Source organism: Galleria mellonella, unplaced genomic scaffold (genome assembly GCF_026898425.1).
Source record: "Galleria mellonella isolate WM207_F2 unplaced genomic scaffold, CSIRO_AGI_GalMel_v1 utg93, whole genome shotgun sequence".
NCBI lineage: Eukaryota > Metazoa > Arthropoda > Insecta > Lepidoptera > Pyralidae > Galleria > Galleria mellonella.
This window is the reverse complement of record NW_026442176.1, coordinates 1-55,990: the sequence shown is the minus strand read 5'-3', so window position 1 is coordinate 55,990 and position 55,990 is coordinate 1. Positions and strand designations below refer to the sequence as shown.

The window sequence follows — 55,990 nt, the reverse complement described above, 5'->3', positions numbered from 1 at the left end:
GTTGTATTATAAATGCAGGCAGCAAATCAGTCAAATATCTATGCATACCTAGTGAACTATAAGAAAACTAGCGGCACCTAATTAGTTCATAAACAATGCATCTTATCATCATTACCGATCGCAAACGTTATTTTCACAAACTTGCAGCATGAAATATAAAATGAACAGTTGTGTACCTTGCAATAATAAAGATAATAACAATTTTAAATAAGTATAGTAAGTTATGATTCAGTAAAAATAAAAGTAGAAATTTAGGTAGGACAAATTTTACATTTATTTTTTTAATACTGTACACAATTGGAGTTAAAAATAATCATTATATAGGATGATGTACAGACTGCAGGATATTGAGAAATAGATTACTTGTGTTTTCGACAGAAACATATGATACATCTATGCTTGTGCCTATAGTAGGAATTGTTTTAATTTAATATAATTATTAAATATACTGAAATAGGCATAATTAACTAGAATTTGGATATTTTACTTCGATTGTTCTCTGTCAAGATTTTTATGTACAGTTTTTACGTAAGAACTTACAGTCTGCAGAGTAAGCAGTTTATATTATTTCACCAAACACTGCAATCTAATTTCAATGCAATAATTAAATGCTTAGTTGAATGTCTGTTATCTCGCTATTTGTATTCTCAGTGAACTTAATAAAAAATACATAAAATAAATTGGCGAACTTCCTATTTAATTTATTTGCGTGTGATCATGAAAAATTTTAGGAAATTGGTGCGCAATTTCATTTACAATTACAATATATATATATATATATATATATATATATATATATATATATATATATATATATATATATATATATATATATATATATTATGTTTGATAGTGTGTGCTAAATTATTTTAGGTTTAAATTAATAACTAGAAATTATAAATTACAATTATTACAAAAATAAATCTAGTAACTATAAAAAATATCACAAATAAGTTACATAATATAGATCTTTGGAATAAGGTAAAACTTGTTTTAATATTTGGGACAATGGACCCTCTAATGATTACACTATGAGTAGTGTAAACATAAGTAATACATCTAATAGATATTTAATAGCAAAATTACGTACTTAAAATTTGTGAACAAATAATACTTCGACATGTTTTCTCAGTTATGAAGATGACTTTGTGATGGAGAGATGATGCACTTATTCTACCAGTATTATAATTCAAAATTAATTAACTATTAAAATAGAGTTTCATGAGCAATAAAATCATTACAAGAGATCTTAATATCTTATAAAACTAATTAGTAACTCAAGTAGTCACGTCACCAGTCTTATGAGCTTGTTGTTTCATGTAAATAGCAAACATCTGGCGCGCTTGATTTAGTACCCTGTTTACATTATGTTTTCGAACCATTTTGTCAAAATGCATTGCTAATTCATTATAATCCATACGATTTCTCATAATATAATCCCTATGCTGTAACAAGACAGTTAAACAAAGAAACATTAGGAAAGGATTTCCTCCTCCAAATACAGAAGGAGGAGGAAGATTGCTAATTGTAAATTTGGGTATATTGTCGTTGTTGCTGGTATTCACAGTAACATTTTTTTGTATAGGCGGTTTTAGGGCTTCATATTTCTTTTGAAAATTATTAATAGTTGATGCAACACTTTGTAAATTTGATTGTTTAGCATTCAGAAGAGATTCACAATTTCTTTTTGCATTTTCGAGTTCTTGAGACATACTTGAAAAGAACTTATGCGATCTTGAAGAACTGGTAGTTCCTTGCTGAACCTTACAACATTCTTTATTAGATGTATCTGGTAGTGTTTTATCAGATGAATCAGATTCACTGGAATGAGCATTGGAATGTTTAGTATCTTTACATAAATCTTGGGGTTCCAGAGATTGATTTTTTCTTAGTAATCGAATTGGTGTTATGGATTTTTTTCCAGAGTGCTCTTCAAATATTTCACCAGTATCACCATCAAATTCTAGATCTGCTTGTTCGTCAGGAGTTTGTGGACAACTTGCTGTTGTACGTGTTGTTGGGGTGTTCCTATGCAAAGGATTCTCCCACAAATAAATATCTTCGGCACTTCTCGCATTGGATTTTAATGTTTCAAGTAAGGGAGACTTTTTTGTTGATTCTATTAACTCAGTAGCTTCAGTACTCGTGTCTAAAGTATCGGTTGTTATTCTACCTTGTTTGATTTCTGTACAATCATTAGTTTGTTTCTCATCTGAGCTAGTTGAATCCGAAGGGGAATCGCATATCATACTGCATCGGTTAACATAAGAAGGGCCAAATACTTGACGATCTAAGTGTTCTAACTCAAGTCTTAATTCTCTTGTCATCGATGTAGTCATAGGATAGTATTCCTGTGAATCATCAGGGCTGCTACCATCGTTTGTTTCACAATATATGCTTTTATTTAACTTATTTGGTTTAGAATCTTTTAAAGTTTCTGATAAATCATTTTCGTCAAAAGAGGTTTTTGTTAATGTGATTTTGGGATACTTCAATGAATCATTTTCTAAATTGGAATGTGTTCTATATAATTTTTCTTGTTTGTTTATACTAGGTTTGCTTCCAGTAGCAAAGTTAAGGAACTCATTTAAGTTTTTTATCATTTTTACTTTTGGACGATTAGTTGTATCAGTAGAGTCATCTAATTTATCTAATGAAGAAGAAAATTTATTATTATGAACAGATATTTTATCTCGTAATAGTCTGATTTGACTCCCCAATGGTGTACCTTTTATATCAGCATGTGGTATGCCATTCGTTAAATTTCCGCTACTAGACCATTCAATTGTGGTGATGTCCTGTATTTCTAGACCTTTTCCATCTTCAGGCACGCTTTTCATGTATTGACGTAAATGTAGCTTATTGTCCTTTGCTACAATATTTTCTTTATTTTTGTCGTAACTGTTTTCATATTTATCTAATTTAGATTTTTGTGTTAAAGCAGCGTCATCTAAACTTTGGAATTCTTTAGCATGTTTAAGTGAAGAGTTCGTGAGGATTTTTCGAGTTGCATTTTCATCGAGGCTATGATTCATTTGTTTGCACGTAGCAAGTTTTGGTGCTTTTACATTAGCTAAACTAAAACTGGAACTTTGACGTCTTATAGCGCATACTTTTGTATATGCATTTTCTCGCGGAGCTTTGATTAACGGACTGACTGGCGGGGGATTATCATCAACTTCTAAGGTAGGATCGAAATCTCTTTCTTTTAAAGATAATTCTACAGCCGGGGTTTTTTGTGGTAATGAAGCCCATAAAACTTCGAGCATCCTGAGTGCGTCATCAAAAGCAAATTCGCGTTTCATTTCCAATAATAGCCACCTGTAGCAAAATAATAAATCGTCCGCTTGTTGTGATTTTAAATAATTATAGAAGTCAGGGTCATATACTTGAAGCGATTCAGTCAAATGTGAGAACTTTAAAGTCATAGCTTCTCCATCCAATAAAAAGTTAGGATACAAACGAGTCATAAGAGCACATAAACAGATGTATGCATGGGCTTCATCACCCATTGTTACTAATAGGGGCGAAGCGAGATCTGACATACCTTGACAATAGCTTACTGTCGGATGGTTCAATGCATATCTGAAAAGTGAACAATATTATGTAACATCCATTACGGATATTTTTCAGATAAAGGAATATATTTTACATTAAGGAATAAAAAATACTTACGTTGTCAGTATATTAAAGAGAGATGCAATATTCTGATTGTCATCACTGCCAGCATAAAAGTTGTGATGTCTATCAGTGCGTAGGACATCTTTACGTACCATACCAGTTACATAAGTTAAGTCAGCGTTTACCTTCAATCAATAAACATATTTATAAGTATTTTACAGTTTCTCTAACATAAAAACAAATGTGCTTTCATTTTTTTGCTGATTGCGCGATAGGAAAAATAATAATTATAATAAAAAAAAAAATGCGAATTCTCAGGGGATACTAACATTATTTTTTAAAAAGTTTTATATCACTTACCATTCCTTTTTGAATACAATCTTTCCAGCGAGCTCTAAGACTGTAATACTCATTAGCTTTCTTTTTTATATAATCCATTCTCTCTTTTCCAGTCATACCATCAGGATAAACATTTAAAATATGTTTCCAAACGACTTTTCTAAAATTATAATATACAATAGTTATATTAAGAAAATACAAACATTAGATAATGTGTAAAAGCAAAGTAACAATGTTAAACGATTTTGAATACCTACCTACAATTATGACAATTTTTTAAACTAAACAATTTCTAGTCAAAACGTGTTTATTGACAGATATGTCACCACTGCAGGCATAAAATAAGAGTGAAACAGCAATGACCTACGTCTTGTCTTTCTCATTTGTATGCAAACAAAATTGTATCTCTCGATAGATTTGTTTGCCATTTGTCTAAGGGGAGTATAGTTTTTTTAAATAAGTGCAGTAGATATTTTCCTTATCCACTGTAGCTATAGGAATTATGATTTTTGGAGTCATTTTAATTTATGCATAAATATATAAATATTTAAAATTCTTTTAAAGATTAATACATTATCAAAACCAACTAGAGTTAAATTAGTCATTGTGCAAACATTAAAATAGAGAATGTTCAAGAATTTTGTATTAGAATTGCAATTTTTGTGAAATTTACCTGAGACTAGGATCTATTCCACCGCAGTAGATGACTTCACGGAGTTTTGTTGGATTATTTATTTGTCCCACTGCATCTAAGAAAGCTCTAAATTCAATGTCAGAAAGTGGCGGACGTGGGGGTGTGTTCGGGTCCTCATATAGATTGAGTGCTCTTGATACCATGTTAAATGTTTTTTCAACCTAAGTGTAGTATTAATATGTTAATTTCCTTTTTCTCTCAAACTTCTCATAAACCTATTTTAGCTATTGTTGTGTATTGTCCTTTTCTTTTGTACTAATTACTTAATTTGAAAGACAATAAAATATCTTAATAATTAATAAAATAGGTTTTTAGAATGTTTTCATTTTTATGAATAAGGGGGTTAAAATGCATGTATCTATTATTATACAATAATGTCCATGAAACTGTACAACTTTTTTTTGGATACATGAAAAAATCTGTAATAAGGAATGAGTTCCCTTACAGATTTATAATATGCATAAATTTTAACATATGTTACTTGGATAAAGTGTCATTTTCATGAATACTTTCTGTATTCTTTGTATATTTATATATATTGTATATAAATATACAAGGAAAATAAGCTGAGAAAAAGGTTTATATTACACTATGTTTCCTCCAAACATATGTATAAAACAATTAGAGCTTTATATAAAATATTATACATGTTGTGATACAGATATATAAAATATGATTTTTGTGTAGATATAGGTTAAAAGAAGAGTAGATTAACTCTGCCCATTTAGGATATCTTGTTGTCTATTTTTCAGCAATTACATCATCTCTTTAGAATTTTACAAAATTTTGGATGGGTAGACTGAGAATTTAACATTATGTTTTAATATAGTTTACTATTTCATGATTTGTAAAGTTGTTATATTTTTTTCTCAAACATGCTTGGAAATGTGAGCATTATTTTGACAATCTTTTTTGAGATAAATTAAAACTGCCGTACTGGCCAGATACATGCAGGCAGCGGCCAGCAAAAGTTGTATGAAAATCCATATCTGTCGTGTTTTGCGCCCAGATAAATTACTATGTAAACTCATATGTCCTGTAATTTAAAAATGGAATGACCTTTTACTTCGAAACATGGCTACCAAGGAGGTAACTAATAAAAGGTTTTATTTAAATTTCAAACTGATTTGCAAATAGAAAGCTGTTTATTGAAAAAAAAAAAAAGGAATATTATGGCGCGTGAACAATTATTATTATTCATTATTAGTCACTGAACATAAAAAGTAAAATTATGTTTTTGATTTCCATGCATTGTTTGAGAAAAGTACTATACAAGCCTTGGCTACACCTCGGCCCACATTTGCATGTTCGTCCATCAATGCCTCAGTTGCTGGCCGCTGCAGTAATGTACTATTTTTGTTTTACATAAATAGCAAACAAAAGACTTGATTTTATTATATTGTCTATTAAGATTTTTTCTTTCTGTTAGTGTTATTTTTAAATTAATTGTTGCATAAAGATTGTGCCAAGAATGTTTAAAATATGCATAGTAGGTATAAAGAATTATCCACAAATTATATTGAAAAAAAGTAAGAGTTAAAAATTGACTATAACTATTTCTTCCAAATAGTCATTTTAGTTGGTCATATTTATAAAAACTAAATCTTATTTCATATATTCACATAATGACTTGACCACTTATTTAATGTGGTATATATGTGATGTTAATGACTATTTGCTGACTGCACATGCAAACAGTGACCAAGAACACTGTTACTATTATCCATATTTTCCAGATACATTATAATAGTTTGCACATTATATTCATATGTATGAAAAATATCTTTATTATTTTTCTTTACTCTAATAGATGTCATGTCAACTATTTTTAATTTATGTAGTTCAAACACAACATGTATTTTAGTAGAAATGGAATAGTAAACATATGTAAAATAACCTGGTTCATGATTAACCCTTGAAAGCCCGTCTGTACATCTTGTTTTTCAGTTTGTTGCACTGGGGGAGCTACAGTAGGATTGTCTCTGTAAGAGTTCTGGTTTATTATAGGCACACTTGGATTCACATTTGGAGGCTCCCAGTCCTCTGATGCTTCTGCAAATGGCTTCATATCCACCTTTAATTGAACACATGGTTCACATTTTTGAGTTAGAGCTATGTTGTGAGCCCTGAAATAACAAAGAAAATTTATACAATTTAAAATCTATTTATAATTTTTGTACTCTGTAGGCAGTGTGGTCCTAGCATAGAATAGGATCCCTTCTTTCCCATAGGTGTCATAAAATGCGACTAAGGGAGGGCAAGGGAAGGGCAGCATCATCCCTCTTGAAACATATTCAAAGCTTAACTGCAGTTGCCAACCCGACTGTCAACTATCAGCAAAAGTGTTTAAGGTAGTCTTATGAACATAAGCCAGCAGTGAAAAGTTAATGGCTGGTATGATGATGTAGGAAAAAATGTAGGGAGAATGCTTAGTTATACTTTTTACAGAAGAACTTTGGATAGGTAGTACCTGTTCAATCTGTCCCTCCATTTGCATATTTTTATTTAAATGCATTCATAACAATTAGCATTAATTTGATATTACTCACTTGAGAAAAGCTGCATCCAAATCCCAGTCAGATAAGAGAGGTAAATATATTTCTTGGCCATAATCATCCACACTTCTATATGATAGAGTGAAATCAGACTTGATATCAAATGCTTTTACCAAAATACTTTGCAATACTTCCAGTGAAGTTATTTGCGGGTCTACTGAAAACTTCCTTAGTTCTGGTTGAAGTTTACCTTCACATTTCTATAAAGGAATAAAAAAAAATGTTATTGTTCATTAACAGTCTTCGCAATGTAGGTATTTTTATAATTGGAATTTCCATAAAATTATTGATTGTTTTTTTATATGTAATAGCAAATTATGCGATTAATATTTAAGTATAAATACATATATATGTAGGTAACATATGTTTTTGTTCTTTTGTAATGTTTAGTAATTCATAAATACTAATACAAACCTTGACTTTCACTCTAACTGCTTCTTTGCTGTACCCGAACATTATTGCTACTCAATTTGATACTGTTTACGTAGTTTGTTTGCTTCATAGATATAATTAAAAAAGCTTTGAATATTTAGAAGATAATGAAAGGATACAATCTTTTCTGCAAGATTTACAATTAAGGTGGACAAAACGAGTGAGTAAGAAAGAAAATGCTAAAAATTTATGGCGAGCGAACTTAGCGAACAGACAACAGTGAATACACATTTGACACTGTCAATTTTGACAGATTAAAGAGGCTACCTATGTTCTAGATCTAACATAGATTAACACTGAGTCCTGTTTGCAATACTTATAATTGCACAATAAGTTTATCTTAAACTTGACTAGTTTTAAAAACTATAAATAAGGTAGCTATAAAACACTACGAATATGCATTTACTTATTTGTTGATAGTTATAGGTGAGTATATAGATTATTTTTTAGTTTTATAAAGGGTAGTCCTAACTCTTAAATAATACAGTGGCTGACAGTGACACTGACATACGACATTTCAGTTTTGACATTTTTCTACAAACTATTTGTCTTTCTCTTGGTGATTTGTTAACGTTTGTTAGCTGATGAATATTGTATTATAGAACAATATATTAAATATATAGAATTTTTAGGAATCTACATAAATTTATTATATCATGAATAATACTAATAATGTACCTCATATTGATCGTGAATTAGATTTGTCAAATACAGGCCGGGGTGTATGGCTTGTTAAGGTACCGAAATATATAGCAAATAAATGGGATAAAGCTTCGGGAAATATCGAAGTAGGAAAGTTAAAAATATCTCGCGTACCTGGTCAAAAGGCGCAAGTTCAACTATCCTTGTCGGAGGCAGTATTGTGTCTTAAAGATCCTGGAGAGCAGAGTATACCAAAAGAACATCGTCTTGACGTGTCCAATGTGACAAGACAATCATTAGGTGTATTTTCTCATGTAGTGCGTGAGTACTGTTTTTTATTTAATGTAACAGAAATTAGGATCAGTGGGTGACTTGGTGGGTTATAATTTTTTATCTATTATTCCAGCCTCAAACACAGATGCTGTTATACCTGAATCAGAAAAGCTTTATATGGAAGGTCGTATTGTACAAAAATTGGAATGTAGACCATATGCAGATCCCACATACTATAGATTAAAATCAGAATCTATCAGGAAAGCTTCTATGCCCCAACGTCAAGTTCAGCAATTGGATAGAATTGTACAGAACTTCAAACCAATCTCCGATCATAAACATAATGTAAGTTTGTTATATATATTAACTGTATATTGACAGCAAACAATTTAAATAAAATTATAGATAGTAAAGATAGTATAGTAGAGAGGTGTTGTAATGCAGGTTACATGTAATTTTGTTTTTAAGTTACTGGCTGGCATCTATAATAATTTGTAGATATTCATATACCATGAAATAATTTATCATCAAATAGACCTCATTATTTTGCTTGTTAGTACTTTTATCACATAGTTATATATAATTTGGTATTACAGATTGAGTATCAAGAGAAGAAAAAGGCTGAGGGCAAAAAGGCTCGTGATGACAAAGATGCTGTACTTAATATGCTGTTTGCTGCATTTGAGAAACATCAATATTATAACATCAAAGATTTACAGAAGGTATTTACAATTACTGAGAATATGTTTTTTTTTTTATTAATATAATGTAATAAATAGATAAATATTCTTTTTTGTTTCCTCTATAAGATTACAATAGTAAACTTATTATAAATACAAACAATTACAAGAAAATATTACACAGAGAAAATAATAATATAATAATTAAATGTAGTTAAAACTGAAGCCAATATATGTAATATTTTATAAATTTTTAGTATATAAAATAATTTGAACATAACAGTTGTAATGAACATATATTTTATATAAATATAAATTAAAAGTTTATAATTTCGTTTTAGATAACAAAACAGCCTATAGTATATTTGAAGGAAATACTGAAGGAAGTGTGTAATTATAACTTGAAAAATCCACATAAGAATATGTGGGAACTGAAACCAGAGTACAGACATTACAAACAAGAAGTCCCTGTCGAAACTAAGGAAGACAAGAATAGTTCTGATAGTGACTAAATCATAAAAAAATGTTTTATTTTGTATTGTGAAGTGTAGTTTTATATATTGTTATGGACATGCCAAGATAGTACTACTGCAGACAAGTTTTCTGTGTCATGAGAATTTTGTGATTCTCTGAATCTTGACATTCTCATTTGCAAAATTGGACTATTATGTATAAGACTGTATGTAATTATGTTTATTATAAGCAAAAATATAATATTTTGTTAATATGACTCATGTTTTAGTTAATTTAAATAGGTAAAATAAAATAATACATATGTTATGATTCATTTATTGATATATATTTTTAATATTCATTTTGGAATGATATTACAAATATATTTAACTATTATGACTAACTGCAATAACCATAACTTAATAAATAAGATATATAGGACTTTATATCTTCTTCTGATTCACGGGAATAAAGCACGGGGATCTGTAGAATCATCTAGTATACTAATAATAGAATTGCTGAGGTAGAAAGATAAGAGATTATAAGAAAAAATTCAAAAGTGTTTATAATTAAGATTGCTTGAATAAAAATTATTTTTATTCTAGAATGCTTGCGATTGACTTGTGATAAACATTTAGGTGTATTTAAATGTTCTGGACAAACTCTTATGCATTGTTTCTAATGAAAATAAAAATCATTAGCATTTAGGATGTTTTATTGGAATAAATCATTATTCTCAAATAAACTCATTTAAAACAAAAAAAATGAGTCTCCCATATTTCAACAGCTGAACACGCCATGTTAGTATGCAAAGCTCAAATTTTTTGGATGTATTCCTAACTTGTTTCTTTTTTCTGTTTTATGCTTAGAACACTCCCTTAAAAGGATGCTAATGGTTTTTAAAGAATGATATATCCTATTACATTAATGTTGTAACTTTTGTAATTATTAATACACATAAATTAAAAATCAGTCAAAGAGGCAGTCATAAATTTGAGAGATTAGTTTTGTAAGGTTTGGGAACCCTTAATGAGTTGTTAATTCATGACGTCGTATTTGGATTTCTTGATATAACTAGCAAGGCTGCACGATAGAATTGTTCCGATTAGGGGCAGTAACGCAGTTCCAATTGCAATGCCGACTAATACATCCATGTTATTTTCTAAATACTCCACTATAACTTCATAACAACCCTGTAATTATAGAATATTTTTGTAACAGTAACATTATAACAAGTTTAATGAAGTAGGCTTAAATATCACAGAATGTAATATGCATACCCTTTGGTAGACGTCGCTATAGTTGGCTGTGATGCAGTGATTCGGGTCTAAGCAACAGGAGATCGGAATCACTCTTTGTGGTGATAATTTCATCCAATCCGTATAGTTGGACACGCCACAGCAATGCAACTGTTATCAAGAGGAAACATTCATTTACCTATTATCTATAGTTTTAATAGAAATATGACAATAACAATTCAGGATCAAAAGAGCAGAGAACATCATCTTTACGAAGGCGTAAGCAGGGGTATCTCTAAACGAAGAATAGATGTAATTATTTAATATTTTATTTTTTCTATTTTAATGTTTGCATGTTTTTCTTTGTGAGAACATTATCCGTTCTCGTTATCTCCCTGTCCTTTCTATAAAATTAATTTCTAGGCACGCCTATGGTTCTACCTCTTAGTATATATAATAATAATCTATGGTTTTGGCCCACTTATGATTAGTACAAGTATAATAACTAGTAGGATAGTACAAATGGGATTGTATTTATAGGTTGCAGTTTTCTAATCAAACCTTGCTAATTTACTAAGTATAATTGCACACACAGATAGTTATTCTGGTTGTGTACCTACCGTCGATTGTGCCAAATCGAAGTTGGTTTTTTGTGGATTTTGGGAAATGAGAGTTTGTGTCAATCCATCATACAGGCCCTTTGCAAAAGTGTCTCGGTAGCATGCCACTGATGCGCCAACACCTGCGTCCATCATGAATATGCATGCTAGGAATCCACCATACTAAGAAGGAGATACAACATCAGCTTAAATTTTTAAGAAACTTTAAAAATAAGGTTTTCAATTTTCCTAAATTTTTAATTGTAAAGTTAAGTTCCAAGAAGGATTTATTCTTGGTGTTATGGTGACCGGTAATATTGGAGCATGCAAGTAAGTTGTTTGGTGACTAATAGGTGGGTAGTAGAGCGCTGAAAACCGCATCCAATTTGGTGCTATAGTTTTTGTGATGCCGGAACAAACATACGGAGAGACAATTAGATTGTTCCCCATAAAAAACTCGAATTCATTTGTGATATTTATTTTGAATGAAAATTTCTATGGGACTAATCTGTAATCATATCCGAATAGATATGTTTACAGATTCTATTCTACCTGAAAAAGTAAAAAGAATTTCCAAGTCGGTTACTAACGGAGTTATGAGGTAACATACATAAAAAAATACAACCAAAAAGTCTTCTTATTTTTGAAGTTGGTTGAAAAATGATATGACAGAGAATGCCCTTAAATTATAATTTTTATTAGATAATTTAGCAACTAAACAATTTTGATATGGATCATCGCGAATGAAATGTAAAGCAGTTTTGACGCAATTCTAATACAATAATTATTTCGCCTTAATATCAAATTGATAATTTAATTCTAGAGATTTTGTTGTATTCTTTATCTCCTAAGTATCTATATAAGGCATCTACAAGTTACAATTTTATTATAGATATATAAGTTACAATAATATTTTATATAAATAATACTTACAATATAAAGTAACACAGGTTGTCCTTTAATAATACATGAAAAAGCGATAGAGCTGATGAGAACAATCAGACCAGCGATTCCAATCATCACGTGGGGAGCCGTTCCGGAAAACTCTGAAGATAGTTCCATGTATTTATATAGGTCGAATTCCGCCCAGAGTCCCACCACTAGCAGTAGAATGCCCGTGATCTGTAAATTCACGATTTTTTTTAAATAGGCAGTTACTTTCTATAGTTGCCAAAACTGATGAGATTAGGTATCTTATTATTATGACATTAGTAAAATTTAATGTGATGTGTTCGCTTCATCTATTTGTATGTATTTAATTTATTCCCCTCATTTAATTAATAGTTGGACTTTTTTTTCTAGTATAAACTCTACACTTTCGGCCGTGAAATTATAAGCATTAGCGTGTTTATTTTTCAGAGGGAATCTAGGTCTTTAAAAAAGGCGCATATGTATACTTAGACATGTCTTTGTGAAGCTTTGTTTGCATTTTGTGTTGGACATCAGATGGATAGGATGGGCACGGCCTACCCTGTGTTCCCTCTAAATACGCCTATGATTATATTTGTAATTTGACCATGACGCCTTAGCTCTCAGAGGCGTTACAGTGTATTTGAATCGCCCTATTGCTAGCAATAATCTCTATTACGTCGATCTCAACGCGGTCCTTCTTGGATGGAAACCACTGTAATTAATTTCTGGTAAATTAGTTGCGATGGGCCCACCGATAGATATCGGGGGGAAGGGATTGTTAATAATGGGATAATCTAACAGCCCCATTATTAACAACATACCCTATCAGGTCGACCTCCACGTGGTTCCTCTGGAAACTATTGCGGTGAATTCTTGTGAAATTCGTCACGAAGGGCTAACTGACATGCTTTCATCCTCACCTATCATCTATCACTGGTGTCGCGCCAGCGTATACCGATAGCGCAGGCGGAGTAACCATTCCATTATCATACATAAAAAAACCGACATATACCTCGCAATCGTATAAGGCAAGGTTTAGCTACAATTCCATTTGCGTCTCATCAATAAAAAATAATTAATACGGAATTCAGTTTTTTTTTTCAGATTTTTACTTAGTATAATCCTCGAATAGCATGTCAAAAAGAGAACGAGTTCGCATTTGATAAAATTGCCTGGACAGCTAATTTCATAGTAACATTGTTTTCACAGAATCTATCTCAGTAATTGTTAAACAACAGGTGCTATTTGCTGCTACTTGTAATTGTATAAAATGGTAAGTAAATTAAAATTAAAAAATATGTAACATTTTTATTGATTTTCGATATGTAAATGCTTTCTGAATAATCAGGTAATAAATGAAAAGATTGAATTTAATACACTCAAGTAAACAAGTATTGTTTAGTAATAGGTACGTACCCAAAACACAACATTGAATACAAACAAAAATGTCTTCAAGCAAGCTATAACAGCCACGTTCTTGAATTGATTCCCCATTGTAAATGAAAAATTATTAATTTTATATTTCACATTTTTAACTTCATTCACAATGAACACATTTTTCGGGAATCATATGTTGATATTTTGCTTTGCGCTCTATACTGATCGCTAGGGCGGGTTTTAATTTACTGCGCATGTGACCTTTTAATCTTAGGTCTTCTGAGGGCCTTCAGCTGACGTTTACTAGAAATATAAAATGTACGGCTGGTTTTAAAACAAAACTGAAGAACTATTATTTGAGCAAGTTGTCTTGTATATATAAAGGACATCTCAAGATACATTTTTAGGGTTCTGCACCAAAAAGGTACAATGGAACTCTTATTTATTTATTTACCGGAAAACCAGGACTACACTAGGGTAAACAGATATAGTTTAGGATTATAAACTAAGACACTAATAAGTTTCACAAATAGATAAGGTGGTGAGACTTTTGTCATCCGTCCATTTTTCCGTCCATCTCTCACAACGCTATATCTCAGAAACTACTAATACTATCGATTTAAAATTTAGGATAGTTTTACATATCTTTGATCTGTACATATTGCAATGGAAATAATTGAAAAAAATATTTTTATTTTCTTTATTTAGGGGGTAAAAATTTTAAAATTGACTTACTAGTCCAAGTGTGGTGGCATATGAAAGGGCTTCATTTGTAAATTTTGAAATTTCTTTTTCTAAGGTTAGGTACGTAGAATAAAAGTGTATTTGACATATTTTTTTTATAAGAATTGTTAACATTGTTCATACATATATATATATATATATATATATATATATATATATATATATATATATATATATATATATATATATATATATATATATATATATATATCATGAATTAATTTCGAAATTGTATGAATAAGCATTTTGTGGTGGAGACATTCTGTCTATATAATCTAAAACTAGATCAATTAAATTATAGAATCGATCATTTAATTTAATTAATAAATTTAATTTCAAACTGTTTATAATTACTTCTCTCCGTCCAAAGGTTGCCTGGAAGAAATCGCTTTTAGTGATAAGGTCACCCATTTGTTTTCTCATTGTGATTATTTCTTGTAATGTGTTTGTATCTATAATGAGTTTGTTATTGTAATCTTTTGGAGAAAACAATAAAGAATATCTATCTATCTATCTATTAATTTATGTAATTAAACTGTATAAATTAAATTTCAAATAAAGAAGAACATTTTGTTATTAACTAATAAATTGTTTATCTATATACAGTTTCATTCATATATAGTTTCGTTCACATTATAGTTTCATTATTTATAGAAACAACAATGCAACGTAAAATTTAAATAAACTGAAAATAAAACTGGATTCTAATCTTGGCCTCTTTTAATATTTTTCAGTCACTCAATAAAATAAAAATCCAATATTTTTATTGGAATATGATTTTTAATTATTAACAAATATTTTAAATAAACTAAATTTCAACTTGTACTCCAAATCCTTTCAACCATAGACAGGCTTTATAAAATAACTGTGACTGTATGAGGCGCAGCTTGTTCTGGCACTGGTTAAGTTAAAGTTACTGTGACGGTAACCAGTCGTTTACGGACCATAGAAGCGTTTGCGCACATTTACAGTCGTTGGTTTGAGATTTGCATTTGCGCGAGTATGAACACGCGCGAATAAAATTTACGAGGGAAATTTATTTTTGTAAAAAGTAAAAGGTACCTACCGAAAGTTACGAATGTGAATTCACGAAAAATATTGAATCACGAATAATGATTTGCCGGGCAAATTTATTTATCATTGGACTTGTTTTTCGGGTTACGCCTGTATCCCCGATTGCTGAAATAGACGCAGATGATGGTAAGTTGTCGGATTAAATTATATTGATAGTATTCCTTAGTAATTTTTCAATATTATTATAATAGTAATAACTTTTTCTGTTTTGTTTAATTTTTAGTTTTCTTTACACTATTATATTTTATGTACTTTATATTGTCTCCTTTATTATTATTTTCTTTCGCATTGTATATCCCAGTATAGAATAGACCACTCCTTCCTTTTTCGTGGGTGTCGTTAGAGGCAACTAAGGCAACTTATGTTCGAGAGATGGGATGCCTTCTTAAAACATTCTTATATATATATATATATATATATATATATATATATATATATATATATATATATATATATATATATATATATATATACATATAAATGAATATTATGTGTATCGTTAAACTGCAGTCTGCATCGCTGTTTCGATTTGAATGGTAGGATGTAGCAGCTAAATTACAGGATACGACGACATACCATCTTAGTTTTCAAGATAACCAATTCATAAGGGATATTATGAACATACCACTTTCCATCAGGTAGGCCGTTACCACTTTATATTATAGATATTATTTAATAAATGTACCTTACCTACCTACTGTTGGTAATGAGGATGTACCTGGTAGAAAATGGTAAATGTCTTCATCTTTATAGACATAAATATAATAGATGTCCTGAGGTTATATTACACATACGTGTTTATTATGTCATAGGTATGCAATTTATCCTGAGAAACAGAGTTACGTTTCTTGTATTTGAGACTATAAGAGGTATCATACTTTATTTTGCTATTTTCTTTAGGAAATAGATGTTGACTAGATAGAATGCTATATTTCCGGCGAGTCACAGCAAATTTAAACTTCTAGTAAATTTTTACTTAATCTACATCAAGTAGACACTTACTTTAGACTTTCGTTGTAGTGAAAGTTTTATAGAATTTCGTTCAGTGGTTTTCACTTTATTAACCACAATTTTTATTATATTATGATAATAGCAAACAAGCATACAACTTGATAGTTAAGAAGTTGCCTATGTATATAATATGCGTGTTTAAGAAACCAAACATTTTCTCGAAGGACTATTTATTGCGCAACGTATGGGATGGTATAGGGACATGATTACACTATTCATATTGTGGTGCATACTTTAGTTTTTTTTTTATACAACTTAGAATGGCAAACTAGCTGACAGCCTACCTGATGGAAAGTGGTAACCGCCACCCATAGATATGAGCAGTACCACGGACAGAACAGAGCATACCGTTTCGCCAATGATACCCCTCATACATTTTCGAAGGCATAACACCTTACTCCTCAAAATAACAGCGGTGCCATGTATTCTTCGATGTCCTGATGATGATGATGATGATGTGATGCTGTTATTGATGTCTATAAGTGACCGTTAATTTGTTTGTCATGCCAATTTATAAGAAACCAGGATGTGGTTTCTTTTATATAATCAACGGACAGAGTAAATTTTACGCTACCTATCTTTACATTTCGTCGCTCATTAACTACTGAACTGTGTATTTGTTATTGTGCGTCCAAATTGTAGCTGGGTATAAATTATACTGAATCTAAATGGTCGGATTATTCTGACATTGGAAACATTTGTTTATGACATAAAATTTTTACCTATACTATTATTACAATAAGCGTCTAAATCTGTGATAACATTACGAAAGTTTGTTTGTTGGAATGCGCTGATCTTTAAAACTACCGGTAAGATTTGAAAAATAGGCTATCACGATATGATTACGAGCGAAGCTATTAGGATATAGCTAGTATGTGTATTATAAAAAAGGATTTCCAATATATATAAGCAAAACATCATAACCTAAATGGAGACTTTCCTTCTTTTGGAACTAGATCTATTTTTAAGTGAATTTACAAAACAATGAATTCAGTTGATAATTAGAAAGTAATATAATAGGTACAATCACATGAACAAATTTCTATAATGAGGCGTATAGTATTTAATAAGCCCCATAGCTGTAGTTGTTAGGATTCTTAAAATGAGGTTCTTCGCTATTTTTTATTGCAATTAACTAATCTTTTGTAGATTATGCACAACTGTTTAAAAAATTCATTGCAATCGTATTCTTATACGCGTAAGGAGTGATAATTTACTTTTAGTATGTTAAAGAATTTTGTTTGACAATTAATTATAATAATACTAACTTGGGGGACCTAAATAGTCTCGATTGTAGAAATGAAATTACAAGATTTTGAAAATAAAAATTATTTGAGAATTGACGGAATAAACCACGTACAACATACAAATAAAAATGAAGGTAAGTACCGTCAAATAGAGAACCGTTTTTTAAGTCGTTTAAAGAAAAAGACGGGCAGATTTGAACTTGAATCGCAACATCTATGTCATATTGGGACAAATATTACAAATTTCTCGTGAGTTATATTTCTTGAAAACTATTGTTGTTCATTTTGTGGCGAAGAAAGCGTCAACGCTCAGATGAAATCAACGCACGCATTACTCAATTTTGATTTCACCCTGCATAGGATTGCAGGGTGTGATCAAATTGGCATAAGGTTGCTTTATATATACTATACTATATATAGTATTTCGTGATCTTAGGTAATCTTAAAAAATACAGCAATTTTTTTTTATTTTCTTATTTTTCTCTCCTTTTAAAGGAGCGTTCCATTAGACCAAATTAACATTATTTTCAAAGAAACTCGTTAAAAATAATAAAAAAATATAAATATATCTATTAATAATGTTTACGTACAAGATAATGATACCTGTTCAAAGGAGTAAACCAAATCTCTACCAACAGTTGCATCTGTCATAGATATGTATTTATTTCAGAAATTAGATATTAACTAACCATTCAATAATTGAAATAAATATTATGTCTTATTTGAAGAATTGGTTATGAATTCTTTCAGCATATACAATGTTTTAGATTATTATTAATGGTTGTGAGTAGTCCAACCACTTTCTAACATGTAGACTTGTAACTCTGGCAACAACTTGACAGTTGATGAGCTTCTCGTAATATACAATATACAATTACAAATAAATAAATAAAATCGAAATAAAATTAACTAGTGTTAACATTCTCTACCTACAGATGAATGGCACTTTTATAATAATATAGGTAGATATGACACTAGCATTAGTCCCGACTTAGTAATATTTTAAATAAAAGTATTAAAATAAGCTACTCAGTTTGTTTCTTTTAGGATAGAATTTACATAACCATCTATTTAAATATTTCTATTATTTCATGATAAGTAAATATAATTGTAAGGTACCTTATTATAGTAAGTATAGTATAGTATTATTAAAACTTTAAAACCTATGTAATTGTAGCAGTTGAGTTTATATGTATGCAACCCATTAAAAAATATTTCTCACGACAAATGTAAGTACCTACACAATACTCATGTAGGTGTTCCACCAATAATACCATTGTTAACTCACGTACCAACCAAATGACCAGAAATGTAGATTTGCGTGTAGCTGGACATTTATACATGTCTGCTTTTAATTGCAATCTCGTTTCAACACTAAACTACTCCACTACTCTACTTAAGTTTCTGAACTGACTGTGGACCATTACCTATTGTGGAAATACAAAAAAAGCAATTTTGATTAAAACAGTCGCTTTGAAGATGTCACGGACGCGTGCGTAACGACATTTCAAACTTAGAATAAAAAATAAAAGTTTCTTGTTGGTAACGTACTTATATTTTTTATGAACAAACAACCCACTTTCCTAATAGAATTAAATTGATTCTAAATGTGACGAATCTGTTTAAAGAAACATAATACACAAATGAGTTGTACTCAAAATGCCTAATGACATTTCTTTATGTTATAGATACTACAATTACTACAATACGTAGGTAGGAAATTTTTATCCTATTCAACTTTTGTAATTCAGAACCTATATTAAGATCAGTGATTAAGATCAGGGAAGAGTATCTTTTTGAATACGAGTAGTAGGACATATGTATATAAACCTGTACCTGTTGAAGTAAATAAACATCTAATTTAAATAAAAAAAATGGTTGGAAAAAACAAGACTATGGATTTAGAAATACTTAATACCTAAGCGAGTATTTAAATATCTGACTTAGGTGCAATAATAAGCACACTTATGTAAGTATTAAGTACCTAATGCAATTATTTGAAGAGAAGATTCTTTGAACTCCTTTAAGTATCCCTATCGGACATTTTATTGAAGAAGCTGTTTCTTTGTAGAGTTAATTTAAATCATTTGGTTTACAAAGTATTGTAGTTTTTTTTTCAACAACAATAATTTTAAACAAACAAATAAACTAAATAGAGATGCTAACGTAATCGAAAAGAACTGTCAGAAACTTCGATCATTACTATGTAAGTACATAATAAATGTCACACGGTTGTAATATAATATTAAGTCTGTGTTATGAAACACTAAACAACGAACATGTGTTACAACCTGGAATAATCAGACAAACCGAACAAACGGACGGCCCGACGAAAAATTAACTGGCTCCTATACATTCATGCAAATCAATGCGCCAACCACAGGTGAAAAAGGTTGTCATTAGTCGTAATGCCCGCAATCTAAGGCTCGTATATTTTACGACAAAATTCAGCAAAACAAATAAATAGACAATCATTGGCGGCAAAGCAATTGGCCACGCCTCCATAGTCTTTTTATATCATTTAGTTAAAACGAGCATTACAGTCCGTTTGATGGTTATCCGTTCACAGGCTACAGTAAACGGTTGCTGTAGCCTGTGAACGGCTGTAACACCAGGATATCAAGTGCACATCGCCGACTATGAAAAATTCTTACTTTTTTACTTTTTGCATTTTGAAAAACTACATCCAGTATAGGGAATACAATTACAATTAATTATAAAAGCAAAAATGCACAGGAGAGCAGATGAGGCAATAAATGTCTTATGCAATTTTGTCTTAAACTTAGCATCTTGAAATCGCTTGGCTATTTAACGTGAACCATACTTTTATTCATATCGCCTAAATTGCTTAAATTAATTAAACAAGATTTTTAGTATGCAAGTAACTCGTTTAAGGTAATTTACATATTATATATGTATTATATTCTATGTATATTCCTGTACATGTTTTATAAGAGATGGGAATTAACGCGATAATTCAGATCAATTACGATAATTTTTCGACCTACACCGGCCGTGATTACAAACATGCAGCGCGAAAGTCTTAAAGTTAATATTCCTGTACATATTCTATATTATTTACAATACCATATCGTTTACTTGGATTTGGAAGAGGTCTATTCCTAAAAAAGGCAAACGTAATGCAATTAAGATTAAGAAAAAGTGTAATTGTCCGAAATAAAGGTTATTATAATATAATAATAATTTAGTATGCAAAGAGACATCTAAATAAAATGAACCCTTATTAATTGTGTAGATAGGTTATGGTAAAAAAAAAAAAAAAAAAAACAAAGGTAATGATCGAAACAGTGAAAAAGTAATAATGGTGTTATTGTTTAGCTCGGTTCTGTAAACTGTACGCCATTAAAAGATTTGCTACACTTTTGTTTCGTTACATTTGATATAATATATACAATAGGTCACTTGTGATATTCATATAATGGCATGTATGTACCTACCTACCTAATAACAGATCATTATAGCATAATGTAGATTGGAGTAATGTGAACACAAATTAGGAACAAAGATAATGAAGTTTTTTTGAATGTAAAAATAAATAAAAACTTATGTGGTAGACAGTTTCCAATTTGCGAACAGCCTTGCGATTTGCCATTTGGACACAACTTTCCAAGTAATTATGTATTATTTTATTTAACCATATTATTAAGTACTACATTATATAAATTTTAACTGTCTACCTATGATTAATAATTTTAAATATTAGTGTAGCTTATAATGAATTAAAATAAGCACAAACTTTTTTGCCAATGATGAAGATCCGATTTGAATCAACAATAAAGTTTCAAAACGATTAAAATATGCTCTGTTGTAAAAGAACTGAACGGTTGAACATCAATTGCTCTGTATTTTAATACGAATTCAAAACAGGAGAAATTTCTCAGTTTTACTGTATTTTTTAGGTTTGTTACCTTAGAACTTCGTCATTTATGAACCAATACAGATTCAATGTAATTGTCTCTAAATTTGACACTCCACGTTTAGATACACTGTATCTACATATTTTTACAACAATTGAATCTGACGTTCTTCTTTGGGTATTGAAAATTTGCTTGTTGCGAAGCTATGTTTACTTATTATTCCATGTTTTAAATTCAAATAGCTATTTTCGATTTTATGTGTCCACAAAATATCTTGTCGTTCATCGGTGTGTGTGTATTTTTACGACTGAAATGCTATTCTTTTGTAAAGTAAAATGTACTTGTTAACTTCGGTACAAAACTTTAAAAAATTTTCAACAAGGTACTCATTAGTTACTAGCAACCTGCACAACTTCGTACGGGTTTTTTAAAATAAAAAAAAAAAACAGCCCATGTTATTTGCTGATAATATAGCTATCTACAGTTGAAACATTTTTAAAAATAGCTAAGTATTTTTGAGTTTATTCATTACGAACAAAAAACTTTTCTCTTTTAAACATTAGTTAAATCTATATAAGCAGATACCTTATTTTCCTCAGACAATTATTATTAATGTTAGAGTCGAGTGTCATTCCCTATCTAATTTCTAATGGTTCATTCCCATCTTACTAAAACCAACCGTAGTTCGCTGTTGGGTCGATTTAAGAAAATCACTTTTATGACCAAGTTCGGATATGGGTCTTAAATTGTTTGTGGTTGTGTTACACATACCTCCAAATGTTTGTTGTTTATCATAACATGAAGTAAATATATTAAATTATATACTTCCGTAAAATGTTTCCAAAATAATTGTTTTAACAATTATATATTTAATTAATATTCTACTCGTATACTGAGGACCGTGAATGATCCACATTATGCTTACTTAGTTACGTATTCAATGCTGCTTTGATAACGGGAGTCGTGGAATCTGTCGCACGCTTTAAGTTGACGCAACAGTCCGGCAGCACTACAACAATGCTATCTCACCGCAAACTATCAATATTTCACACTTTTCCCACATTGAAGCCACAACCATAACGGCATTCGTAATATATACGTCACCTAATGCGTCGCATATCACACGAGTTCGCGTGAGCATTATACCTTATCTATTTTTCTACATATGTTTCACAGAGAACATAAAAAGTACATCGTTACAGCAGCATTTGTATTGAGAACATGGCTGGTTGGTTGTATTATCTTTGTACCCTAGACTTTTGTGTTTAATTGGTCATGAATGAAATCGAAATAAAACCAACTACCTAATGTTATAAACTATATGTCAACGGAAGAATTTGTTAAAAATATTTGGAATAAAAATCTTGTTATCTATTTTTTTGCCTGTTTATAATTTTACCATTAACTTAATAATACCTGTGATAAAATAGAATTATCTGCGTAAAATAGTACTTATTTTTTTTATTGCTGACTGTATCCTGAAAGTTTTATAATGCACTCTATAATCATGGATGTGTAACTGTAAAATCGTAACTGGCTCCCTACAGAATCGTGTTCGACAATGTGGTCAGGTACATACGTGGTACTTTTACGCGTGACATATTTAAAGCTAGCAGCAAGCTGGCAGGAGACGGTAAACTATCATTATCTGTGTCACAGATCGCAACCACAGAGGAAACGTGGGCCCATCTGTTGAGTCTATCTTGCCATCTATGAGATAGCTTCAAATTAACTGCACATAGCAAGCCGAACCGACACGGTATCAGTTGGTGGGCACTATTCATGCTGTCGCCGCTATCGGCGATCTTTGTATTTTTCATTGTTTACATGACATGGATTCAGTTTTATCATTACTAGATTGTAAAAGGCAAACGAAACCGGGTCTGATTGACACTGATTATTAGTTTTATACCTTTTGTTTTAACAGATATATTAAATACCTTTGTCTGATTTGTTACAATACTTATTTACTGGTGACATGTGGATGTGATTAAATTTCAAAAGTCAAACAACGTAAATATTGATTTTTTAAGTAAATAAGTCTATATTATGTAATACTTATAATTGTTTATATTTATAATCGGTATACCATTGTAATTTTTTGGAGGAAACAATAAAGAGTATGTATTTACTTACATATAATTACTTAGGTACCTGTCGTTCAATGTATGAATACATGGATCGGATCTTTTATACTATTATGTTATGGTGTTTTACGTGACCCTCATAATAAACTTATTTTTGGTTTATATGGCTATCTTATAACTCTTTAAGTGGAGGTGTCATCATAGTGGACTTCTAGATCTTTAGATTTTATACAAAAAACTTTGATTAAAAAAAAAAGAGAACCAACCCGAATTCGAGAGCCAAAATAATTTTCGAAATCGGCTCAGAATTGGCGAATATCTCACGAAAAATATCTTCATGCAAAAAAATCGTTTAATGTCTAAATGACTTTAAATAAGGCAAATGGTTAAAAATGTGACAATCAATTAAAATATTTTAAGTAAAACGGAATAGAACATAGAAAGAATAATTTATGAATATTTACACGTTATTAATGATATCGCCACTGAAGTAAAAGTAAGAGAACAGAGATATGTATAGATACAATGTCGGTCGAAAATATCAACATGATTGATGACATGGCTGTATCGACCATTCACACTACAGACTACGTCGCGACGGTTGACCATATCGTTAGAGAAGATTGTAGTAACCTACAGATCTTGGTGACATGATGATGGTAGTATAGATTTCGACCTGGCAAAAAGGTGCCAGTGGTATCTATCATCCACCATACATACATGCTATGTGGGGCTTATTTATGTTTAGTTATCTGTAAAACAGCATTTCGGTTTGTAGGTTTTTTTATGGATGTTAATGGAATGGTAACCCCGCTTGCGCTATTGGTGTACGTTGGCGGGACACCAGTGATAGATGATAGGTGAGGATGAAAGCAGGTCAGTTAGCTTATCGTGACGAATTGCACAAGAATTAATCACGATGGTTTCCAGGCAAACCGCTTGGGGGTCGACCTGATATTGCTAGCAATGGGGCTGTTTGATTCCAGCTAACTACTAGGTTAAAATATAAGAATGAAATCACAGGATATGGGGACGTAACACCTTAGTTCCCTGGAAAGGTGACAAATAAGATCTTATGCGGGTTACAGTTACCGCAATGTTCATAGCGGCGAACATGTATATAGCTATGGGCCGATTGCTTGTTTTCCGTTACAATTGCCTAAACAATATTCACGTCACGTCTCTTAAGGGTCAGGTAGAGAGAATCAAGTATTGAAGGTCTATAACTTTAACACAGATCTCTTGCTTCTATGTCTATTTCTATATGTACACATTATATACTACCTAAATTGAGTTGTGATATTATCTGCAAACTATCTTTTGTGAACGAGGTGAAACCGTTCTTTATTTGTTTCTTAACATTGAGTTAAAGATTATAACAGCACAATATACATTGCATAAATTAACATACATTGACATACTCTTAACAAATGCGTTTGTTTATAAAATTCGCTAACATCATAGTGTGCATGTCATTACATCTGCCCGTTTCGCGGTCGTCATTAGCATGCGGTAACGGTAGCTCGACTCGGTACTGAACCCCGTGTCCGTCGTCGTCACCGCAGCCTGCACTACATCGTCATGCTACCATAGGTCACACTGCAACGCGGTTTGATATGCGTTATCGTTGATAACTCAAGTTGCCATACTAAAGTGGAATTTATTATTTTACATTCTTGCAGAAATTTTGAGAAACCCTTGTTAATGCTAATCAGTTTCTCTTTTAATATGAATAGGTATATAAGATTACATTCAAGTACTTACATTAAAGATCAGTGCAATCTAATCAGTGAAATGTAGATGTCACGCCAAAACATGTGTTTGCTTTGCTTTTGCTATGTACCAAATGGGCTATGTGTGAAACTTGCTTTCACTGAACGGGTTTGGCTAGACGACGCGTTAATTAGCAGATAATTATGTTTTTGATGTGACTATTGATACACCTTGTAAATTTACTCTAATAATGAACTAACGATTTTTTTTTTATTTTCTTACACATTACGTTATATACTTTCATCATATTGTTGTAAGTAGGTGCTTGTTTTATAAATACTTGTAGGTGTTTGTTAGAAATTGTAATGTGAGACTTTTTATAAGACACATTTTAAATGTCAAGCTGCTGAACCTGTTTGTGTAGAACTTGGTAGATTAGTTAAATCTACTCTCCGTACTAGTAGTTTCAAGCTTCATAAAGAGATAGGGCAACTTTGTATGTACAGCCAGTATCGTCGTTTTGTAGCGGAGAATCCGCTACAAAATAAATTATCCTGTAAGTAATATCCGCTCATTTCGGATTTCGTTTAGCTATTAGTTTTGAAAATACACAGTTTCTATGCGTGGCTACTTAAGTAAAAAGTCTTTAGTCGAAAGTCGGGTGGGCCGTGTCTACTCCAGAATTGCCTGGTGCCTATCCCCAGATGTGAGCAGAGCTTTCAGTTATGTGCAAAGAAAAGATTAAAAGTACATTATGTGCCTTTTGCCTGCCGTATGGTCTTCCTTTGTCGTGGGTGTCGTAAGACTCGACTAAGGGAGGGCGAGGGATAGGCAGCAGTGTCCCTCTTAAAACATCTCTAAAACCTAAAAGCGGTTACCGATCCGCCTGCCAAACGTGGCAACTACCGGCAAAACCCTCAAGAGAAAGGCTTATGTTCAGCAGTGGACAGTTAAAGGCTGATATTATGATGATGATGTATGTGCCTTTTTAAAGGTGTTAGGCTCCATGGAAAATAATTTTACATACACTAATGGGTATTGGCCTACTTGTACCTTAATAATAATTATTGTGTTATAAAAAATATACTTTATTATATAAGTACTCAAAAGATCGACAATAATACAATTGTGCTCATGACACGTTTATAATACTAAAAATCTTATGATTATACCAATTAATTTGATTATATTGACCTGCAGACATTAGACTATTATTGAACAGTGTTCAACTAATTACAGGTCAACCGAATAGCCGAAGTGACCGCAGAAAAAAGTAGAAGTGAATACAGCAATAATTGCTAGCCAAAGAACACTTGTCATGTAATAAGTAATAGAAATTTGCTACCTATACCTATTCAATTAGCCAACTTTTATTCAATTCCTCTATTAGTTATGGACCGCTTTGTAGGCCTAAGAGATTATTTTTATACATATGTACCTATTAGATAATTAAGATATTCATATATTATCAGTAAGTATTGCTAGTAAAATAGATATTTTTCAAATAGGTAATTATATTAATTAATTTATATTAATTTTTTAATTTATACACTAAGATTTGGTTTAAAAAATGCCTCGTATCGAGTGCCACGGCCGGGTTGTAGTATTAATATAATATATAATAATATAATATTTATTAGTAATAGCGACCTATATCTAGTAGTAATTGCTTATACATATAAAAGTGTAGTTGTGCTATGCCAAGAAGCATTGTCATGACTTTTGATCCTTTCATACTGAATTATTCACGTGATCGCGTGCATTTTCCTTTGTATGGATATTTCAAAATATTTTAACCCTTAGGACATGCACATGTGATTACGCTGGAAATCATCGTGCTCAATTTCTGCTAAGTTAATCCTTTAATGAGTCACCATTGTAGATAGATTTTTGTCTTCTATTTTAGAAAATCTCCGTCTTTTGCCACAACGTAGGTACATAGATATCGTGCAGTGACATATCGATTGGATCGAGATCAGTAACGGTTCTTTGACCTTATTTGACTTCGCCATTTTTGTTTATAGGCTACCTACGCTCTGGCTCCTTATGCAGCAATATTCAATTATTATTCATAACGAACCTGTGAATTCCACTAAAGATTAAAACAAAGTTCAGACAGTTATGATTGTTAAAATTAGTTTATATTACATTTATTGTACTTACACTTAACGCGATACGATGGTTCGAATTACTACAAATCGGAATATTTGAATCGGTGCAAGTAGTAGGTAAAAACCTAAGTTGAAAACGTAGTTAGCTTAAAAAATAAGGTTAAAAATTAAGAAAGAAAAAAAAAAAGTTTTTTTAAAGTAAAACAGTTCAAGCTTTTTTAGCACTATTTATTTTATTATTTTTCTGCCTCTCGTTAGGAATGCAATTTCAGCTGAGAAGAACGGACAACAAACTCAGTTGTTGCTTTTTCAACGTTGCATTTTAAAAATTATGAACCCGTATGAGTATAAACTACCAGTTTCTTAAAAACTAAGATTAGAACAAATTATAATAAAAAAAATGCAGTGACCAGAGCAAATCAGTCTTTTAAAATTCTTAAAAATTATGACAAACATTTGTCTCAATATTTTTCTATTTAAAACTTGTTCGCTATAGTTTGTAACAATAATTAACGAATAAAAAATTAGTAAATAAATAATAATAATTAATTACGTCTTTTGTTAACTCTTAATAATTCTTAATCAGTTCTTTTTTTCCTTTATTACATAATTTGACAAATCAAATAAATAATAATATAATAATTTACGACATTAAAGAGTACAAAAAATAGTTATGTCGGTATATAAATGATTGGGGATCAGTAATTGAGAGTGATTTTCCACAGGAAAGAAGTCTTGGTAATAGTAATTAATGTAGTACCGGTATCCCTAGTAAATATCTTATTATATATAACTATAAATGGCAAATTTTATTACCATATTGACCGTTATGTAGCTGAGACACCCGTTGTCCCAGCACTCTTGGTAAACTTTATGAGTATTTGCAACGTTAGGCAATATATCAATTAGGTTTGTACTCAATAACTTGATAAGTCCTAGGTAATTGCGTTTAGCGAACAGTTTTAATTACATATATAAAATGTTTTACTTACATTCTTGTATGTACTTTTATAATTTTATTTTAGTCTTCTATTTATTTTCAAAGGTATACATGTAAAGTAAAAAGATTGTTCCACAAAAAAACAAAACTAATCATTTTGATTTAAAAACTAATCTACTGAATCCTTTTGATAAAAAAAATATGGTCCAATCTGTATTCCTTTCAGATAAGAAAGTGTTTTCTAAATCGATTTAAAACAGACAGAGTTATGAGGTAACAAGCAACAAAAAATACAACCGAATTGATAACAAACCTGTTTTTGAAGTCAATTGAAAAATAAAAATTTGCTATTATTGTATGTTAGAAATAATTAGGTATATATTAGTGATACTTATAGCCTAGTATGTGATTAGGTAGCGCTGTGTTCAGTATTTAAGTATTTATATACTTAATAGGTTTAAACAGGCAGATTTTGTGGCAGGTGTTCTAATACCATTTTAGATTTTCATTTAATGTATGGGATAAACAGACATATTTATAAGCATTTAAGATAAAATCCCATGGCAGTAGCAACTTAAAATTGGGTAGTAGTACCTACCTATTTATGTCTATCTTAGTTTTCGCTGTCAGCACCTGTCTTCATTTGGCCTCCGCTAACCTTTCTCACGACGAGGCAACTGTTAACTAATATTTATTATAAGTATTTATGTATATATGTATTTGTAATTGCACATCTTATATAGTAGGTTTTTTTTTGTATACAACTTAGAATGGCACACAAGCTGATGGCCTACCTGATGTAAAATGGTAACCGTCGCCTATAGACATGAGGAGTACCATGGACATAACAGAGTATACTGTTTCGCCCATGATACCCCCCATGATACGTTGCCATTCCTGAGGACTCAGGTGTTATTCCTCTGTACACTATAATGTAGGCACAATAAAATATGTTTTCATCATCATCATTATTTCAGCCATTATCTGTCCACTGCTGGACATAAGCCAAAATATGCTTTGTTAGTTATTAATTTATTCACAAATAAATAATTATTTAATAATCTTTGACTGTCAGTTCAAGTCTATGTGGTTTAATAATTAATTTAATAAAAATGTATTCTGTAATTTATTAAAACTGTTTTGATATATATTTTGACTATTAGGAGTTCTTTATTGTCAGGGTTTACAAGCAAATACACTGAAAAGTAGGTACCTAGTTATGAGTGCTAAATCGTATATGGATACAATTTCTATGTATCGGTCCAATACTTAAAATCTAGATTAAAATTGGCGTATGATCTTCTTCGTTCCATAAATTATGTGATACCAAACTTCATAGTGATTGGTTCAGCTGTTAATGCGTTAAAAGGTAACAAACAAAAGAGCTTACTTTCACATTTATAATATTTGTAAAGAAGTAAGAATATTACTGATTGATTGGCGAATTTTTGTAAAGTAATTTATAAAAACAAAGTGATCATATCGTTTTTGTATAAGTAATATGCCAGGTACGGTAATAGTCTTCAGATCGAACCTACTTTTACAGTAGAAATAAAAACACAAACTTTACCAGTTCTGACATGCACCACCAAATATAATACTTATTAATATTTTTATTATACACTATTGTATTCCACGGTTTCGCCCGCGAGAATCAAAACATAAACTGTCCTATAACTGTCCTACTTAGGATATAACTTACCCATGTAGCAAATTTTATTCAAATCTGTTATAGTTTTTGCGTAAAAAAGTAACAAACATGCATTCCCCCATGCTTACAAACATTCGTATTTATAATACGAGTATTAATAGGGTAAAAGTATTTAGGTGATTTTTTTTTAAATGGAGGTCACAAATTGTACTAAGCGACAGTAAATATGTATAAGCATTAAATTTATTTAGTACTGTTTCATTTTATATTACTTATATTCTATTGTTTATATTTTACCAATAAATAATGTATTTTATTTTAGAAATAACATTCAAAAATTTTGTTATGTTATTTTTTCTTAAGTACTTTATAATAAATTCATATATATTAATTTACTAGATACTAAAGAGTCTAACATTACTTAGGCCACGACCCACAACTCTCTCTTTATATGTAGGTATTTATAGAAAATTATAACAGGTTCACTAGTGAATAAAAAGTCGTCAGGTTATTAGTATATATTGAAACCTATATATAAATAAATTGTGTGGGTGTAGATAATAGCAATTTTATGATAATATATATTGAGAATTTTTGGTCTAAAACAATCCATAAATTATAATAATTATATGCATTAGGTACATTATTTATTATATACTATTAGGTACATTCAGTATATAAATACATATTATCAAATTTAATATATGTTATGTGAAATTCAAGTAAATTGTCATTTGACAATTCATATAAGAATCTCGACAAATGATTATAGTTCCATAAAAAATAATAATGAGATAATTAAAGGCATTAAAGGACTGGTACTGTTTGGTGAAATATTGACCTGGCGAAATATAAGCACGACTAATGTAGTCATGCTTATATTTCGCCAGGTTAATATTTCTGTATAAATATTGTTAGTATAAATTTATGAAAAGTATCACGTTTTCACTAAATTTTCAATTATAATTCTATATTTCAGGTAACGAACATATAAAAAAACATAGGTCTATAGATCACTTTCAAAACGTTCATTAAAATTTTTACCCAAAAAAGTGGTCAAAAGAGATGGTATGTCGACACACTCCTTATTTAGATCTATAACATTTACCGCCTTGTACATAAAAGTTAAAATCTTTTACAAGTCTGTTTAGCTATTAGCATATTTTGTTACTTTCTTATATCTATTATCCGTTTTTTTAGTGCCATTTTCGATATTAAGCTAAGCCTATTCTGTGTCATGTAGCACAACCAAGAACAAACGAATTCAATTCAACTTAGAGAAGTACGTTTTTTATGTATTGGCTCACCTGAGAATCTAATTTAAAATCTCATTTACAAAAAGCCACGTGGCAACTACCATGCGATAAAAATTGTAAAAAATTAAAGTGAATACTTCGAGAACTTTACTTAACTTCGAGAGAATTGTAACAACAACGGACACTTTCTTCACGGTATCTTGAGTTATATTCATTGATAGTTTGGTGGGTATTGTATACAAAACGATGGAATTGTCATGTCTACAAGACAAAAATCCCTAAAAAACGTGATCTCTATCACTCAATGCTGCGTTATGTCTCGTCAACGAAATCTAAACAGTTTTCTGTTTTGTTAAATTCGTTCAACGTCAGTCAGTGGGTCAGTTTTAATTGAATGTGGTTGAAACGGCGGTTATACACGCATGGTTAACATAGAACGAAGCAATATTTATAGGTAGGCACCAATTATCTGATATGTGTAAACCTTATACATAATCAAAGTACACTCATACCTATGTTTGTGTCATAATATTTTCATAGGAATGGTGTGCTGGTACATTTAGAGGTCAATTTAGCAATCGTAGCTAGTAAGAGCAGTCGATTATCTGACAGATCTGCTACTTAGAAGACATATGGCAACGTTATTTCTTTAAATAAAATAAATATACGCTTATAGTGAAAACTACATAAACTTAATAATGAAATACATACTCTCACTTCTTTAAGTGAGAGTAGGTAATTCATCGTCATTGTGAAATTAATGCATATCTAGAACGGTTTTAATTTGGCCCACTTTACGAGGGAGACACGATTTTTACAAATTGTTAGTAAACAATAAATGATAATGCCGCGAAGACACATAACTAGTTGATAGGAGTTTCAACGGCCTATAGGTAGTCTTCGAAACAATTGCGGTATGGAATTCTTGAACGTGTACTCACTGATGCATATCATCACGGTCCATTTTTTTATAAATAGGCAAAGCTCCAATAGTTCACGGTGTCAATAATGCCATCTGTTTTGTAGATTTTTTTTATATTGTAGTATTTACGTTATTAATATTTCCCATTGATAACATTTCTTATTTTATAAAGGTAAACACTTTAATTTTCGATAAACAAACCAGTTATTTTTTTGTTTAAATATGAATATACAATAAAGTTTGAAAAAAAAACTATACTCTTGTCTTTATCTTTACCTAGAGATAAAGAGAAGATAAACTTTATATACAAGTATGGAAAAGCCGTATGGTTCCGGCATAGAATATGCCATCTCTTCCTTTTCCATGGATATCGTAAAAGGCGACTAATGGAATGTAATGATCAAGAGATGGGTAGCAGCGCATCGCTTTAAATATCGCTAAAACCTAGCTGCGGTTGCCAACCCGCCTGACACGCGCGGCAACTACTGGCAAAATCCACCAATAGGGGGAGGGCTATATTCAGCAGTGGACAGTTAACGGCTGATATGATGATAGATTATAATAGTGCATTATATGGGCTTTCTCTACTTCGGTCAAAGTCAGTATAAGTAGACGGCTTTAAAATAGATAAACAAGTACGCTTCACATAAATAAAATTGTTCACTACTAAGCGATGACACCTCCTGATTCCAAATCAGATGGCCCCATAAACGGAGAACAGGAAGAGTGCGAGGCGACGCGTGAAATGCTTTGTTTAGTTAGTTGCGTTTCGCGTCACTCACCAGCCACAATGCTGAGGCCTGCCCACGCCCAGAACATTCGTCATAAATAATTTATAAAATAATACTTAGAAAGCATAAAAAGTATCCTACTATCTATCCTACTAACATAATTTAATAATATGAAAGTTAATCAATAGATATATTTGGATGTTTATTATGTCTGAACTAGAATGTATGGTTGAGACATAATTCTAGATTATTAAACGAGATTCTTTTATGAAAGCTGGAATGTTAAACAAGGTAAGGAAAAATAGTAACTGTTCCCTCTAAACCTGATCACTACAATGAGACACAGAACACATTATTATTATTATTAAAGAATAGCTATTTATGTGATACTAATTATGTGTCTAAATAATAAAAAGGAGAGGTTTTAAGACGTGTATTTGAACAGAGTACAGTGTTACGAGTGAAATGTAAAACAAAAGATAAATAAGAATTATTGAAATAGTCAGATGACTAGTTCAATAATGGTAATAAAATATAAAAACTGCCAGCTATCCTCATTGGATGTGTTTAATACGTTATTCGTATTCGGTAATTTCATTGAGATAACTTTAGATATCATATGATCATATCTCCCTTTAAACTCGTATACATAACTCTTCAATCGTACACTTTTCACAGAGTGGTAGTGGTTTTTATAATGATAGTGGATCGTCGATGAGCCCCTCCATCGCGATTGATCGCATCGTGTCTCCATCTACTTCTGCACACAGCCGAGCGAGAGCATTCCACAATTGATTGCTGTGTGGCCGTTTTGATGAGGTCAGTTCATCGTGTTGATGATCTACCCCGAGAACGTTTGCTTTGTACCGACCCTTGCACAATTAAAGGTTCCATACAATTTTCATTTCGGATGATATGGTCGAAGTACTTGAAAATTCGTATTTGAACAGTCGAAGATAATCTCTCTCTGATTTTCAGTTCGCTCAGAATGGAAACGTTAGTTCGGAAGGCAGTCCAAGGTATTTGCAGCAGTCGTCAACATATCAACTATAACTGATACACCATATTAAACAACATATCAAATATCCACAACCCAATGTCATATGACAATTATTTTGACGAATTCATTAGTGCGACGATAAAGCCAAATTATAAGAGTAAAGTTTTAAAAAAATAATGTTTATTTCTTTTTTTATAGTTAAATTAATGATATATGTTGGAATGTTAAGTTGGATTATTATAGATTTGTAAGTTATTACAAAAAAAAAAAATGATTACAGTTATAATATCAGGAAAAGTAGTCAATAGGCATTTTGTTCATTGCTCTTCTCCATATTTTGATAAGTGTATTTGCAAATAAATGTGGCGTGTGGCAAGCCTACTGAGATTTGTATTACTAGAGATTTAGTATGAAAGAGTACAATGCGATCGTGGTGACCAGATTCGAATAAAAAGAGATCAACGGTGCAAATCACTGACATCTTTTAGAGTCGAAATAATAACTAATACCATGGCGGAGTGGTTGTTCTAAATTTTTGTTTCTAAATGTTCTTTGGCTTCATATTTTCATTGTCAACTTTCATAATATAGAATACTCTTCACGCGGTTCCTACTGAAACCGTTATAAATAATTCTTGTTGATTTCTTTACAATGAGCTCATTGCCTGTTTTCTTCTTCACATATCATCACTCACTGGTGCTTTGCCAGTTTACTATACATATACTACATACCTTTACTATACATATACTATCATGCCATTTTCACTTATCAAAAAAAAAAAGGAAATATATAGGATATTGGTACTCTTGCATTATCCAGTAGGTAATTTGTGGGCCCGGCAATTATTAGTGAGTTTGTATGGCTATTTATTTAAGTAGGTAGGTAGGTAGGTAGGTAGGTAGGAACCTATAACAATATACTTTTAATACGTTTAATAAGTATAGTAGTTCCTATCATGTTGTTTAGTCCTTATTTATAATATTAAGTGATCATGATGTACATAGTGTAAGTACATTGGATGTACACAACCATAAAGCGAACGTGTCACCCACAATAGACGTTACGGTCCAGTCGTCAGGTCATGCCTGCTCATCATCACATCCGTCACAATATGTCAGTATATCTAACAGTGTATCAACGTAATATATTATATATCGAATAAACATAGCTTAAATACTTAAGTAATGTAAATAACGTAATAATATTACGTGTAGTTTATTAATATGATAGGCAATTAGCGATAAAAAATATTTGCACTCTACTCTTTGGGGGTATATGAAGTTGTCGTCTACTTATAAACTCTGCTTATAAAGCTGATAGAAATTTTGTGTAGAAGTTCTTTTACAGTGAACAGACAGTCTGAATATTTGTAGTGCAATAGCAAAAATTTGTGGCAAAAATGGTCGTAAGTTATACAATATCAGCAAATCGCGTCCATACAATTTACATCCACACACGAGCTCGAGGTTACATTCGTTTCGACGCAGGCTAATCCATTTCGAGGCCTTAAAAAATTATTGGCTTTGACCTCATATTAAATGTTCAATGTAATATTACCGTTGTGTATTTGTTTTGTTTTTTATAAAAGCACACAAATAAAAGAAAAATGTACCTTTCTTTTTATAAAAGAAAGGTACATTATTAAATTTACTTAACCTAATCTGGGGGAGGGGGAAGGTTATTATTAGAGTTTAACAGTTCTGTTGTTAACAATATATTTTATCAGGTCGATCTTCACACTCCCTCTGGAAACCATCGTGGTTAATTCTTGGGGAATTCATCATGACTGTCTAATTGGCGTTTACGTACTATTTTAGAAAGTCCTTACCAATCATCTTACGCGCAAACTTGACAACTTCTAGCCACCTGATCAAGCTGGCTTCCAAAAGGGCTTTAAAGCCATATACTACATACTAGCGCTACGGCAGAGTTATATAGAAAATCCAAGAGTACTCTACAGTAGATTTAACGCAATGTGGATAACGTGAATGCGTTGTGTAGGGTAATGTAGACAATAATAGTGACACTGTGAGGGTGGCCGAAGAAACTACGCGAGTTGCCAGAAGAAGACGTCGCTCCCTTCAACCCAGTCATGATCACGCCAGTGCAATTCACGTCGAAACGTCGGAAATTAAATATAGGTACTATTTACCTACACTTACGTCGCGTTAAGTCTCGATAGTGTATTTAAAATTTGAATAGCATACTGACACCAAATGTGTAAATCAGCCACAGCTAATGACTGAAACATATCCTATATATATATATATATATATATATATATATATATATATATATATATATATATATATATATATATATATATATATATATATATATATATATATATATATATATATATATATATATATATATATATATATATATATATATATATATATATATATATATATATATATATAAGAGTAATTAGGTTCTACACATAATTGAGGAGGTATTCGAAAAAATCAAACAACTTTCCAACATCTAAGTAAATTGGTGCAAACATGCACAGTCATCTCTTTAATTTGGGTGGCTGCATCGGTGATCCACTTTTTGATAAACGGTGTCGTTAGTGATAATTTACCGTGAAAAAAGTGAAAATACTCGGTAACAATTATTGCTTCGTAACTAGCTATAAACTATATTCATATATAGATATATTTTGATTTAATACAAAACATATTGTTATTATATACCATAAATTTATTTTGGGCGTTTAGATTATACTTCGATGTTCAGCTATACATTTTCTGTTGAAAACTTAATTGTTGTTATTGGTAAATACAGTTATTATTACTGCTAAGTAATTTTTTATGCAATTTTGGATGACAAATGATCCCACGTCCCACTAGAAAATTAGGCAATATTAAACAATGGAAACAATGTAAAGAGTAAATATAATGTAAAAAGTTGAATTAAGATATAATGTTGTATTGAGTAGATCCCTTAGAAGTAGCTTACTGATAGGTTTCAAGAAAATAATAATGTTTATAATCAAATTTACTTTATTTGGACGTTTAGTAAATAATACAGTTCGCTTACTTAATCATTAATGTAATTTTACAGAAGTATTGCATCTGATCGGGGAGCCAGACTTCCGGGACGTTCGACTGCGTTGGGAATACGGGAAAGGGGATGAAGAGCGTCCTAAATTACTCGCCTTCCAAATACACTACTGTGAACTGCAAGCTTGGGGACAATATCGATGTCGTACGAAGGTATCTATCTATTACTAGCACATTTACTATAGAGGATTATAGAGAGCTTGGAAGCTAGATATTTGCACACAAAGCAAAAAAAAAAACTATTTGTATTCATTAGTCTTTGTAAGATGATAAAACAATATTAAAATATATATAAATTATTATTACAACGACTATTTCGTTGGTTTCCTTATTCCTCTTGGTTGCTTTATCCACGCATAAAAGTAACGGGTTAACAGCTAGTGATGGAATAAAAATTTTAACAATTTCGCTATTTATTAATTCTTATATGATGGGTAAGATTAAAAATGGAAATTCAAAATTAGTCTATTAATTCAATATAAGAAAACAATTTAGATTTGGTTATGTTATTAAACATAAAGTAAGTTTAATGAATGCTTATTAAGAAAATTATCCTATATTAATAAATAGGCTCTGTATAGATATCTACTTATAAAATGCATGTTCTCAATTTATCTGGACCATACATCTTGATGCGCAGGCGCGGCACCAATAGGTACTTATCTTGAAGCTTGTTAAATTCTATAATGAGTTTGCACTCCGAAACGGGAGATAATGAAGCTGGGTATGCGCGCCGGCCGTAACAACGGCACGACATTGTTATCATAGTTACATGCCTGTGGCGCCACGATTATACGCATCTTGATTTTATTAAATACCCATAATTATAATAATCTTTTCTTAATTTTTCTCTAAATACAGTAATTGCAGAGTTTAAAAAATAATCTGACATCCCCCTGGTATATAGCAATAACCGCCGTGTATGGATATAGACAACACCATGGATAGTACAGAGTAAACAGCTCTGGTTTGTGCTCATAGCATCTCTCATGTGTGGACTACTCCTGAGTCCTAGGAAATAAGGTGTAATGTCAAAGTGTGGTTATCTTAGGTATTCGAATTGAAACACCATGGTACATTTAATGATTCCTTATGTTACTTAAAATGGCTACTAAGATTTTTATAAAATGTCCTTACGGATAGTAGATAATGGGTACATATTATATGTCTTCTCAGGTAATAGATAATTTAGAAGAGGAGAAATTAACGAAGATTACAACAGATCCATCGACGACTACAGTCCAGTCCCCGAAGAGAGTTACCACTACTTCACCGTCGTCGATGTCCACAGCTGAGCCAGTGAGTGGTCGGCATGGGCGGGTTTACAGCACTCGAATCACGGGTTTGCGTATGGCGACGACGTATTCATTCGAAGTGCGCCCTGTGAGGCGCGACGCGCGCGACCTTGCTGACCCACACTCAATTGGTTCCAAAATAATTATAGTACCAACAAAAGGATGTGAGTTTTATGTTTTTCATACTAGTTACTGTTGTTTATGTCAGGTGTAAACGGAAAGAATATAATTCGAAATACAACGATAGTTTTTTTTTTATGGAACTCAGAATAGTAAACAAGTAGACCTGACGGAAAATGATAACCATTGCCTATTATGTTTTCTCATAATGCAGGGTACATTTGAGTACCAGATATTGAAAGCACAAAGTAAACTGAAATAAAGAAATATGCCCACGATTAATAATTACATGATCTATTAAGATAGCGATGATATTTGTTGACTGTTGCTGTTGTAGTGAACTTAATATTCAACCCTAGTCCTTAACATGTCTACATATAGGTATTTAAAAAATAATGTTTATTTTTCATTTATGTTTTTAAATTTTAATTTATCTTAATTTCTAGGCCGATTTGAAAAAAAAAATAAACTGATTTAAAAATATGCAAAACAAAATTTTCTATGACATGAGATATTTTGAGAGATATAAGAGATAGTATAAGATTGCTGGTATATTGTCGTGTTAGTTTTATTTATTAAAATTATTTATCAATATATGTTTAGTATAAAAACCATATTATAATCAGTTTCAGCCCGGGCAACACAATGCTTACCACATGCGAGTGAAGTCGAAGTATCCACTGGGCCATATTTTGGAGGTCGCATCGCTGTGGAGGCCGTTGATGGAGGTCCAGAGCGGTGCTCTCTTCAGGGTAACCCTAATAGTGCCCAGGACGCGTATATACTGCGCATACACCATGACGAATGTGGATCCGAGGTGAATGAAACAACAGTAGCAACATACGTCATTGTACAAGAGAATCTACCCATTCTCACACACAGTACTAGACGGTAAGTTATTGTAGATAAGAGTATTTGTATTATAATGTGTTAATGTATTAAACCGATGAATTAAACTATCGTTTGTTCTAAATTCGCGACATCTACGTTCACATGATTAAGCGCATTTTGTAGATATAAGGGCATGATGAAGGATTTGACGAGTATGGGACGTATCTTTTGAAATCTACTTTTGTATTAGATCCATATTAATTTTGTTTTTTTTTTTTATTTTTAGTCAAGTTTAAAAAAAATTCTGTCATTAATGTAATTGTAAATGAATTTAGAGGCAGTAAATAAAAACGTACCTAAATTTAAATTAATCGTATAAATATTGCAATTATGTATTCCAGATTTCTGGTACTATGTACATATAAACCGGAGACTTTAACGGTTAGAGCTGGGATAAATTTGCCGAAAGCTAATCCTGGAGATGTGCTTCATCACATAAAACATCACTCTGGTTATGCGGAACCTTACGACAATCAAGATCTAGATTACAATGAGTTACAACCGGCCAGGCTTGAGGCACGCAAAGAAGAAATGCAACAAAGTAAATAAGATCTACGTCGGTCGATTCTGGAGCATTATTCCGTAAACATTCTGTAAAAATAAAATTTTCATTCCATTTATCTATTTAATAGTATTTACAGTAAATATATTATGAATATTTTTATGAAAGACAAACAGATTAAAAAGTAATTTAACGAAATCCTTATGTTATGGATCACCTACAATAATAGTAAGAAAAAAAAACTAGTTCTGTTTGACTAAGTACATTTATACTTTTTAGTTTACAGTGATCCTTAGAATAATAATAATAATTTTAAACTGAAATTTTTGTGACAAATAATGGTGTTTCAGAATCGATTATATTTGGATAGTAGGTATATAACATGTAAATAATATATTTAATATATTTATTTATTTTCAGGTGTTTTTGGTGAAATATCGTTAGTGATGTTTTTAGTCGTGGCTGCGTTTGGTGGCATCGCCTTGCTTATATGGAAGATGGTCCCTCAGGTTGATAGAGATAACCTTTCGATAGCCACTGTTTCATCTCTTTCTAGAAGCAGTATTTTTGGCAGAAGGAACCGAGACAGATTCTCAGACCAAAGTTCCGTTTACTCTATTACGCTGTCTGAAAAAGACGAAGGTATCGCGAAGAAACCGAATGATGGAGATAACACTTCTGAGGCATGAAATAAATTGATATGGCTACTTATGTTAAATAAGATTGTGTCCACGTGTTTGCACATATTATGGCCATAAACATAATTAGAACTTACTAAGTTGTTGCCAAAAGCAATATTTGTTTATGAAATGAAATTATATATTTTATGAATAGGTAAGACGGTTACCTGTTGGTGATATGCACCACCAGAAAGGATAGAACATATTAAGTATAGAAGAACTAATAGCTCTTTAATACCTTTAAATTATGTACAGGGGTTTTCTTTCATGGACGATAATGAAATGGTAACCTCGCCTGCATTAACAGCATACGCTGGCAGGACAGTGAGGAATGATAAGTGAGGATGAAAGCAGATCAGTTGACCAATGGTGACGAATATATCAAGAATAAATTACGAATGGTTTTTACGGGGAACCGCAAGGAGGTTGACCTGTCAGAATATATTGCTAGCAATTGGGACATTAGTCCCCATTACTAAAAATTCCTTTACCACAGGTTAAAGAAGCCACTTTAGTTGAATCATAATATATTCCATTTCGTATAACCCGCTAGCGAAACTACATTATGCCTATCTATAGCACTTGGCATATAAAATGAATCTTTATATAATTTGTGCAGTCAATTTTTAATCCCTTAGATACTATTAGTGTGAGGGGGTATATTATTTTTTTATGTTTACATATGGCCAGTATTTCATTTTGCACAATAAACACATAATTTTACGTGCTAGAAATCTAATATTATCATCTCATACACATACATACAATGTGTTGTTTTATTTTAAGTACATCTGTCTGTATCTTATTAAATATTAAGTAGGTACTTATAAAACAAATTTGCAAGGAAGAGTTAATTAACAGTATTTATAACGCTCAAGTTGTTGCATTTTTTGCACATAGTTATATCACGGGTAAAGAACGAAAACCTGAGCGAGTAGTGCTCGAAGAAATTGATTACCTATACAACAGGTATTTGGTTATAGGATGACCTTCACTAGTTTGAGCGACGACCATAAATGTGTTGCAGGGGTTCAAACGGATGCAGATAAACTTGAGCCATTTCTTATGGCAGTCTAAATTATGTTTAGACTAGCTGAAATAATAATGGTGAACACGTGATGGGATCTCTGATGGGCGCATGATATCGATTGTTTACTCATCATTTTTTGATTATTTTATACTAAAAAAAATTACTGTGAAACCCGCTAAGGTAGTGATTAGAGTCACCGTCAGTTAATTTCATCAGTCATGACATACAAATGACTGATGATTATCGAAATACGCTATAATTATAATCATTTATAGTAGATATAGTGTAAACGTTCAGTTTTCCGTTAGTTATACTCATAACTGTGGTGCAAGTTTTAATCTAGCTATTTTGCCGCTTCAAGCAAAAATGAATAGGTATTTACATTCTGGGCAAAACTTACATATTTGCCGCCTTATATTGATGAGTGGTCACTTTAACTTGTAATTAATTAATTCTACTATTCTTTGCAATTGCCAGCCGGGCATTGAACCCCGCTGTCTTGTGTTAGCAAAATTATATGCACCTATGGGTGATAGATAGAAATACTTGGACCTACAGAGGCGAATTCATTCCATTAAAATAGTCCGTTCTAATTAGAGTGATTATCGATAAATATTTATGTTATAATTAATTATAAGGCTACAAAGTGTGATAAATAAAATAAACTTTTAAAATTGAATTATTTTGATTCATTTATACCAGTACTACTGGTTTAGTGTACCTACTGGTATACCTGTACCTATAGTTTTTTTTTTAATAGACATGTATATTTTTTATGCAAACAAGCTGATGGCCAATCAAATTGAAAGTGGTAATCGTCGCTTATACAAATTGATAGTACCATGGATTTAACAGAGCATACTGTTTTGCTCATGATATACTCCATGCGTTGCCATTCCTAAGGATTAAGGTGTTATGCCTCTGTACCCTGTAAATTCATTTCTATATTCCACTTTTCAAACCGAAACATAGTAATGCAAACACAACTACTTCACGGTTGAAATACGAATGGAACACAGGCACCCAAGCAAATGACTTTTGTGCAAAGTCTCCTCCTGGAAATTGTACTTTTAATAGATGTCGACAATGGCTTCCAACTACCTAATCTCACTTACATTATTAAGCTATCAATGTGAGCTGGCGTAGCATCTGTGAAAAATGATAAATGAGTATGAAGCTACGTCAGTTACCCCATCGAGACGAATTCATTTACAATTTAACAACTTGTAAAGTACATTTTTATAAATCTGATTTTAATTTGTCTAGGTAATAACATGAGTAATGATAATAACGATCCTCATATTGACCGCGAATTAGATTTATCGAACACGGGCAGGGGGGTATGGCTTGTAAAAGTACCAAAGTATATTGCAAATAAATGGGATACAGCTTCAGGCCATATCGAAGTAGGGAAACTGAAAATAACTCGCGTACCTGGACAAAAGGCGCAGGTTCAGCTAACCTTGTCGGAAGCAGTGATGTGTCTTAAAGATCCTGGTGAGCAGAGTATACCAAAAGAACATCATCTGGATGTGTCCAACGTAACAAGACAAACATTGGGTGTATTTTCTCATGTTGTACGTAAGTATTATTATAACTTAACGTAGTATAACTTTCATTTTTATTTACATCGATAATAACATACTATGATTTAAGATACCTATTTGTCTATTTTTTTTTATTGTTATAGCCACAATTGCAGATGCTGTTATGCCTGAATCAGACAAGCTTTATATGGAAGGTCGTAATGTACAAAAACTGGAATGTAAACCAAATGCCGATTCCACTTATTATAAATTAAAATATGAATCTATTAAAAAAGCTTCAATGACTCAACGTAAAGTTCAGCAATTGGCCAAAGTTGTACCTAAGTTTAAGCCCATCTCAGTTCATAGACATGATGTAAGTTTAATTTTAAAATTTATCGAAACCTATATCTGAAAACAGCGGGTCTACTATGAAATGAAATTCCGAAATTTCGAGCTCAATTTTGTGTTTTTGTCTATACCAAAATCGGACCAATAAATGGAGTTTAAAATTTCTTTCGTCATACATCCTATCATAAATGTCAAAAGTAACAATAGTTTAACATTTTTAATATTTCCAAACGGCATGTATTATGTAATTTCAACATTAAATTTCTGTTTCGTATAGCACAGAAATTTCGGAAAACATTTAATGGTAGACCCTCAGGTTCTTAATTTGACTATGTTTAATCTTTGTGTATATGTTGCACGAATCTATTCTAATATTATAAATAGGAGGATTTGATTGCTTGTTTATAATAAATACTTTAAAAAACTACTAAAACCGATTTTTAAAGTTCTTTCGCCTATAGAAAGTTACATTATCAGTAAATAATATAGACTTATCGTTTCCAAAAATTTTATCTATCCATGCGAAGTTGGCCCAGATCGCTATCAATCGTGTGTCATCTGAGTAGGTAGATACCACATAAGAAACAATAATTTAATCCGTACTCAATAATTACAACAATTAGTGTATTCTCTGACATTAGAAATGCCGTTTATTACCGTGAGTCGTGACAAAAATGAGGCGCGAGAGGCCTACTATTAATAATAGGTAATTATTTTGACCACCACCGGAGGGAAACTGTTTAAAAGTGTCTTGGTACTTCTGTCAAGCCTGTGTTTACGCTGTCAAGTTAGCTATGCTTATCTGCTGTGTGCGATGCATGTGCTGTGCATAGGTTTAAGAGGTGTCGTCTGATACAAACGTAATTGATCATCATGAGAGTAGTCTGTGATGCCCCTGGTACTATTTGTCTATTACATTAGGTGGGCCATAAGTTGTATGTAAAAAAGGCGTTAAATTATTATTAAAATCCTCGACAAGAAGCATAAAAAGTTAAACGCGTTTAACTAAACAATTTCTTATTTTCAGATTGAATATAGTTTAAAGAAAAAGGCTGAAGGCAAGAAAATGAGAGACAACAAAGATGTAGTACTCAACATGTTGTTTGCTGCATTTGAAAAATATCAGTACTATAATATTAAAGATTTGCATCGGGTACGTAGTGAAGTTAAAACTACAGCTTCCAAATATTGATAGAGAAAATAGCAAACTGCAAAACAATTCAAACTGTATGTACCTAAGAGCGAAATTATCCACCTATCGGGATGGATCGAGACAAAAAGTAGTTTATGCCCTTCTCCGATTATATTGTAGTATCTCTTAACGGTGGAAGAATTTAAGGAGGGGAAAATATATATCTGAGGGCTTACCATGAAATGTTTTCCGAAATTTCGGAGCCAAACGAAGCACAAATTTAATGTTAAAATTACATAATACATGCTGTTTGGAAATACTAAAAATGTTAAAATATTGTTCCTTTGGACTTTTATGATAGGGTTTTAAACTCCATTTATTGGTCCGATGTTGGTATAAACAAAAACACAAAATTGAATCCGAAATTTCGGAATTTCATTTCATGGTAGACCCGCTGAATTTGCATGTAAAAATACATTATCAAACTCAGATGAAAGCTAAATATTACCTAAATATGTGTAGTTAAGTCATTATCAAGAGGTAATAAACTAACACATCCTATTAATATTACAAATGCTAAAGTTTGTAAGGATGAATGAATGGATGTTTGTAGTAAAAACCAGCGAATGGATGAATTCGAATAAAATTTGGTACATGGATAGGTTATATCCTAAATTATTACATAGGATATTTTATGTATTGATTCACGTATGCAAAGATGCGGAAAATAGCTAGTTTACAATATTTATTCATACAAGGATAGTAAAGAGTAAGTCCATACAGTATCAAGCTGAGCTGAGCTGAGTAACCAGCTATGGCCGGAATAACTAACAGATGTATTAAATCAGTCATGTCAAAGGTACAGCCCGCGGGCCGCTTCCGACCCTCGAGCTCAACATAATCATCAACCATCTTTTATAACTTTGATATGATTTTTAACAACCGTATATTATATACTTATATAATTTAATAAATAAAATGTTATAATAATTCAGTTTTTTTTTTTTATTTACAATCAGACTCACCTACGAATTAAAAATTTAATATATGGCCCTCTGCAAAATTGAGTTTGGCACCTCTGTAATAAATAATATATTAAATGCAACAGTTTAATAAAAAAATATGCTTTTATTTACAGATAACAAAGCAGCCTATGGAATACTTGAAGGAAATACTGAAAGAAGTCTGCAATTATAATACGAAAAATCCACATAAGAATATGTGGGAGTTGAAGCCAGAATACAGACATTACAAACAAGAAGTCTCTGTTGAAAAGAACAATAAGAATAACTCAGATAGTAATTGAACAAAAGTGACTTATTTGTTTTGTTTTACAAAAAAAAAAAAGCTAATTCTATCGTAACAAAATTGGTGTGGGACTAAGTAGGAAGTAAAATCTTGTCGACAATAAATGAAATTATCGAAATTGGCTCAGAATTTGTAAATGTATCGTAGGTATTCACAATCTATGGGATTTATCTAATGCGGGGAATATTGTAATAACTTCAAATGAATTATACGACCTAATATTATAATTAGTCTTTGTCATTATAACTAGTTAAAAGGAGGTTTAAAACATCTGCTTTACACGAGTCATATACCATAGGGAGACTTTATACAAAATTCGTTGCTTGACTATCTCTGTCCCATTCGCGTTTCCACCATAAAGCAAGCAGTGAATTTACAGGGTACAAAGGCATACCATCTTATTTCTATTTCCTAAGAATGGCAACGCATGGGGGGTATCATGAGCGAAACAGTATACTGTAACGTCTATGGTACTTACTGTTCATGTTAATAGGCGACGGTTGGGGGGAAAGGGATTGTTAATAATGAGATTTAACAACCCCATTGCTAGCAATATACCCTATCAGGTCGACCTACATGCGGTTCCCCCTGGAAACCATAGTGGTTAACTCTTGTTCAATTGATCACTATGGGCCAACTGAATTACCTTCATTCTCATCTATCACCCTTCACTGGTACCCTGTAGCGTAACAAAGAAACAAACGTCTAGTTTGATTTGCATGAACTATATTTAGTATGAATTATAGACTTAGTGTTAAGTTTTAAATACCAAAATTTAAAATAAATAAAATTTGCCTTAGGTTTAAAAAACTAAGTGAAAAAAATTAGACTTCTTCGTTTAAAATATTTCTGATATGATGATGTACATATGTTTCAGCGAATCTAATATCACTTTGAAATTCCGATAAAATCGTTTTTCTCGTATGAAGAAATCTTTTTACCCGTGTATGTCAAATGTCGAGCACGAAATTTAGATCCAATATTAACAATATCCCTCAGGTCGACCACTACGAGCACGGCCTTGAAAATTTTCGTGGTTAATTTTTTTTTTTTATACAACTTAGAATTGCAAACAAGCTGATGGTCCACCTGATGGAAAATGGTAACCGTCGCTTATGGACATGAGCAGTACATGGTTAAATTCATCATGATGGGTTTTCATCCTTTCCTGATTAGCTAGCGTATATCAATAGGGCAGACGAAGTTAACCTTTTATCATAAATTAAAAAAAAAAAAACCCTGTGGAACGATCCGTATGTTGAATCTACGTAATAAGGATAATATGAGGGATAAAAAAATCGGTTGAAAATCACTTAATTTATATATTTAGAAAATATATATATATATAATACATTAGGTATTACTATCAAGAATAAATATCTGTTTATCGAATTTTACTTCAGGAAAAATGAATTCTTTAACTATGTCGTTCAATTCTTCCAATGCTAATTGGGCATGGAGTCTCAACACCTGGTCTTCATTGTTGTCTCTGTAGAGGGCTTTTAAAGTTCTATATATTGGTAGTAGATTTTCTTTCAGCTCTATTAATATTTCTTTACCTAAACCTTTGAGTAAGCTCGCTATCACCATAACAGCCGCACGTCTGCATTCTATTGCTTTGTCGGTTTCTAATATACTCCAAATACAGTGCAATACCTACAATAAAATATAATATTAGATCATTATTTTTATATATATGTCGTTACAGATGAAGATTACTATATAAACTATATATATATATATATATATATATATATATATATATATATATATATATATATATATATATATATATATATATATATATATATATATATATATATATATATAAACAATTGTAAGCTACAACCCTGGACACTTGAATATTATGGGATGACTCAGGTCGATTGTTTTATGAATCTATCGATATAAGATATCGCAATAGCGAACTATCAGTCCCTTTGCTAACACTTAACTGACCTGCTTTTTCATTCTTACCTATCACCCCTTACTGGTGCCCCACTAGTGTATACCGTTAGCGGAAGCGGGATTACCATTTCATTATTATCCATTAAACGTAGGCGACGGAAGTCGTCGTATATATAGTATTATTTTTTCCAACCATTTAGAATACCAATAGAAAGGAACAATAATACTATTTAATATAATAAACGCGAAAGTTTGTAACGATTAATGCATGTTTGTTACTTTTTCACGTAATAACTACTGAAAAGATTTGAATAAAATCTGGTACACATATATCTTAACTTAGCATATAGGATATTTTATGTATTGATATATGATAGATCTAGCATAATATATTATTATATATTCGTATATCAAAGGTGACATTATAAGCTTACAAGTTAACTGATAATCTGTGAAATATAAAACTACATTTTGTTTTACATAGATAAATAAATCCGTTTAACACAAAAATAACCATATGTATACCTACTTCATAAATAATGGATCCGATCCTGTAATGCAAAACTAAAGCAATTTCGGCCAAGTTGGACAATGCAGATGTTCTGATTAGAGGATCATCATCCCTGCAACCACACAGTATTGTGTTCAACAGTAATGTTTTATGCACTACTGCCATATCACCTGTAATAAAGCAAAGAAAGTACTTAAATTTCGGTTGTGGTGTTGAAGTTGGAAAGTATATTAATTTTTATATCAATTAATAAGAGAGTAGGAAGCTTACAGCCTTCTTGGAGTTACCAATTTATCTTCATCCATTAAGAAAGAATTGTATAGGGAGGGAGAAAGGATTGTTAGTAATGAGATATAACAGTTATATTGCTAGCAATATATCCTGTTTTTTTTTTAATGGATGATAATGGAATGGTAACCCTGCCTGCTTGCGCTAACAGTATATGTTGACAGGTTTATATTATTGAATTTGTGATAATGGGCTAATTGATCTGCTTTCATCTTATGCCAGCATATACCGATAACACAGATAGGGTTACTTTTCCACTTTCACCCATTAAAAAATCGTAAGAAGGAGCAACATCATTAAAATACATTGCATGTAATATATTGTTAGAATTTTCGAAATCTTTATAACTTTAGATTCTTAAATAATATGATTATCATAGTTTCTCAACCTTATTTCGCTCACTAGCCACTTTGCGAATATGTTTTTACAATCTGTCGCGAATTTAAAACAACTATTACTATAATTATATTTAAAAAAAAATTCTTTGGGTCCTCTTCAGCCCCTTTGAGTTTCAAAGGCCCACAAAAGTATCATTCACATTGAGAACCTATGATTTAAATATATACACTGTACATTCAGCAAAACTTACCTAGTTTTTTAATTACTTTTACTATGATGTCACCAATTTTCATTCTTAATTCTGCTGCTTTATTTTGATTGTCTTTATTTTGTAGAGTATTATCATATGATATCTCAAGGAATTCTTTGCATAGGACATGTAATACATCTTCAGTGCAATGGGTGCCAAGTGCCGCAATTCCATTAATAGCATAAAGGTATATATAGGAATCTGAGTCTTTAAGGTGCTCCTATAAATTTGATAAATAGATATATTAATTACCTAAACACAGTTTCAAACTGATAGTAGTTACTTCATATATGCTATTCAATTTCATATGACATAATTTCACAGTATAGACAAAGACAAAAGTATACCTAGTTGAATTCTGAGTACATACCTGAAATAGACAGAATAGATAATGTTTCTTTGAAATTGCTTCTGGATCTTTAGCATTAATAAGTTTAGTTAGTGCTATCATACCATGAGTTCTTACTGGTAGTAGGTCATCAAACACATCAGACATTGCTTTACTGAATTCTGTCTCAGATTTATCAACATCTTTAGATGTAAGCAATGTCAGTGCCTCTTCACACAATATATTATTGTAACTTGCTTTATTTCTAGACATGACTTTCAATACAGGAATTAATCCACTAAGTGTTTTCTCCAAATATTCTGTTTTATTAGAATTAGACAATATGGTATTCAGCAAGACCAATGCAATGGTAATACATTCTTCATTTGAAGTGTCACAATTTTTTACTATAAAATGCTCAATGAAGTTCAATACTATAGATGGATTTGTTTTTAAAGAAGAAACAATCTTTGGCAATGCACATATTTCTGATAGGAACTGAAGTGTAATGGCGTATTTAGCATCAACAGTATCTAAGAGGATAGGATCGTCTTCTATACATAACAAATCTTTTTTTGGTTTAGTTTGCCTTTTTATACTTAATTCAATCAGTAATTGCAGTAAACTCTCAAATACGCAATGAATAAATCTATCTTCAGATGAAGCTTTGAAAATATTTATAAAATACATTAAGGCATTCTCATTTGCATATTCTTTTTGCGAAGTCACATATTTTATGGTAAGTCCTGCATCATATTCTTCAATAAGTATTGAAGAATTATTTTTTCCAAATAAAAAATCATGTATTAATGAAGTTATTTCATTTTTATTTAAATGTTCAATAGATTTTAAAATAATGTCTTTTAATTTAACATTTAATTCTTCATTTTTAGTATTTTTAACCCCAAGTAAGAAAAGAACATATAAGTTCGGTAGTAAGAATACACTTGAACAATCAAGCCTGGTTGTACAAAAAGATGCATACAAAAGATTAACTTTGCGCTCAATTTCTTGGGGCGATAATAATACAGTACCAGGTAAATTAGATTTTGAGACTAAAGAGTCATAATCAAAGACATGAAATATTTCTTTTATTAACATGTTTACTTGAATGGATTCTGGATATTTTTGTTTCAAACTCAAGGTACAAGCCGTTGCAGTACTTAAATAATGAGTATTATTCAGTGACAATATTTGCATTATTTGATTGCATATATTGTTTAAATAATTCTCCTCAGTACCAGGACCATGTTTACCACTGACAATTTTTGAGATCATGTCAATTTTTCTCCATTCATATCCTGTATCAATGTTGTAGCTTTCTATAAAACATCTTATAAGACTTAATAATCCACCAGGTACTAACAGTCTTCGGCTCATTTCCTTTGCTATAGTTTTTTTAACAAATGTAGGAGGATAAGGCTCTTTAACACTTTGCAATACCAATAATTCTTTCATAAGCAATGGTTGGAAACAATTGCATACCAAATGTTCATATATTTGTACATATTTCTGTCTGTCTACCACAAGTCTATTATACATATCATTTGTCATTGTGAAGTTAGCATATGAGCCTGGTTTTTTTAATGGAGCAAAGGCTAATTGTATCAATGCAGCTAAGTAGTCAGACAAATGGAGTGACATGATGATATTTTTTAATACAGGTATTTTATAACTTCTAGAAAAAAAATCTGTGCATTTAGTCAGCATTTCATATTTTTGTTCATCATTCAACATCAATGTTGGTAGAAGTGTTGAAGATGTGCATCTTTTAGATAGGCTGATGCCCAAACCTAGTATTAAACATGGTGAAATACCTAGAGATGTAATTAATTGAAAAGATGTCCGTAACAACTTTTGATTTCTAACACTTATAAGTATAGTATCATCTCTATTGAGTTCTACTGATAAGTTATCAATTTCTTTAATTATTTTGTTTAGGAAAGAGCTCAGACGATCATAGCCGTTTATTTGGTTATCAATAATTCCATTAGTATTCTCTTTCATATCGGTAAATAATACTGCCAAATATTCTCGTTGACCATCTAAAATGTTTAAAGAAGATAAAAAAAAATTATGGTACAAAAGGCGGACTTTACAGTATATAGCATTATATATAGGTATATGTAAATAACAATTTTAGATACATGGTACATTTACTGTATACATAAATATTTTCTATTAATTAAAAAATTAAAAATAAATAATGTTTTAGGTAATGTACAATATATTTTATATTAAAATAAGGTAGGTAACTTATGTATTAATGGTACTAACCTTCATGAGTTAATTTAATGAGCTGTGCGAATACGTGATCAACCGCAGTCATAATTGAATATATATTAATAAAGAAATATTCAATTATTGATTGTAACTGAATCGATAAAACAAAAAATTAAATAAAAAAAGAAGTAATATTATTGATATTCTTAGTATACACACAGATTACAGAGACTATGGTCACAGATTAAAGAGACTATGTCTAAAGACCTTAGAACAAGGAATTACATAGAAGGAATAATAAAAACTATAAATCATATAATACATAAAAATAGCAACTGATGGTGTATCTTTCGTCCTTTTTTTACTAATTATATTTGTATAAGAAGAAAGAAGGCAACAGTTTTTATTATATCATTTCTTATATATGTAATTCCTTGTTCTTAGCTAAATACCTATACCTACTATATTATTCAAGAGTTTTCACTGCTTCTATATTTACTAAGCTGGAAAATAAATCTACGATACTATCTAGAAGTATTATCGCAATAAAATATACATAGTATTTTTTGTACAACTATTTATAATAATGATTTTGTCTAAAATATGGACATTAATATGTATGTATAAGCTGTTGCCCGCGACTGTCGGTATTTCCATCGTTTTTCGTAGAATAAGTGGCCTATGTCTTTCCTCACGGTTTAGTGGTTTTGATGTAACAGACACATTTTCCTTCACTGCTCTGCTCCTATTGATCGTAGCGTGATGAAAAGTATACTATAACCTGCCCAGGACAATTATGAAGAATAATTGTACCAAATTTCGTTAAAATCCGTCAAGTAGTTTTTGTTTCTATAACGAACATACAGACAGACAGACAAAAATTTTACTAAATGCATTTTTGGCATCAGTATCGATCACTAATCGCCCCTTGATAGTTATTTTGGAAATATATTTCATACATACATACATACATATCTGTTACGCCTGTCTCCCATTAGGGTAGGTAGAAACAATGGAACATACATATTTCATGTACAGAATTAACCTCTCTACAGATTTATTATAAGTATAGAAGATAAAAGAAATAGCTGTTAAGAGAAACGCGTTCTTATTTTTATAGAGTTGGTTGCATAGATTTTGAACAGACTTTTTTCCAGTGATGTGGGTCAGGGAATTTAATAAGATAATGAATTTCCTATTCTAATTATTAATTTTGGCATGGTGTAATGTTATACTGTTCGATTCCTCTACTTTAAGTCATAATATTTTTTATAATAATTTTTATCGATCCTGATATCTAATTTCATTTATTTCAAATGTTATACTGATTAGTAAATAAATTATCGATAGGTATTATTAAATAATTTCATATATATATATAAAAAGAATTCATTATTAGGTATATGTATGTGGATATGAATATAAAACTATTGATTATATTTTATATTGATAATGTTGATTAATGGATACAACAAAGCAATTAAATCATCAGATTAACGAATAATTTAAATTTAACCCTAGCGAGCGATTGTCATAAATTAGTATTATTGTCATTCACGTTATCTGTCAGCTGTCATTATCAGTTTAAAGTCAAGTCATGTCAGTCGAACGGCTGGAAGAAACAATCGGCTAAAATCTAATCGTAAAGTTTTGATAGATTTTATTGTTAAAGTAGTATTATTTGAACGTGTTACTTTTCAATATAACATTTCAAGATGTTGATTAAAGTTAAGGTATGTTTAAATATTTTTATTATTAAGCATCAACCTGATTTTTTTTATATAAATTTATAACCTTAATTCGTTTCAGACGCTCACAGGGAAGGAGATTGAGATAGATATAGAGCCTACAGATAAAGTGGAGAGGATTAAGGAGAGAGTAGAGGAAAAGGAAGGAATACCGCCGCAGCAGCAGCGTCTCATATTTTCAGGCAAACAAATGTAAGTTCTACGTTTTTTGTTATGGCAGCATTTTATTAGTATTTAATTATTAAATGCTGCTAACATTTATATACATATGAATATAATTGAAATATATTTAATAGAAAGTAGATATTAAATGTTATTTAATAATCCATACTTTTAATCATAAGTACCACCTTAATTTAAAGAAGTAGCCTTTGTATGTTTAATGTTCAAAATATTTAAAATTAATTAAAAGTAATGCAGAAAAATCATATTACACAAGAATGAAATAATTAATTAATAGTTAACTCCACTTTTATAATACTTTAAAAATAGAAGAAGAATTTCTCTTCTGAGAGAGTTGAAAAATAGAAGAGTTGTAACTTTTTTCCTGAAAGTATTATTTGTATGTTAAAATAATCCTACTATTTCAATCTATCTAGATTGGAGATATAGTGAGAATGATTGATAAGAATAAAGTAAGTCTGTTGTGATAAATTCACTAAAACAAATACTTGAATTAAATGATCATTTGTAAAGAGGGCCATATGGAAATTATTATGGCCCCACCATATATTGTTAGGAATGGAGCTTTAAATCCTGTTATTGATATTAGATACTGAATTTCAAACAAATAGATACAACCAAACATTAGTTATTTGTAGTCTAAATTATGGTGAAGAAAAAAAATTTTGTTTTCTTTTTTTATTATGTAACTTAGAATGGCAAATAAGCTGACAGCCCACCCAATGGAAAGTGGTAACCGTCACCTATAGACATGAGCAGTACCATGGCCATAACAGAGTAAACTGTTTTGCCCATGATACCCTCCATGTGTTGTCAATCCTGAGGACTAAGGTTTTATTTCTCTGTACCCTATAAATTCACTGCTATATCCCATCCTTCAAACTGAAACATAGCTATGCAAACACAACTGCTTCACAGTAGAAATACGAATGAAACAGAGATGCCCAAGCAAATGACTTTTGTACAAAGTCAATTCAAATGGCTCCATTGGGGCTCTGATGATGATGATTTGCTAATGTCAAGGTTGGAAGAAACTGCAGTTTTAACAGTTATGCTGTAAGATTTGCTTGTAGGTGTTCGTTGAGTATCTATATCAAGCATTTTTCAGGAAAAATGGTTTATAATAGTTAAATGTTAAAGGAACATATTATAGTTTTATATTATTTTCATACAGAAATTTTTCTAAGACATACACTAAAGGAAAACAGACCAAAGTTAATAGATTAACATGGTGACAAATATTATTGGGGAGAATATCATACAGAGAAAGTGACATATTGGGGCATTCAAGTATTATGTGTTATATTCTTGTAGCTGTCTTGTATTCTATATATATATATCTGTATATATATCTTGTATACACCAGAGAAGATACATGGTCTAAACATAATCTAATGATGAGAGAAGTGGTTCATTTAGGGAGTTCCCGATTTATAAAAACCATGGATTGACATAAATTTGGCTGTGTTTCACCATAATGTTTACCTATTATTTTTCGGATGATGTCCAGATGGATTGTGTCTGCTTTGGAATAACTTATGGCACAGTGATAACGGTGCTAAGCTTCATACGTAGTTTCATTCCAAGCAGACACCATCTGAGGATTAGTCAGAGAGCCAAGGTTTCTGGTATAGAGATATTTAAGAAAAAAATATCTAAGTAATCTTAATAAAACTAATAAAAGCCAAAACAATAATTTTTAAAAATTTTGTCTGTCTGTATATTAGTTCCAATACTATCCAAAAACGTTAAATTTGATGTTTTATCTTGATAAGATTTCCTACTTCTGAAATCCACACACACAAACTAGCGGGCATCTACCTATTAGAAGTTACAATAATCATGTTTAGAATTTTGTCCATCTATATGTTTGTTCTAGCATCATGCAAGAATTATTGCACCAAATTGGGTGTAGTTTAAGGTCGAATTAAATATCTGGCATAGGTTTTGTTTTGATATGCTATTTAGAAGTTATATATTTTTCCATTTTCAAAATTCACACATATAAAGTTGCAGATAAAAGTTTGGTGATATTGTAACAAATTGCATTTTTCATATTGCAGGAATGATGAAAAGACAGCACAAGACTATAAAGTCCAAGGAGGTTCTGTGCTTCATCTGGTGTTAGC

At 31.1% G+C, this 55,990-nt stretch overlaps 7 protein-coding genes across 7 annotated transcripts; 4 read left to right on the top strand and 3 right to left on the bottom strand.

The window, feature by feature from the left end:
• Nucleotides 1–854: 854 nt before the first annotated feature.
• Nucleotides 855–7,889, bottom strand: LOC113516662 (TBC1 domain family member 25). Its single transcript, XM_026901118.3, has 7 exons — nucleotides 7,624–7,889; nucleotides 7,204–7,409; nucleotides 6,552–6,780; nucleotides 4,634–4,815; nucleotides 3,982–4,120; nucleotides 3,676–3,806; nucleotides 855–3,585 (listed from the first exon to the last, which is right to left on the bottom strand). Exons 1-7 carry the CDS (start codon nucleotides 7,663–7,665, stop codon nucleotides 1,278–1,280), a joined length of 3,237 nt encoding a protein of 1,078 aa, XP_026756919.2. The 5' UTR covers nucleotides 7,666–7,889; the 3' UTR covers nucleotides 855–1,277.
• A 289-nt stretch (nucleotides 7,890–8,178) lies between these two features.
• On the top strand, nucleotides 8,179–10,016 carry LOC113516954 (general transcription factor IIF subunit 2). Its single transcript, XM_026901462.3, has 4 exons — nucleotides 8,179–8,604; nucleotides 8,690–8,901; nucleotides 9,153–9,278; nucleotides 9,578–10,016. The coding sequence occupies exons 1-4, from the start codon at nucleotides 8,298–8,300 to the stop codon at nucleotides 9,746–9,748; spliced, it is 816 nt and encodes a 271-aa protein (XP_026757263.1). The 5' UTR covers nucleotides 8,179–8,297; the 3' UTR covers nucleotides 9,749–10,016.
• Nucleotides 10,017–10,386: 370 nt separating this feature from the next.
• On the bottom strand, nucleotides 10,387–14,046 carry LOC113517052 (tetraspanin-7-like). The gene is made up of 5 exons (XM_026901573.3): nucleotides 13,855–14,046; nucleotides 12,460–12,648; nucleotides 11,548–11,709; nucleotides 10,970–11,098; nucleotides 10,387–10,882 (listed from the first exon to the last, which is right to left on the bottom strand). Exons 1-5 carry the CDS (start codon nucleotides 13,930–13,932, stop codon nucleotides 10,727–10,729), a joined length of 714 nt encoding a protein of 237 aa, XP_026757374.1. The 5' UTR covers nucleotides 13,933–14,046; the 3' UTR covers nucleotides 10,387–10,726.
• Nucleotides 14,047–15,472: 1,426 nt separating this feature from the next.
• Nucleotides 15,473–42,445, top strand: LOC113517072 (uncharacterized). Its single transcript, XM_026901614.3, has 6 exons — nucleotides 15,473–15,759; nucleotides 37,250–37,401; nucleotides 38,425–38,707; nucleotides 39,290–39,554; nucleotides 39,896–40,095; nucleotides 40,477–42,445. Exons 1-6 carry the CDS (start codon nucleotides 15,672–15,674, stop codon nucleotides 40,743–40,745), a joined length of 1,257 nt encoding a protein of 418 aa, XP_026757415.2. The 5' UTR covers nucleotides 15,473–15,671; the 3' UTR covers nucleotides 40,746–42,445.
• A 595-nt stretch (nucleotides 42,446–43,040) lies between these two features.
• Nucleotides 43,041–46,282, top strand: LOC113517021 (general transcription factor IIF subunit 2-like). Its single transcript, XM_026901537.3, has 4 exons — nucleotides 43,041–43,347; nucleotides 43,457–43,668; nucleotides 44,671–44,796; nucleotides 45,914–46,282. The coding sequence occupies exons 1-4, from the start codon at nucleotides 43,041–43,043 to the stop codon at nucleotides 46,079–46,081; spliced, it is 813 nt and encodes a 270-aa protein (XP_026757338.2). The 3' UTR covers nucleotides 46,082–46,282.
• A 1,128-nt stretch (nucleotides 46,283–47,410) lies between these two features.
• Nucleotides 47,411–52,161, bottom strand: LOC113516819 (transport and Golgi organization protein 6). Its single transcript, XM_052902674.1, has 5 exons — nucleotides 51,985–52,161; nucleotides 49,750–51,752; nucleotides 49,380–49,599; nucleotides 48,521–48,672; nucleotides 47,411–47,739 (listed from the first exon to the last, which is right to left on the bottom strand). The coding sequence occupies exons 1-5, from the start codon at nucleotides 52,034–52,036 to the stop codon at nucleotides 47,437–47,439; spliced, it is 2,730 nt and encodes a 909-aa protein (XP_052758634.1). The 5' UTR covers nucleotides 52,037–52,161; the 3' UTR covers nucleotides 47,411–47,436.
• Nucleotides 52,162–53,502: 1,341 nt separating this feature from the next.
• On the top strand, nucleotides 53,503–55,984 carry LOC113516881 (NEDD8; the record flags this gene model as incomplete). The annotated part of the gene is made up of 3 exons (XM_026901369.3): nucleotides 53,503–53,663; nucleotides 53,740–53,870; nucleotides 55,925–55,984. Coding segments are annotated over exons 1-3 (209 nt in total), but the record flags the coding sequence as incomplete, so codon positions are not given.
• Between the last annotated feature and the right edge of the window lie 6 nt (nucleotides 55,985–55,990).

Excerpts from the sequence above, each read along its gene's own strand:
- LOC113516662 (XM_026901118.3), bottom strand. The coding sequence starts at position 7,665 with ATGTTCGGGTACAGCAAAGAAGCAGTTAGAGTGAAAGTCAAG. Across the intron at positions 6,781-7,203 it reads TTGGATGCAGCTTTTCTCAA|GGCTCACAACATAGCTCTAA; the intron begins GTGAGTAATATC and ends TTGTTATTTCAG. Across the intron at positions 4,816-6,551 it reads AAGGGTTAATCATGAACCAG|GTTGAAAAAACATTTAACAT; the intron begins GTTATTTTACAT and ends TACTACACTTAG.
- LOC113516954 (XM_026901462.3), top strand. The coding sequence starts at position 8,298 with ATGAATAATACTAATAATGTACCTCATATTGATCGTGAATTAGATTTG. Across the intron at positions 8,605-8,689 it reads TGTATTTTCTCATGTAGTGC|CCTCAAACACAGATGCTGTT; the intron begins GTGAGTACTGTT and ends CTATTATTCCAG. Across the intron at positions 9,279-9,577 it reads ACATCAAAGATTTACAGAAG|ATAACAAAACAGCCTATAGT; the intron begins GTATTTACAATT and ends ATTTCGTTTTAG.
- LOC113517052 (XM_026901573.3), bottom strand. The coding sequence starts at position 13,932 with ATGGGGAATCAATTCAAGAACGTGGCTGTTATAGCTTGCTTGAAGACA. Across the intron at positions 12,649-13,854 it reads TATTCAATGTTGTGTTTTGG|ATCACGGGCATTCTACTGCT; the intron begins GTACGTACCTAT and ends GTGAATTTACAG. Across the intron at positions 11,710-12,459 it reads AACCTGTGTTACTTTATATT|TATGGTGGATTCCTAGCATG; the intron begins GTAAGTATTATT and ends TCTCCTTCTTAG.
- LOC113517072 (XM_026901614.3), top strand. The coding sequence starts at position 15,672 with ATGATTTGCCGGGCAAATTTATTTATCATTGGACTTGTTTTTCGGGTT. Across the intron at positions 38,708-39,289 it reads TATAGTACCAACAAAAGGAT|TTTCAGCCCGGGCAACACAA; the intron begins GTGAGTTTTATG and ends TATTATAATCAG. Across the intron at positions 39,555-39,895 it reads CTCACACACAGTACTAGACG|ATTTCTGGTACTATGTACAT; the intron begins GTAAGTTATTGT and ends TATGTATTCCAG.
- LOC113517021 (XM_026901537.3), top strand. The coding sequence starts at position 43,041 with ATGAGTAATGATAATAACGATCCTCATATTGACCGCGAATTAGATTTA. Across the intron at positions 43,348-43,456 it reads TGTATTTTCTCATGTTGTAC|CCACAATTGCAGATGCTGTT; the intron begins GTAAGTATTATT and ends TTATTGTTATAG. Across the intron at positions 43,669-44,670 it reads TCTCAGTTCATAGACATGAT|ATTGAATATAGTTTAAAGAA; the intron begins GTAAGTTTAATT and ends TCTTATTTTCAG.
- LOC113516819 (XM_052902674.1), bottom strand. The coding sequence starts at position 52,036 with ATGACTGCGGTTGATCACGTATTCGCACAGCTCATTAAATTAACTCAT. Across the intron at positions 48,673-49,379 it reads AAAAGTAATTAAAAAACTAG|GTGATATGGCAGTAGTGCAT; the intron begins GTAAGTTTTGCT and ends GCTTTATTACAG. Across the intron at positions 47,740-48,520 it reads TCGGATCCATTATTTATGAA|GTATTGCACTGTATTTGGAG; the intron begins GTAGGTATACAT and ends ATTTTATTGTAG.